The 60,948-nt window shown below is 34.9% G+C and overlaps 3 protein-coding genes across 11 annotated transcripts; all 3 read left to right on the forward strand.

Annotated features, from left to right (window-relative positions):
* The first annotated feature begins 30,767 nt into the window (after window positions 1–30,767).
* Window positions 30,768–39,189, forward strand: LOC128673001 (sodium-coupled monocarboxylate transporter 2-like). Of its 2 annotated transcripts, none has more exons than XM_053750566.2 (10): window positions 30,768–31,015; window positions 31,490–31,614; window positions 32,557–32,709; window positions 33,064–33,283; window positions 33,624–33,894; window positions 34,552–34,640; window positions 35,151–35,259; window positions 35,564–35,725; window positions 37,262–37,440; window positions 38,878–39,189. In XM_053750566.2, exons 1-10 carry the CDS (start codon window positions 30,813–30,815, stop codon window positions 39,170–39,172), a joined length of 1,806 nt encoding a protein of 601 aa, XP_053606541.1. In that variant the 5' UTR covers window positions 30,768–30,812; the 3' UTR covers window positions 39,173–39,189. The 2 variants fall into 2 exon arrangements, with proteins under 2 accessions (XP_053606541.1, XP_053606542.1); XM_053750567.2 differs by having other exon boundaries at window positions 30,933–31,029.
* A 6,887-nt stretch (window positions 39,190–46,076) lies between these two features.
* On the forward strand, window positions 46,077–50,702 carry LOC128673004 (uncharacterized protein). The gene is made up of 5 exons (XM_053750578.1): window positions 46,077–46,229; window positions 46,683–46,735; window positions 47,378–47,560; window positions 48,082–48,206; window positions 48,715–50,702. Exons 1-5 carry the CDS (start codon window positions 46,205–46,207, stop codon window positions 49,091–49,093), a joined length of 765 nt encoding a protein of 254 aa, XP_053606553.1. The 5' UTR covers window positions 46,077–46,204; the 3' UTR covers window positions 49,094–50,702.
* Window positions 49,431–60,659, forward strand: LOC128673003 (uncharacterized). Of its 8 annotated transcripts, none has more exons than XM_053750576.1 (5): window positions 49,431–49,522; window positions 57,270–57,375; window positions 57,632–57,849; window positions 58,566–58,807; window positions 59,715–60,659. In XM_053750576.1, the coding sequence occupies exons 3-5, from the start codon at window positions 57,637–57,639 to the stop codon at window positions 60,118–60,120; spliced, it is 861 nt and encodes a 286-aa protein (XP_053606551.1). In that variant the 5' UTR covers window positions 49,431–49,522; window positions 57,270–57,375; window positions 57,632–57,636; the 3' UTR covers window positions 60,121–60,659. The 8 variants fall into 8 exon arrangements, with proteins under 8 accessions (XP_053606551.1, XP_053606552.1, XP_053606547.1 ...); XM_053750575.1 differs by lacking the exon at window positions 49,431–49,522 and adding an exon at window positions 49,887–50,026; XM_053750574.1 differs by lacking the exon at window positions 49,431–49,522 and adding an exon at window positions 49,887–50,026 and having other exon boundaries at window positions 57,635–57,849.
* Window positions 60,660–60,948: the final 289 nt, after the last annotated feature.

Genomic DNA, 60,948 nt, shown 5'->3' on the forward strand with positions numbered 1-60,948 from the left:
AAGTTATTTCGGTTAGTGAACGAAACGCAAATTAATCTGATATAATTTAGAGGGAGCAATTAAAATAGGTATAGGTATGTAAGTAATTATCTAAGTAAATTTTTAAATTCTTCAATATTATCTAATAATAATGTAATATTGAAGATTATAATTAATAATACAATTTAAAAGTCGCAAAACAAGCACATGCAATTGATCCTATTTTCGCTTTTTTAATACTAGCTGCGCCCCGTGCCTTTTCTGTAAAAATAGAATATTTGTTATAAAATAGCAAACGTTTTTTTATTACTTATAATTCACCCGTGTAGATAACCTAATGCTGGCTACTCACTATCGGCGAAAGGCGGCGCCAAATATAGAGAATATATTTGGCGCTTTTGGCATACATTACAGGCTTTACATTGCCGTAAATAAATGCTTTTATACAAACTACGCAATGTTCACTGAGGTCGGCGATGTAGTGTGTAGCCGGCATAAAGATTTTTTATGAAATGAAATTATTATCAAAGATTTGTCGACATCCTCACAACCATCAAATGTTACGCATTCATAATATTATTCATAAATTATTGTTAGTTCTAGTTGCACTTTGGTTTTCTGCTTGACTGGAGAGAATGCCATATGGCGTTGAGACCGCCATTTATACATTTTTGTTTTAATTTGTGCGATAAATAAATATGAAGCCTAGGAACAAAATTAAAACAAAAGACAAAATAAAAATAATAAGCTTTGTATTCTCAGACATTAACCGCCTTATCTCTGACCGGCGTCATTAAGAACATTCGTGTTAACATTAACAATAGCTATAAACCCTGTAATGACTTACAAACAAACAAAAAAACATGCCACACAATGTTGGCATTATCTCATTCATTTACTTAGAAAACGTTATTTTCCGGACGTGTCTTGAAAATGGCGGAACGTGCAAGTTCCCATGAAGCCGTAGATTAAACGATAGTGACAATTAAACGTAGAAAATAAACGGGCCAAGCGAATGATTCTACGGCTCTAAGTGTTCCGTACAAAGATTTCATTGGGTACATATAGAATCTTAAAAACATAATACTTTTATTTAAAATTTACGAGATTATCGATTGGAATTTTCAATTTCAATTTCACATTCTCAATTTCATCAAATTATTACTAATGATAAAATTTATTTATCAACTTAAATGCCAACATATTTTAATAATATATTGAAGCAAAATTTTCTTTTGAAATAAGAAAAATAAACTATTCAACAAACTATGTTCATTGTGATAATAATTATAACTCATAATTTAGCTGTTGTGATACTAGTAAATACTGAACAAAAGAAATTAGATAATACAACAAAGAAATGGATAAAATAATATTTTCCTTATTTAGTTATTCGATTTTGCAAATTCAGTACGGATCTCTGAAAAATGAGACCAGTAGCGGCACAGTTAAAACGTTGGTTTAGTTAACAAAGGTTTACACGTTTCTACTAAAATTAAATCGATGTTATCTGTAATAAGGTTGTCGCACGTGCACTAGTTTTAACGAACCCACAACGGTTTTTTGTTTGTTAGTCAACTAGGGTGAACGGTCACTGAGGAGTATATCATAGTGCTGAAATATATATCTGTGTGATTTGTAATATATATAATATGTATACTATACATATTACAAGTCACACAGATTGAGCTAGCCCCAATGTAAGTTCTAGACTTGTGTTATGGGATGCTAACTCAACGATATTATATTTTATAACATATACATATATAGATAAACATCCAAGACCCGGGCCAATCAGAAAAGGATCATTTTCCATCATGACCCGACCGGGGATCGAACCCGGAACCTCTCGGTTCAGAGGCAAGCACTTTACCACTGCGCCACCGAGGTCGTCGTTATTGCTGATTAACAAACTTTGTTAATTTTGAGTTCTTATTTCAAACTAAACGCGTCCAGGGGTTCCGCTGTGGTAGAACTTTAAGGAACAATATGTGCTATTTTGTGTTATATTTCAGTCGCAATGACTTCATACAAGCGCTGGTGACATTCTTAATTTTTTTTAAACCTTCAACTTCTTCAATTTTCTTCAATTTAAGAAGTCCCACAAGCACTAATGTAAATAAAATATATTTACAAATTATCCAGCTGTGGAAAAAATGTGATATATTATTTTTTTGTCATCTACTTTTGCAATGGTGCACAATTTCTGTGTATTTTGCTCAGGTTTTATTTTTTTTTCTTTTTCTCAGGCTTTAATTTCATGAAAAATATAACTATTTAGAGAGTTATTTGTATATATTGTATATTGTTACACCGGTATGGCAAATTGCTCTGACTACGGATCTCTTGGAATGATTTCTCCGGCACCTCAATTAACATGCCAGTATTTTATAATTTGTATTTTCTTGTCATTTTAAAGTTTGATAATGTTTGACTAGTCACAGTATACGTCGAGCCTTACGCACTATGTATGCGCCGGCGCTCATCTCTATTCCCGGTAGTGTATCATATCGTTACTTTACCATCTAAGTGTGCGACGTGCCTACCCCAACCGTGCTACCCCTATTTTTTATTGCACGTTTCTCTATGAAACTTCTATGGAAACGGGTGTCGTGTGTCTTGATTAGATGATACGTATTACCTGATTAAATGAAGATCTTAAGTGGACGGACTGACAAATTAAAGACAATTCTGAACACGCAACAAACACAAACAGTTAGTGTGGGTTGCAACATCAACTTTGACGTTAACTTTAACATGCAGTAGTTTTTGAGTTTATCGCGAACAAACAGACAGACGCGGCAGCGGACTTTGTTTTATAACATGTTAGGAAGTTTGACAAAACCAATGCAACTCCAGCCTTTGTGCCATCGCAATTAACAGGCAAACCCGGAAATATCGGCCCTATCAAACCGGCGGCATCTCCGAGGCAATCACAGACGCAAATTAAACTGAGCGAGAACACCGGATTTTCGACGACTGCCAAATGCCTCCCCGACTTCGGAATAGAACAATAATTGTACAGAAGATATGTATAAAACGTTACAATGTTTACTTAGGTGAACAGTACCGCTCAGCATATGTCACAGTATTAGGTAACCAATAATAAACAATATTTGTCCATTTAAAAATATATATTAGATGTAAATTTTTAACCTTCAATAGTTTTTAAAAATACTTTTTTTGTAAGACTCCAGCAATCTTTATACGGAATAAGTATGCATTTCCAATATAATGTTGGTTTTCTATTATTTTTAGAAACATAATAACTATAAACACGCAAAACACCACATATCGTTGTTGAAATACAACATATAAAATATTACACGAAATAACTAATATTATAAATACGAAAGTCTGTCTGTGTCACGCTTTTACGCCTAAAGCACGCGACCGATTCGACCGATTTTGATGAAATTTAGAACAGATTTAGTTGATAACCTGAGATAACGTATAGTTTAACGCGGGCGGAGCTGTGTAGAACAACCCGTCACAAATAACAATGTGCTAATAAATAGAATATTTATATAAACTTTTTTATAAGCGCCATTTGATCGTAAGTAGCAACTTTATATCCGTACCTCCGGCGTTTTGCGATGTCTCAAAGTTAACCCTTCCAGTGATTTGCGAAGAACAAATTAATCATCATCATTTACATGCAGCACTGGCCCGATTTGTTGCCGCGATTATGTCACCCTCTTGTTAGGGGACGTGTTTTAATATTTTCGGTCTTAATGACGTCACAGATTGAACTGGAAGGCGGCGGAGTGTGAATTTTATGGCTAATAACGTTAATATTTTTTAATGGTCAGGCTACATTGATTTTAAAATGGATTTCAAAATTAAATTCTTTTTTCCTTATGAATATTGATATACGTATATTATTGTTGGGGTTGTGTAATGAAAATAATCAAATAAATATAATAAAATCAATAGGTACTAATTAACGGTGACGACGATAATGTCCATCTGCGTCAACTAGTGTAACTATTGCTTCTGGTGAACGTAAACATCACATTGGGTGACCGTTCAGCTCGCTAGTATGTATGCGTCTAATTGTCACTAGGACGTAAAAGTCATATCAAATGCCTTTATGTGACTTCAATAAATTTTGACACAGTGTTAGCAATAACACACTGGACAAGGAAGAAAGATTGCAAGCCGTAAATAATAAACGAAGAAATATTATGTATTGAACATACGATAGTTTACGCTTAAATTTGACCCTTTAACTTTATACTACCCTTTGGACTAGTCCCAATTATTGCGTTCATTTGTGTTTGGGCACATTCTGACCCGCGCCGCGGCGAAGGGTTGACGGGGCGCGTGACGTATTGTCCTGTCCACTCTCTCAGAAAATTAGTTGGGATTTTAATGAATTTACTTTGCATGTTTGATCTCTGATTAGTGCGCTCGTTCGACGTACTCGTATGATGCGTCATTTGTGTATGCTGGCATTAAGAGTTTAAAATAGTTAGCATTTTTTAAGCTGTGATGAGTTTTGATATAAAATGTAACAACATATGTTGAAATAAGCATTTTTCATGATAGACCTAAACCAATATAATTATTTTTAATATCTGTAACCAGTTAAAACAAATTTACCATCATCCATCATGTACCTGCCATGATAAATGACTTTAAAAGAGTATTATATTAAAATCAGAATTTTTCGTTGAAATTTCCCAAAAATATTTGAAGAAAAAAAAAATTAAGTATACGCAAAGTTTCTCGCTTCATTAGTTTTCACCCTCCAGAACTGAAGTCAATGGAAACTCCAAGATGTTTGCTTTTCATGTAATATCGAAGGATTAGCAACACCAGCCCAAAATTAAAAACGAAATTACGTCCCGTCCTTTGAACATCTTAGGGACTTGTTAATACAAAATTTATTACCAAAACTCAAAATTATGCCTTCCTATTGTTCCTCTGAAGTGACCCGAACAATGCGTCCATAATTTACTTTTCGATATTCTCTACGCCAGATAAAGTCGTGATAACAAATGGTAACTAAAATAATAAAATAAACCTCATCTCTGTAGCAAGCGACATATTTCATTAATAAAGCTAAAACAAACAAGACATCATACGAACTCACTTCGCAGTGTCCATACGTTACTGAGATAAAACAAAGGAATCGAGGACCCGTTGAATTTATGCGTTATCTTCACGAGTGATGTGGTCTCGAAACAATAGGCGATCGTGGCGCCCCATGCGGTGAGGGGCGGAACTTCGTATTTGAACGGACATACATGTAGCGACATCTATTATTGAACAGTAAAAACTAGCGGCCATTGTTTTGGAAGCTGTAAACACTGAGGTGAGGATAGGTCGCGCATCTGAATAACTATTTTATCGTTGCAATCTTGGAGGTCATGGGTGCTAAACATTGTTAAGTACAATGTCGACGCAAAGTACAGAGCTGGTCACTGCATATTTTAAAACTTCAAATTCTACATATTTGCAAGACAATATTTTGTTTGTCAAAAAACATCAGTCTCTAACATCACGATTATGATCAACGATGATGACACGTACCTACTAGACGTTGGTACAGTATAGCTGCAGTATATATGCTACAGAAATAGGTTACTATAACTACCCATTTCCATAATATAAGTATTCTCAGACAGAATAAACTTCAAGCATATATGCTTGAAGAACAATACAAAACTATTTCTTATTTCCCGGACAACATACCAAGTTTCGAATGCAAAACACTATAACAAATTGATTGTGTTCCACAAAAGGCGAAATTCCGCCCAAAAACTTAAATAAGATTGGAAAAAGTGGTGAATTTTGGCAGAAATATTCATAAGCTGTCATCAGGCTGGACCCACGCCAGATGCGGCGGGAGACAAAATATTTCGCAGAGAAATACTAACTCAAGCAAATCACCCCTCTTTAAAATCAGTTTTGAGAAATTGAGCGGCAATGTACTTGGAACTTCGGGTATAATCTTTCAAGTGGGTTTTTCGGTTTAATTTTATGAAAAGTTTTTTTTTTTGAGTTATGAACCTAGCCACTTCGGATCTTAAAGGAAAATTATTTTCAAGTTTACTTTTTTAATGAACTGCAACATGTTTTTACTGGTGTAGGATATATGAGTCTGATTTTTGTAAAAGAGAGTTCTTTAGAAAATACATAAGTAATGAGAAACTCTCAAGACATTATCACTGACGTCCATACTTTACATCTAATTTAATTTGCATACCTTTACTAGGTATATTAAGATTATTCTCCCAAATATTTTACCATATTATAAATATTTCAATTACGCTACAGACAAATTCCTTCCAATTTCTGTTTTCAATATTAATTTTCCTATAAAATTATCTCATTCATCATTTTCCCATAACTGCATGATGGACGTCTCATACAAACTATTCATACAAATAGTGATCGCTTCCTCTTCCCTAAAGGCGCCATTACTTAAAGTCACTGACTCGTTGCGTGGTTATTTATGCCTCGCATTAAAAACAAAATGATATGCCTTCGCCGCTGAAAATCTAAAAAGAATAAGCAATAAAACGATAAAACCCAAATCTGATACATACTAGGGCCACAGTATCTCCACTAGGAGAAAAGAGACGGCGCTATACATCGACGAAATGAATACGATGCTACTGTTTCATCTCTCACCTCTATCGCGTGGCGATCTCCGAAGCGACCTAACTCTTCCCTCAATAAAACAAATTTCGACCTTAACAGCAAGCAATAAACTAGAAATTTCGAATGCAGATTACAACAAATGGATTTGAGATTAATATAGTACGAGTGCCACCCCGTCTCATACCACCCCATTCGGCGTTCAGCATTCAAATAGGAATCGAATGGATGACCAAAACATAATATCGGTGGAAGATTCAGCCGCCATAAATCAAATGAGGAATAATCTGTTTCGGGATGAGATAGTCTCCGAAGCCGCACCACCATAAAAACGCAAAACGCTTCGTCTGATTGAAATCGTTGCGGCTTTTTTCGCGGCTGTGTTTCCATTTTATTTTCGCTGATGTATAATCAATGTGTTAACGGGTGGCCGCCAGCCGAGGGCTTCGTAGTAGATTTGCCACACAAAAGATTCTGATATTGAGTTTGAAAGTAGTTTCTCTTCTTCTTTTATGTTAATGGCACTTTCAGTGGCGCTCGGTAATGGCTCGTGCGAATAAACGTCCCACTTTAACTAAGGGACACATGGACGGGTTATGTATTGTTTACGGTTCAGTAATTCCATTTCTTGTCGAGTACTTTGTTTTTATGAAATCTCTTGTTGACTTGGTTTTTACCGCGGTTCACGTGATTAATTTGTTTTACAGAAACGGCGTCAATTTAGAAAATGGGAGGTTAACCTGACTCATCTTACACCTGACTACCTTTGTTTATTTTTTAATCGAATCGTAGAAATCAAATTATCTTGAACAAATAATACCTTACAGCCTTCTTTCTGCAGGACCCATTTATATCTGACAAAAAACCTAAAACAAATTTAATTAAACTAATAACCACGAAGCGGTTAACCTGTCATATTATCGTTTAAACCTACCTTATAAAATACAGCAGACTGCATCGCATATGGTCCGGTCAACCTGTCCCATATCCCGGCACATGCCATACTTCGACAATTATAAAAAAAAATCTTAAAAGAATTTCCCATGCCCACAATTTAGAATTTCAACTTTATATTGAAGATGTTAGAGTATATTTTTGTGAAACGCCATACTGGAGTGTTGCCATCTGTTGCGGATGATGGCTATCAAAAAATTAACAATTTGTTTAATGTAAATGAATGCAGGTCAAGCACATGAGAAATTTATTGGCGTTTAGTGATACACTTCGAATTTTATGCTCACCGAATGTCACCTTCCCTGCGTTATCGGATAATCAGGGAATGAATTATGTTTTAAGGCAAGTGTTCTTTTTTATATATATATAGTACTAGCGCGTTCCGGCTTTCCTCGAGCCAACTTACACACCTAAACCAAAATCAGGAATCACACACACATCTATAATTGGTGTAAACCGTAAAATATCAGTTTGTTTTTGAGTTTATCGCGTTCATACAGACAGACGCGAAGAAGGATTTATTTTTATAATGGGTAGAGATACGTGTAAATTAGTATCCTGTAGTTGTACCTATTACGTGACATTCTCAAGTCGAGTAAGTCGTAACCCGAGTTGCAGTACCCAAGTATTGCAGTGACTTTGATTATTACATCTCACCATCATCGAGTCTATTAGCAGTGAGACGCAGCCCACCAATCACAGTGCCCCATTGTGACGCAACGACAACCACACCGCAATGTGGTTGGTTTGCTGCGTCTCACTTCGAATCGATTCAATAGTGAGATTCATCTTTATTGCAAGTCACAAGTTAAAAAGATGTCACATATTTGAAAGTAAGACAGGAGATGCCCTGCAAGGGCACAACAAACATTAAGGCAGCTAGAATTCTTTAATTGTATTAACAACAGTTTGCATAAAACATTTAAAAAAATCACTATAAAACCATAGTGAATATAAACTCGTAGCTCTCAAAGCAGCCGATGCGCTAGTTTTCATCCACGCCTCCTATCACCACATGCGATGCTATCAGTCAGTTAACTAAAAGGCGATTACACGGTAATTAAACATGACAACACACATGCTAATGAGATGCACCCTTAATTGTAGACTGATAAATTTATCTATTTGTAAGTCTTGAGCTTATTACTTTAAATTACACGGTGTATCACTTAACTTTGTACACGGTTCTTTAACTTTATAGGCGTTAGGCGTTTAATGTCGAGAAAGGTTAGTATGAAAGCTGAATAATCTAAATAAGTTTTATATCATAAATACAACATTTGCTCTTAGGTATACTTATTTAAGATATTTTTTATGATTCAATTGACAACACTAGATTTTTTCTTGCACTACATTTTAAAAATAAGCTATTCGCTATGTTCAGCCATTTTTTTAAAAATAATATAGTCCCATTAATTACAAAACAAAATTACAGGCCAGCTATTTGTTGTCGTCTGTTTAAATATCCCTGGAACTAAAGTAACTGTCAAAACAGCTCATCAAAAGAACAGAAGGCGATCAAAGCAAGCGACACGAGATAAAATCGAATATCCTAATACAAGGCGCGGCCGCCACGCTTCGCTGCTCTTCTAATTTATGACTTTACGTGTTAATTGCGTAATGAATAGCTAACATTACGTGTGGACGTGTTATCGCGACATCAATTTGTTTATGTTAAGAGGCGCTTATGTTAATTGGAGGAAGTTTGCTCCAATGAGCGCGTTTTAACGTTCGATTGTGTTGATGGTTCTCTTTTTGAATTTTCATTATGTCTATTTGGTACAGTCAATTGAATATTGTAATTTCGAGCAGCTGTATATAAAAAAATATGTATTTATTTTTAAAGAAATAAAGATACTGGTTTTTGTTTTTGTTTTGAAAATATTTAGCCTTGTTAACGCATAGTATTTATTTTCCCCCATCGAAACTATTACCAAAGCACAAAAATGAAGGATTATTAGCGATTCACTCTCATAAATATATCTCATTAGTAAAAGATTTATGGCCTTAACGGTCACGAACAGAAAAAAGTTGGAAAACAAAATTTTGATAATTACTTATTAACATGCAACTGTCTTCGCCCTTTCTTAATTCGCCATTTTTATTTACGGTAATATATCATTTTCTTAATGATGCCTAAATGAAGAGTTATCACGAACTACCCTCGTTTGTTTTACAAAGAATTCCCTTAAATGATTTTTGCCGTTTTTATAAAGACATCTTTAAATTAGCGCCAATTGGTTCGGCGCACGCATTTCTGCGTACATTCGTTGGGCTCAAAACATGTAGTTTATAAGAGTTCGATTGTATATTTTAACATTCCTCCCTTCCCTGAACCTAAGTAAAGACCGTACAAAGCGGAGGAGATAAAAGTTGGAGACAGGCTCCGAAGCTCTATGGCGGCGGAAGCAAATGGGAAAACACGGGAGATGAGAGAGAGAGGTATTTCATTTGCAATTACCGCGTTCTATATCGTCATTGCTTGTTCTAATTCTAGATATATGTTATTTACTCATATCGTGGCTGATCTCCGAACACTGTTTCTCCTGTGAATACAATATAATAATAATTTCTGAGAACACTGAGAACAAATCGCAAAATGTTTTTTTTAATCCACATACCTGAAAAGTGCACAATTAATAATAACAAAGTCAGATTGTATCATAATTGCGGACACAGTTATTCAGGACTTCCATACATCTTTTATAACAAAAGCTGCAACTTTCCTATGTATCGATAACAAAGATCGATGTTGAACGATTAAATACCTTTCGACTATAAATCGATAGCAGGAAGCAATAAAATACTGTCGCCACTGCGCCTAGCATTCCGAAATTAAAATTAATTATTTGTTTAATTTTCTAATTTATTAGGCTCTTATTTAAAGGGGGTAAACGTACGCCAGATGGCTTCCCAGGCCAACTTCTAAAAAGGGACGGACTTTCCAATATTGAAAGCTGCTTGTATTAAAGGTTTTCAACATTACCTTGGCCAACTATGCCCAAAGGAAAACTTTCAGATTTACAAAATTTTGTTGTTTTGGTGTTTCATCTTACCATGGAGGGTCTTACTCTTTTCTTTCGCGTGCCATGACATTTTGAAGTTTTGGCTGTGATTTTACAGCCGGCCGCCAACCTGATGTCAACCCTCGTTGGGTTTTGTTTACTATTATTCCCTATCAGCTGCTAAGGTTATGTGTAGCTTATTCGCCTCATATGGAATCCACATCCACGGAAGGATATGGAATGGTCTTATTCTAGGGCGGATCCACACGCCACGAACATTCTAGCATGAAAGTAAAGTATATAAAGAACAAAGACTTAGTAATTTCAATCCATAACGTTTTAGTTTTAGCCTTAATAGACTAAAAAATATTTGTAACTAGGTCCCCAAACATTACGGAATTACAGATATAAATCCAAAAGTGAGATCCCGCGCAAGGCAAACTCAGGTAATTTATGGTGGAGCCGCGCATAATCACGCCGTGTCGTATAAATTGTGGACCATTTGTTAAATAGGAATTACGAGCTAGCCCTCCTATTGTCACCCGTGTTTGCAGCATCAATTCGTATATAGTCTAATTTGAAAAAAACGTAGATACAAATGTAGATAATGCTATATATGTAGATATTTAGTTATAAGTTCGCTTTTTATTTGTTTATGAATATACATAACAGCGTAAATTTACAAAAAGAAAACTAAGTACAAATGTGCTGTTTATTTCATTAGTTATACCTTTCATATTCAACTTGCCCTTTGTACCTATGGTAAATAAAGTTCAAATAAATGAAATTGTATCCAAATACATACACGATACACCTCATAAACCTTGAATATAAGCATTCTAATACACGTGTCATGCACTCCACTCGAGATTCGGCACGATACGTCGCGTCTATGGAATTTTTAATAGTTTCACCCCTTCGGTTATCCGAGGCGTCAGAGCCTAATGTATTTGAAATCTGTCTTCAAGCTTTATCTATTGGAAATGGCTGTTTGGAACTGTTGGCCTTCGGAGTTTTAAATACAATAAATCCAGTTAAGGCCGATACCGTCTCTGGAAGTCTGCATAAGGGGAAGGTGGAGTTATCTGATGAGTTATCTATTATTATTTATGATAAGTATGGCCTCGATTTCGTCAGTGTGTGTCAGTGGTCGAAAAATCAAGAAAGGAAGGAGAAAATGTTTAAGAACGGTCCCTATGCTCTATGACTGAAGAAGTAACGAAAAAACCACACAGATGAATGAAATTATATTTATATTTAAGTAGGTATGTTTAATAATATTTATAAAACGGATACATAGCCAAAAATTTTATTATATTTTACGGAAAAGTCTTTCAAATTTTACGAATTTAAATAATTTGCTGGGATTCATCGAAAATATATTTCTAAAACTTTTCACTGAGATTATGCTTCATCATGCTTTCAGTTGTTACAAGTGCTTAATTTAGAATTGATAACTAGCCACATTAAATTTCCATTAAAAAAACCCTCTTAAACTATATTATAGCCACGTGCAGATATGACCATATTGTTAAACCTGATTGTGATTCTCTCGTCCAACAGTTTTTGACATAAACTTAAAATGTTTAGACAGAAAAGATAAATATATACCACTAAAATATATAACTAAATACTTTAAGAAACAAGTATTTAAGTTCTGTACTCAGACTAAATCAGACTGAATTCACTTCCATTTCTTCGCCATAAGCATAGAAAAACCGCATTAAAAAAACAAACTGCTTTAAGAAGGTGCAATTAAAATTTAAACCCATTGTCCATTCCAGCCCGGCTTCCCCTCAGTATCGCAGACGGAGCGTTGTACGAATCTCCACGAAAATGCACATTAATATTAAATGGCCTGGAAATGCTGCGTTGGGTGGGAGGGTGTGCAATAAAAAACGAACGTCGATGATAGTATATCTTCCTGTTTAAGTGTTTGTTGCTTTAACGACGGGTAAGTAGGTAATTTGTAGGCAATTTGTGTTAATTTACACATTTGAATAGAAGAATGCAAATATGTAAGAAATATTAAGTTTAAAATTTTATTTAGTACAAATCATTCGTCCACTTAGTTGTAATATAAGACTATTTGTATTTGGAGAAAAACCTGGGGTGAAGTTTGTTGCGCCAAAGCTTCTTTTTCACCTACGCTTTGGAAGTAGGGTAAGTTTAAACTATATTTTAGACATCAAAAAGTTATGTATATCATCCTCCTGTTTATCAAGTTTAATAAAGAAATTTGAATTTGAAAAAAACAATTTTGAATTTCATAAAAGCATGTCCCACTGCTGGGCAAAAACTCTCTCCATGTCCCTCTCTGTGGTCTTTCCATCCGTCTCTTGTCGAAATTCCTAAGTTCAACCGACTATCTATTCCTAGGTCTGCTTCGTTGTTTGTGCCCGACAGGATTCAATTATAAATAAATATTCTTTCGTTAGTGTATATATTTTCAGTAGGTAATTTATGGATCTACAATCTTATAAACGCAACAAACACAACTGTTAAACTCAGTTATAACAATATCACGAACCCTTTCAAAGCGAATGTACTCATAATACGTATAGATAAGTATCTCGTTACCCTAAGGCGACATACCGAAGCGATTTAGCTTACAACTATCAACTATGAAAATGTCAACTGAGCCATTTTCCTACAAAGCTCACCGTACGTGTTTTCCTTATATTAACTACGTAACACTATCCCCCCGTCTCCCCTACCCGTTAGTTCCAGCATCCAATAAGAGATGGCGCTCGTGAGAAACTAGTGCTCTCCCTCACAAGCAATTTACTCCTTACACTAATTAAAAGAGCGAGCGAGAAGCCACGCCTTCCCCGAGAACAAACAGAAGGGGGATCTTAGCGGACCAATCGGAGTGCTTGATTATTTGTAATTAGACCCCAGCGCTTCCTCTTACTGTGATGACCAATGAGATTTTATGTTTAGAGCCTTCATTTCATCTCTGAAAGGAAATTCCCACGGATATTTAATTAAAAATTTTCATTCTTCGAATGCCTCTCATTTGCTAGAAATCGGTTGGGCGTTCTCGAATATTAAACTAAATTAATATTTCACAGGTAAATTTTGCTTTTTAATGTATTTTTTCATTATGAAACTGAATTTATGTAGATGAAATAAGACGTTAAACGAATTTACGAGGGAATGAGAAATTGTTTCACGGTAATGAATACAGCTTTCTTTTTGATCTTTGACCGAAGTGAATTTTATTATCTTATAACATAAAGCGAATTATGCCGGTAAAATTTTCTCGAAAAATATAAGGAAAGATAATCTTATTATCTTCTTTAAGAACAAGAGTGTCATTTGAAAAATTCGCAGTGTGGTTCCCGCCCTAAAATATCTCTGTATCCTCTCCATATCCTTGCGTGGATGTCATACATGATGAATAAAAATGGTCGAAGGCAACAAGGACATTCCTAAATAGTTTTATTGTCAGGCAGGTGGCCGGTCATAAAACCACAACCGAATCTTTAAAAATGTAAGGTGTATTTCTCATTTTCGCGTATTTTTGGTATCATTCACAGCTGTGACGCCTATGGTCAGAGTAAAAAATAAATATTTTTACTTTTTAGGATTCCCCTTTGATATGTCACTGATCGCCTGCCTGAGCTCATCCCTTTTTGGGAATTCTGTTATTGCCGACTGTTATCTACGAGCTACGAGCGATTCTATTAGGGAATACCACACGCCTTATAATAGATATATTTACTAATAATAAATAAAAAAAATATTACAACCTTCACTACAATCACGTCGAAACTATGTCAAAAATAATAAAGCTAAAAGCGAAAAAGTCGTAATCTAGCTCTGGAAAACTTCCCATCCCGCCATTGTTACAGCACAATCATTCACTAGCGAAGTTCTCGAGACCACAATGAGAACTTTGGTCTGCCAGTTTGCATATAGAGATAAAATGGGGAATATTAATGTGAATCGCTAGCCATCCACCCACCTCCACCCCACCTCTCAGGGTGGAAAGTCGGAACACTGTAAGAAGAGAGCTACCTCTAAGAGCCAGGTTCCAATACATTGCACTCCGTTGTCCGGAAATTGCGTTGACATCCGTAGACGGACCAACGCAGAAATTATATGACGTTTCGATGTACGTCAATGTTAAAACTTATAGAAAATCAAGGAGCACAACGGAGCGGTAACGTGCGTTGTATAGAATATAGAATGAAAATATATAAAAATACAACAATAATGGGTTTAGGAAGTTTTTAACTTTTTGTTCTTAGACACAATTTTGTAGTAAGACCTGACTATCATTTTGTAGTAAAATTTTAACTTATTTATTTATCTTTTAGGATTCATCTTCATTATTTTAAATAAGTGTGATATATTTTGTACCATGTCTATGTAATAATTTGTGCATCAAAAATTATTGTATTATTTTAATTCATTAGTAATCATAATAAAACATTCTTTATATAAATTTGATTACAAAAAGTTTAATTATGTATTTATTTAAAATAATTACGTACATTGCAATTTTTCTCTGTTTTTACAATGTTTTGTGATCGGGGGCTTCTTCAAGGAGACCACGGGACAGTCGTGATTTTAATTATATTGCAAGTTGAGAGTTATGACTCGCCGGGACTGGAATTATGCGCTCTGAGGATTATCTCGCAGTAAAAAGTGTCAATTTAGAAGCATTTTAATGAGGCCACTGAGGTATTAAGTAGGTATACTAAAAACGGATAAATAAAAAATGAAGATTTCATTGTACAAGGAAATGTCGTACTCTACTTAGTGACTGGTGATTTCATAAAGGTTTTTGTGTTTTCTCGCAAATAATGGTTCATTGTTCTTATTTGTCCTGAGTGCCCATATATGACTGACTGACCGAATGGCAGTCACATGTGAAGCCAATAAGACCATTTTTGGGAAGATATGTATGTATGTATACTTGTTCTCACTTTCAAGATATAGAAATTAAGTTTCGATCGATTACTTTTCTGTTCACTAATAGTAGTTAACTGCAGAAATATTACAAGGAAAACGTATCAGCAAGAGAAAGCAATACAGAGTAGTCACTCAGTATTTTGGTACTCATTACCTCTACGAGATTTATAAGCGCTACGAGCTACGGCGTCGTCGTAGCGGTGTGATTGACGCGTTATAGGCAAACTCCATTTTTTTATTTCTACTCAAGTTTTCTCATACGTCTCTCTCTCTCTCTCATCTGAGTGTTTTCCCGGTTGCAACCTCAGCCGTTGGGCGTCGGAGCCCAGAGGCCGCTATCCAATTTTTTTGGTTTCGTTCGCATCCCCATTTGTCAGACCATTGTCACGCATATCATCCTGACAACCTCAAGCCAGCATTAAAATCTCAACTTTTCAATACTTATTCATAAGTCGGCAATAAATCCTTTATGACTGCATAATAAAATGTATCCAAAATTGCGACACAACCAAATCTATAAATCTCCTATTGATAAATAAATCGGAGTTTTTCTCATAAAATTGCGAGTGGAGTAACAACAATACCCTCGCATAAACTTAACCCCTTATTCAACTAAAGATCCAACTCGCATAAATTTCTTTCGACAAACTAATGTCAATGTAAGAGCGCCATTATTTGCCTTAAACAAATTCCAAGAGGCAGGATAGACCTGTGCATGTGTGTGTGTGTGTAGTGTGTGTGTGGCACATACGTCACGGTAAAGGGCGTGATATGCATATGTAGTGTATGGAAATACGTCGTTTCGGGGATGTGTGATGTTGTACACCAGTGGTGCTCAAACCCAGTTACTTTTTTCACGACTTAAACCTTTGTTTCCTCGTTATATCTTTTTTATACTACTAAACAGGCAAGCAGGCGTGTAACTTACCTGATGGGAAGTGAACACAGCAGTCTACAGAGAAGAACCTTTAGATGCCGACCCTTTTCACGTTAATAGGGTTTTATTTACCTACTATGGAAGCTGAGAAATACTATCTATCTATATAACTGTAATCTATCGAAGAAATTACGTAAGTACATCATAATTTTCATATTTTCGTCGTTATTAATGTATATCTATATTTCAAGAGTGCAGTTTAAGAACCACTGGCATAGAGAGAGAAGTCTTTCTCATTATCGACCTCAGAACGGCGCATGCTCCAAGTCTCAACTCAGCTAACGAACGCCTTATTGCCACAGAGGTTCATCTCAATAATTGAGTTACGACTTTTTATGTAGCAATTTCATTTCTCTTAGAACCGGGTCGCACGCTAATTGGAATGATTTCTTTTCTCTTGAAAAAATATTGTATTACGTCTTTGAAGGTTTATTAAGTTTACTTTCGTAGTTGGATTTTTAATCCGTTGTGTCTTTGTGACATGGAACATCTGGGACAGCCGCTTTGAGATGTAGATTTTTCATTATGCTTGTAATATTCTCATTTGTCGTTCAAAATTCAATTATTATTAGATATGTACTATGAAAAAGAAAACAGTAAAATTAGGTTGCATAAATTATTAATTTTCATTCAAAGATTCTTATCATATCTTTGAAAATCCTATCAAAAATATATGACATCTTCATTTGTATAATTTAACGTTTAACATGGTTTTAACTCTAATGTGCGCAGAAAAACGCTAAGTACGCCATTTTGTGCTAAACGTCAGTGGCGGTGCGCCGGTAAAAATCTACGATAAATTTGCCGCTGCAACTCACACTAAGGTTAGATTCAACAATAAGTATAGTTAAGGAAAAATCAGCTGTCGGTTATTAAAAAAACAAAAGTAACTTTGTTACAACAACGACGTTCCAGACCAATAGTTAACCGTTGTGCCGATTGCGCTTCGAATTTCGAAATTTCAGCTCGTTCCATATTCAAATTTTCCGTTGGCCCACGTTCATATTCCTGGCAGTTGTTGTACAAGGGTACAATTGATTTGAATGTGTTCGAAGCGACCAGTTGCAAAGATCAAATATTCATTAAATGGGCAGGCTTGGCCTAGTGGCGTAGCTAAATAATCATAGGCCCCAGTGTAAAAAAGATCGGGTCCACATCCCTAACTACGCTATTGTTTTATTATATGAAATCTTTCTTTCTTATCAACTCCAGTGATCTTTCTTATCTACTTAGATTTTATTTAAGTCGCCGAAAGGCATCTGACATAACTTTTACGGCTACTTACCGCCATTTAGTAGCAGGTAGTCGCATGCCCTTATGCACATGACATCACATTACTTACAACAAATTAGTCAATAAGAAGAAGTTAAGGTCTTCCTTTACCTAAGCGGCCGTGGTGGCTATGAATACACGAATCATTTTGGTTAAGTTTAATTATATGAAAAGATCAGGGTCCTAGGGCTCCCTGAGCTTGGACGCCCGTTGCCCGACACCGTCCAGCACTACGCCAGCCACGCCACTGCTTAGGGTTGGCCTGGGTTCATATTCAGCAGACGTCGTTGTTAATAGTTCGCCGGCCGTCTTATCTTCGACACTCAGACTTAGCGCGAGAAACTGAATTTGATACTTGACTGATTCCGAATCCATCGAAGTAATCCTACTAATATTATAAAGGCGAAATTCTCTATGTTTGTTACTTCTTCACGCTCAAACGGCTGGGCAAATTTTTATGAAATTTTGTATTGAAGTAGGTAATATCTTGGAATGGTACACAGTACTTTTTATCCGGAAAGTACGCGATTTCCGTAGGATTTGTTCATATGTTGTACGTGAATGGCGTGACTAAATCCTACGGCGCTTTATGAAGTAGATGGTACACACTAACTGTGATGGTACATAAAGACTAATTTACATAAGTATTTTTTTTTACACACTTTTACAATAATAATATTAGTGTCGATTGAAAATGACAACTAACGCACTAATATATTTCTTAATAATAATTATTCGGTGAGAAATAAAATCAAAGCAGAGCAGAACATCGTAGCACGTCGAAAATCTTTGGTTTTAGTCCACTCGCAGGGCCAAAATTCTTGTTTTTGATTTTAAACAAGATTAATATTATAAGATCAAATTCGACGTTGATTTTATCCGCCGCTGGCGTTTACGTTGTAGCGTGTGGTTCCGCCCTAAAATAGAATCAGTCCATATATCCTCCCGTGGATATCGTACGAGGCGGATTAAAGGATACTCAGCCTAGGCAGCTGATAGGCAAATATAGCACTACAAAGGAGGATTGACGTCAGCCAAGCGGCCGGTCGTAGAATCACAGCCAAATCTTAAAAATTTTAAGATTTTTTTTACGCTAACCCCGGGCTTATGTTTATATAATGTATAGTGTGAATTGTGTGTATAGTGTGTTCGGGTAATGTAAGTATAATTTTCGTTTTTCTGCGCACTTTATAGTTAACGTCAAAGTTGACGGTGCAACTCACCCTAAGGATTACATTTACATATTATTATGAAATTCCAATGGAGCCCCGAGGCGTATATTATATTCATAATTTCGAACCTCAGATTCGATACAAAGGCGCTTTAGTCGAAAACAGAGAAAAATATTTATGTAACATACAAATATTTCCTAAGACTTGCTCAAGCAATTTCGGTCCAGCTAAATTACTCCTTTCCTTACCTTGCCCCCGCACCAAGGCTACAAGGGTTGCGAGGGATGGGGTTGTTCGTTTGTTAACCGTTGCCGTAAGGCCGTTAAGGATACACCGCGTTGTATTATATAGACTAGAGTAAAAACTTAATAAATTATACACCTAAACCTTTCTCATAAATCACACTATCTATTGGTGAAAACGTATGAAAATTTGTGCAGCAGTTTTTGAGTTTAACGCGAACAAACAGACAGACGCGGCAGAGGACTTTGTTTTATAATATGTAAGAATAAGGATTGTGTACTTGCTACATCCCAGATGGAACTATTTGCACGTGGATAAACTATTAGCTTTGTTAACTTGTTAATAAAACATGGGGCACCAGTCAAGCTGCACCAGTCAGTGCTGACGTTAACTATAACCTACGCCTCACTGATGTTTAGCTAAATAGCGTATTTTGCGTTTTTCTGCGTAGGTTAAAGTTGTCAAAGTTGACTGATGCAACTCAGTGGCGACGACCTCGGTGGCGCAGTGGTAAAGTTCTTGCCACTGAACCGAGAGGTCCCGGGTTCGATACCCGGTCGGGTCATGATGGAAAAACGATCTTTTTCTGATTGGCCCGGGTCTTGGATGTTTATCTATATATGTATTCGTTATAAAATATAGTACCGTTGAGTTAGCATCCCATAACACAAGTTTCGAACTTACTTTGGGGCTAGCTCAATCTGTGTGGTTTGTCCTAATATATATATATTATATATTAACTCATACCTACATAATATTTTATTTGTAAAATGTTAAATACTCAGAAAAATCGATAAAATAATAAAAAATAAGAATATAAGAATCATAATTATCATAGGTTGTGGTGTAATGGTTAAGACGTCTGACTGTGAAAGGTCCCATGTTTGAATCATATTTGTGCCACATGAGTATTGTATATAATCTGACCAATGTATAGTATAGCCTTCGTCGTTCACCACTTGCTTCCGATGAAGGAAAAAATCGTGAGTATACCTGCACTCTGATTGATTTATCAACTTGTGTGTGAAATGGAGAAGGAAATGGCAAACCACTCAATTAATAGTGTCAAGAAAGTCGTTGCGTGTTTCATTCGACGTAATGATCACAACCCTCAGCCATGAGGAATACGGCTATGAAGAAGACCGCCAAAAATAGTCCATGGAAAAAGACGAAAAATAAATCATTGGACTTGTCCATACTAAGCAAGAGGAGGAGGGGGGGCTGTCCGGTGGAGCCGTGTCGAGTGGCGCAAATTAATCTCCATACGTCGCGTCTCACTAGATTGTTGAATTTATTATTCAGTAATAACTTCTAATGAATAGCTAGAGGACATTTGTAGAATATGCGTTTTAAAATGACCGCTGTTAGTCAGCTCAAATCAAATAAAATCAGTTATTCAGAAATTGGACCTTCACAGGCACTTTTCTATTGCCGAACTGATTGTACGGTTTTAACCAATACCAATAAAACCTTAGAAAGATTCAAGTGTATAATTAATTATGGTTTACCCGTACAAAGCTAGGACGGGCCGCTAAATAAGTCATTTGATTTCAGGTAATAATAACATAACTGTACAAAACAAACCCAAATGTCAGGAACCCTTTTTCGTTATAAAAAAAACGCAGTTCCAAACAATCATTAGACAGGAGGAACACCCCTGTCAAAACTTAAGTCTCAAGTACCATTTATTTGGACAATACCCGGCAATAATATATGGAGATTAGGTTGTGGACAGACGCGCTCGGCCGCTGCTGATCCGACATGATACATCAACGTCGCGGTGGACAGTGGGCACTCCCCCTTACAGACCAATCCCTGGTTCTACAGTATGGATTCTTATGCAAATATTTATCATTTTTATATTTGATGAGATTGGGAAAACATTAGAGGCTTCGTATCCAAGAAGCATATGTGAAAAAACCACATAGTATAGAGTGTTTATCACGTCTCCTGCTCAGCAAAAACCTCTCCTACTTTCTTCCACGAATTTTTTCACCTTAAGTCGTCTAACCATCTCGTGACGACCTTCTTGTGCGTACAGTGAGAAATAAACAACTAGGAAAATTAAACTTAATTACCGGGTTGTTTTCATTATGCACTTTTGGGAGATGCCACTGATTTTCTGGCAGTAAAAATATTTGAATTTTATTTATCGTGAAAATATTTGAAAGATTTAAGAAAAAATGTCATGAATAAAATTGAATTTGAGAACGTTGTTAATAGTTAACTTATCTTTTTCATGCACATAGAAAATTAAACACAAATAAATCTAGTGGACATAGATAACAATTATAAATAGAAAAAATAAATAGACAGAAGCCGATTCCAACCTGTTTATCCTCAAAGGATATAGTAGTAACAGTATGTTTGCTCATCAGATTTACATACAGGGTCGTTAACTAACAAATTAGATGATGACCACGATTTAATTTTCCCTGGTCATTTTATTTGACTGCAATTCGTGAGAACAAATGTCACCAGATCTTTATTAATTTCGTCTTATTTTACTTTTTTTAAAACTATTTTTCTTTCTGGATTTTCTAGATATTTATTAGACATTTAATATTTCTCCAAAATTCGTCCTTAGTTTAACGTGTACGTACCTTTTATACTAAATTAATAATGAAACACAAATGTTTAAAATTTGTAATGAGTACTTGTTCCAAAAAAATTAAATCGACTTCAATATACCTAATAATAAAAACTTTTACACTTTTATCTTGTGAATAAAATTAATATAATTGATCCAAATTATAAAAAGAATCTCCAACTTAATATCCATTCCCTTGATTACTTTTTACAATAATCACGGGATATTTTTCTTTCAATTCCAGAGCAGCAGAGAACTGTCATCAGATCCCTAGAAATTTCAATTCCATCAATTTCAGGATAGTATTACAGATACCATATGACACGATATTTACATAGCGAGGAGCCTGGGGTAATCGCAACACCTGTTATGCAAAATAGGTTGAACGTTGACTTTCAGCGCTGAAGCGCTTAAAAGCTTTCAGCCCGCGCTGTATATAAGCGCTTTATTAATAAAAATACACCTCCTGCATGTCAGAAAATGTGGAACACAGATTTTCAAAACTGGATGTTTTATTGTACATTTGAATCTCTTCCACTTGGACCGGAAAATACAGGAAAAATACACAACACAGGAGCAGGAGCAATAAAACACGTCATTAAGTACGGATGTCAACCTTCTTTGAGAACAATAAATCCAGTTTATCTAGTCAATGATAGTTTGTGTAATAAAATTGAAATAATTTTTGTAACTGTAATAATTATTAACGGTGAACTTGCCTTCATCACGATTTTACTCCAATTTAGGTATAACATAATAGAAATCAGTTCGACTTGACCTTGTGCCTTGCCCTATCCAGTATCTATATAATCTGTGCCAGAAGTAGACAACAATGTTTTCGTTCGATCAGAGGCTCGTGCTGCTGAAATGAAGTCGCGCATTAGACCCCTTCTCCCCACTATACCCAATTTGTTTGTTAGCTTTACAAAATAGTTTTGCGCAAATTGTGTTCATAATGTTTGTGTTCTAAATTCATTTTACGATTTACTTATTTTTTCTTAATTTTTTCGATCAAAATTTGTCCTTCTTTTCCATAACTAATCTAGTGTATATTTTATACAAACTATGTCTAAATATATATAGTTAATGCCATATCTATTAGCTAACTTTTCCTTGCCAAATAGAAATACTTACAGAGAACTAAGTAGTACGTATGTATATAATATGTATGTACACACACGTACATTATTTAAGACGATACCTTTCAAACCTAATTTATTTTAGTTATCACCGTCACAAATAATCGAAATTATAATTTATTATAACACGAGGGGCTGTGTGTGGCAATAATGCGTAAAAAACTCATCTCCGTCCCTCCCCCTCACCTCTGGGCGGTGAAATATGATGTTTTTCCATCGGGTGGATGTACACTGATCATACTAAAATATTTGTATAATTACAAAATATTGATTTTTCTGTCCGTCAATTCCATTTAGTAACTATGACGTCCTTTTAAGCATACATTTCATAACAATAGTTATACTTTACTATCATGTTTATGATGAAATGGATGGGAAAACTGAAAGTACATTTGTGCGGTATTAAAAATTTTCTACTGATTTTTAATGTTTTATTGTGCTATTATAAATCACATTATATTTTCTAATCACAAATTTAAACATGGCTCAGATTTAATACTTACAGTTAAATAGAAGCTTGTTGCGGATACTCGTAATAGACCAACTTTAAATGTTTTTGTTATCAATGTCACACATGGAAATAATAATGAGATGAAAAAATTCTGGAATCGAGCGGGAAGTTTATTATAGTTTAGTTAGTTATTTTTAGGTCAACGACATCAATAGCCACAAATATAGAAGAAATCATTAATTCATATACTAAAAGGAAAAAAACGGGTTGCACTCCGGGAGCGCCGGCAGAAGTTGAATATTAACGTTATGCATTTTCAAAAATGCAAACGAAACGAAACAAGACGTCAACGTCTTACTAATTTTCGATTTCACGCGAGTTTGACATTTTTACCCATCACAAAAAGTGCACAAAGCCGCTAAAGAAGTTTCCACTTCAAAAATACGGAAATACCTACTTACGTATATTGAAAAAGAGTACCTATACAAACAGCGTGCGCCGCGAGTGTACGATAACCCTTTCCTACTACGGTCGCGATTAGAAAATTCGTCGCAGGCCTCATCCTAGAGTGATGATAGTTTTCATATGTAAGTAGGTAGGCATGAATACGAGATGAAGATTACTCGGGAAACCTTTCCCCGGAATTCGGGTCGTGTTTTTGTATGATCAAATACCTATTATGGTGGAAGGTGGCTTGGGATGTGATGTGATCACGCTCTGAGTAGTTTCTGGGCGAACAAGCGATTTACAACGAAATAATGTAAAGACGATTAGAAAATTAAAATATCTATGTAAGAAGTAATGTATCAAAACAGGTTGCAATACGAATTATTGACAACTTTTATCAAAATGGAAAAACTATTGCACATGAAAAGTCATCTAATTTAGTTATTATTTACATTTAGAGAAATTTTATTTAACGAAAACTACCGGATATATATATAAAGTTTGCTAATTTTCAAAAATTGTATACCAATCAATAATAATTTATTATTAATAATATTAAAATTTTACGTAAAACGACGCAGCGAATAATATTTATATTTATATCATACTTGAAGAAAGCAAAAACTTTATTGTCAAAAGTTATTTGATTACATACAACTGAAACACGTGGGACCTATAGGTCCACTGTATGTAAAGACTAGAATTTACCTTCGACTTCATTTATATTTTCTTGGCTTTTTTCATGATTGCCAAAATCTCGGGTTCTAAGCAACCTATCGCGATCAAACCTAAATATTATAATAATACATAGACAGACACTTAAGACATTTTATTTTATGAGAGGCAAAAGTTCAAATTTCACAGCTAAAAATACGAACAAGCAAAAATGGGACATAAATGTTTCCGTGATAGTAAGCATAAATCAGGATGACCAGCCCTGGATCGCAATATATCAGGCTAATGCTGATGTGATATGTTGAATAAATAGAGACAGGGCATTGAGGACGGAATCGAAGATGTGAGGCGCAAACAAAGTGGGGGTGGAATTGGGCTTGGTGTAACTAGGTTAGACTTTTTTGACTTTGCATGGAATCGAATTAGGTTTGTACCTACCTACATTACTATTTCGTGAACGGTTTTATTTTACCCTATTTATTTGATTGGGTCGTATTTTGAAATTTGACATGTAGATGCTAAATTTAATTTATTATATTTAATAATTTAATGTAACAATTCGTTGCGATCTTTTATTTATTTTTTTATGTTTCCAATATAATTACTTTTTGATATTTAACTATTTGAGACGGCTAAACTTTCAAGAGCTTAGTAATATCTAAGTGATATAAAAATATTTTACTGTAAAAAATGTAGTCCCCACGTATGTATGTAGGTACACGAAAACGCATGAATTTCAATTTGCCCGATATTTACCTGTGACGCATCACTTTACCTCTACATTTTGCGACTACGAGAACATTCTTTAATGATATTATTGGGAAATAGGCTCACGCATCCCTCTTGTGTTGACAAAAATTCAGTATCACTACACCACATCAAAATAAAGAATGTACAGAATAACACTTTAAAAAATCTCCCGCTGTTACCAGTGGCAGATCATGGTACAAAGGTCGTCTGCTTCAGTACCTCACTACCATTTATTTCTGCCAAACAGCAAAGCTAGCATTATTGTGTTCCAGTTTGAAAAGTGTCTGTGGTAGGTAAAATACCTTAGACCACAAAGTTGGCGTCGCGCATAATACACTCCAGTTGTTTCTCCACAGGTTTCTAAAAGGTGCACTATATCAAGTCTTAAACCTTATGGAGTGGACCAATGTATGGATCCAAAAGTGTGATAGTGGTACTCAAAGGCCACGTTTTAGCTGATCGCAAAAATCTGAAGATAAGAAAAGAATTTCCAATTTAAAGTTCTATCTCTTGATGGTCATTCACATAAGTTTTTTAATTTTATTTAAACTTTTCATGAGAAGAGAAATAGCTGGTACATTCTGTATTTCATTCCATAGATTACTTTTATGTCACTATGCCATATTTACTCAAAATTTCCTTCCTTTTATTTGGTTTTTAAGCAAATAAATATTGTTTACAAATTTGTGGCTTGACTTCACGACTTCCCCTTAAACAAATTCTAGACTAAAACATTATAAATATGAAATATTTCTTATACTGGGTCTTGAACCTTGACTGGGCATTACATCTGTAATCTCAACATTTTAGCACATCAGCCAATGGGGTGTGTCGTTTCACACTATCTACAAAAGAAATTACATGTTGCTATCAAGGGAGGGGGTGGCGGGTGACGTCAGTTCTTCGAATAATGTGATGGAAATTGGAGGATTTGTTTGCCTATATTCTTGTGAGACTTTTGACACTAAAAGGTGGTACCGCCTTGTTTGTCTTATGTGAGAATAATGGCGGGAAATCACATTACAGTTGACCTGTGGGACTAAAGACAGGTGCGATATTAACAAAAATAGACATTGTATAATAAAAATATAACATTAGATTAAATTACATAAAATCCGCGTAATGTTTAATATTAGTAATTAAACTGATTTATTCTTGCTAATCTACTACTCCGCGTGATATTCAGTAGTAAAACGTAGTGAACTTTTTGATTGAAACTTGTACTTTAAAACTAGGTATTTTAAAGTTGAAGATATGAAAAAAGACTATCGATTTACTATCAAGCCGACAGTGGCACCAATCTAATACTAAAAGTATATGAGTACCTACCTACCTACCTACCTACTACAAAAAGCATTGGTGAGAAGATCTCTTCTCACCAATGCTTTTTGTCTTGCTTTGTTGCAACGAAAGTCAAGTCTTACTTACTTTCCATAATGTTCAGCGATCTAGCAGAAATAAACAAAAAAAAGGGAACAATATAATAATAAGCAAAATCATCATAACAAATAACGTTTCATAAAACACGTATTACACATACAATGAATGAAGTAAATTCAGAAAAAATGTTCTAATGGAGAGTCGGGCAAAGGTCCAAGCTTATCTAAGAGGGCATAAAATTTATGTTAATGACACCATCGCAGGAAATATCATAACATTAAACTAAAGAAAGAATATCCCACGATAATATACCTACTGTCTCTCTCGTTATGTGAGCGGATATATTCTGAAAATGTGCGAGAATTTAAAGGTTATACCTTCAATTTGTTATTTAATCATCGATGAAAAGAGCTTCAAACATACTGCCTTGATTGCTTATCAATCAGTATTCCATTATATTAATTCGGACTTATATGTACTGGCATATAAGTCCACTTTATAAACTACTGGCGCACACACTTATACTTTATAACATGCACCTATACACACTTATACTTTATAAACTACTGGCACAGTAAGTAGGTACTTGGGATACTAATTAGCTAAAAATTTTATTTCGAAGATGATTCAGAATAACAAAAAAGTAAAACTCTCTCTCTCTCTCTAAACTATTACAACTAGTTGAAATGACTTTCAGTCCAACTAAAAATATCTTCTTTGAGAATTGACGCCCAAAAGTACAGCGGCTAGCAAAAAACATAGCTCGCAGCGCGCAATTCATTCGCCCTAAAACCCTCATGCCCTTATCCTCGATCGACTGTTTATCATACGCCCCGAGCTACTGTTACTCCTCACGAGATTATTTTAAGCTCCAACCCTTAACTTTGATTAAACTACCATTCAGACGGCCATTTTGCGGAAATTGTCACTGCTGAAAGAATTGTTATTATGTTATTTATTTTAGTTTTTATTATTTAGTTATTTTTATTAAGTAATTAAGTTATTGCTATATAGGTAGGTATGAGTGAAAACGTACTATATTTTTTAAGAATTTATTTGCGCGAAAGAATACTTGGATTGGAATAATCTTTTTATTTCTTATATATCTTGAATGATTTCAGAAGAATTGGACTATATGTGATTTGCTACAGATTACAATAGGCTCATTCTAACGCATTAGGTAATAACCTGTAATGTTAGATGTAAGAAATGTTAATAAATAAATAAATAAAAAAAATAAAATAATTATGTACTACCGTCTGCGCGGATTATGTCCTCATCAGAACGTTTTTTCCGATTTCTTCCTTAGCCATTAAGCGTTGGAAATCAGAGCCGTTTTAATATTGTTTCGCTAAGAAAAACTTAAAGTTAATATAGAAAATACCGCGGATTGTAATCTGCTGTACTCATAGCTTCACCATAATCATATTTACGGATTGTTTTTGCAAAATGTAAATCGGGAAAAACTAAAGAAACGTAACCACGCCACGAGCATTCTTCTCTTTTATAATTTCGCCAGAGGGGTTCCAAAAAGGTCCAACAGGCGGTCTGTTGCAATTTTTACTCGGTTGGCGGAAGACGAATGTCCGGGTCCCCCTTTCTCATTTGTGCAAATTCAGTATTTAGAGCGTAGTTTGTTTTAAACCACGTACGAGGTTCGCCGTCTTGAATTCTCAAGTGTTTTATGTTTCAGGGAATGCTTTTGACACTTTAGAAATCCTATTTAGGGTGACTTTAGTAGATTATTTCGTACGTACCAAGTTTTTACATTGTTTTGTATTTTATGGGGAAAAAATATATGTTGGGTTCATGCCCCATTGCTACGTTGTGGTGTGGTCCGTCGACGGATCAACGCAGAAAAAAGATATTGTATAGAATTTTGACATCGCAACGGAACGCAGCGTAGCAATGGCTCTGAGAAATAGATATGAAATGGAATAAATAGATTTCCTAATAAATATGTTTTTTATTTTTCTATCCAATTAATTAATTAATTTAGTTTCTTCTCTATTCTACGTTTTTCATCATTACTAAGCACGCGATAAGTTTCACCTGCATAGACTTCGTTGGAACAACTGGACTCCAAAAAAATACTATTTTCGCAATAACACTAACTTCTAATTACTACCTAATACCATCTAAACCATAAACCAAAATCGCTATATATGGTGTCCCATAAACGTAGGAAAAAAACTGTATTTACGGGACACTGGGGGCAGGTGCGGATGTGGGAGTAATATTCTAATGTTGGCAACACCGACCCGCCATCCATTATAATATAACCCCACCCTTACAGGTAAAACTATAAGGAAAAGTGGGCTTCAGTGTGTCGCAGTATTTATGTAAAGCAATAATAAAAAAAGCATATTTATTTTGTGTAAATTTTTAGATTTTGTTTACTATACAATTTTTTTAATACTCAATATTTATAGACACCCCTCTAGGACAAAAGACCTCCTTAATTTTCTTCGAAGCTTTCCAGTTTCTTTCTTATTATTTCCTGACATCTTTTCTATATCATCTTGGTTTTCCGTTATTTTTTCCGAGTTCCCTCCGGGTTCCCTCCATTTTGTAGACGAGAATATTACGAATGATCTCGCGATAGACTGTAAGTTAAAAATTTTGAAACAACTTATTATATGGTAGGTACCTCACACAATGGAATATTATACTAGATAATATATTTAATCTTATATTAATATTCGTATTTTATTCACATTTGTACATTATTTCAAAAATATTTATTTCTCCATAACTCCACCTTCCTTCCAATCACTGAACAACAAAAAAGGGATCCTGCTTTCACAAGAAACCTTCACCTATTCATTTTTAAGTGCGTATTAAAAGTGTAGATGGCGGGGTCGGCGGGGCATCATAGTTTTTGTGTTATGCTCGCTCCAAACTGTCGCCGAACTCCGACACAAGACGACGCGAATGCGTGAACATTGCATAATTAATATGAATGCTTTTATTTACCGCAATGAAAAACAAGCAATATATACCGAATCGGCCAAAGCAGCACTCCGTTATTTTCTATAAGTTTTGACATTTACGTCGAATCACAATTTCTACATAGTTCTGCGTTGATCCGTCGACGATCTTCAACGTGCTGGAGGACGACGGAGCGCAACGCAGCAATGGAACATGGCTCCTTTTCACATTTCTTTACTGTGATCAAAATGAAATAACTTTATTTCAGGTACCTATTCAACATGAAGAAGTGGTGATATAAGCTCAAAAATTCTCAAAATAGAGAAAAAGTACCTACAAATGTTCTAGGTGTAGAATAAAAAACATTTTCATGAAACAGTAGTCGACATTCTTACATCTTGATCATTTTAATTTTCCACCATTATCTCATCTGATTAAATAAATCTACATTAGCAATCAATTGCCTGCATGTTATTTAGACTGCCTTATGCCATATGTGGCAGTAATAGAGGCGATTTTACTGTGAACTTAGATTCAATTACCCAAAATTACAGCTGAATCATATTTATCTAATTAAAAAGTGATAATTTTTAAGCACATGGTGTCTGCTTGGTCTGAAGCGGCTCGACAAAGTAAACAATATTAAATGATAGTGTATCGGTGAGTACAACATTTATTAACATTTACTTTCTGATAATTATACAATTTATTTATTTAACTTTATTATCATTGTTATTAAAAAAAATAATACATTACGTCATGTGGGTAGATATTTTAGATATTTTTAAATAGATCCCCTATATGCATATACTTACAAAAAATAAGATTTGAGTTAGGAAGGGCAGATTTTGTGGTCAGCACTAGGACAAAATCTTACATAAAATCTTTTGTATTTTTTTGTCTCTTATTCTGTAGCGTGTTAGTCTTACACTCATAACATCCGTAGTTTGGATTTTTTTATACAAAATAGTATGATTACATAACTCATCATATTACCTACACAAACTAATAGTTATTGCTGTCATTGGTTAAGATAAAAATTTATCAATAATCACATACTACAAAACATGGCCATAATATGACCTTAATTCAAAAGTTACCTACATTATTACTATCGTTATTTCTAAAATTTTCTATAAAGTCGAGTTCATTAGCCGTCTATTGTACATGACATTTCCTTGAGAGAGTTTTTTGATTCAACTGTTTTCTGCCAGTGTTTGTAGAAAGATTGAAGACAAATCCAGTTTATCTTACTCTATCTTTTATCTGTTGTATTAAGGCACTGATATCAACTCCATTCTGTTATTTGCTAGACACTTAACTGACGACACGTTTCTAGATTTTATTTTTTTAAAATGAGGAATACAACAACATCGCCAGTTTCGCCAATATATTTTAATTTAGCCGAATATTGCTTATTTGGCATAAATCTAGGTGTTTTTATAGGAATCATAGTTTATTATAATATATTAAATAAAAAATCTAATACTGTGAATGGCTTTTTGTTTGGTGGTAAAAATATGTCTGTGATATCAGTTTCGCTAGCACTTATAGCAAGGTGAGTTGGTATGGGTAAGTTCATGGTATTTGTTTAATAAAATTTAATTTTGTACTTTCTATTTGGGCCCTAAATCTTTTATGAATTAGCTAGATAAATAATAAGCATAGAAGTACCGTAATTATAACTTTTTTCTAACATAGATTGCAAAACACAACTGCCCTTGCTCATGAACAGAATCTTAAAATTATAATGATTTAAAGCAGTGTAGAAATTGACATTGTGAGTCTTTTTAATACACATAAGTAATATGATTCGAATACATTAGTTTTTAACTGCACCTTTGCTCACTCGCAGTAGAAGAGGTACCTAGGCCTAGTGGGAGATAGCAGGACGATAAACCTAGACAAATTTCTACTAAAATGGGTACAGATTGCAATAGACAGAGAATAATGTCCTTTATCCAACAATGTGAAATAAAATCCACGGGCTAGATTTGAAAAATAGGTATATAAAAGTACTAAAATGTTTCAGTCATCTCACAAGCATCACCCTACTCGGAGTGCCTGTGGAGATCTACCTCAGAGGGACGCAGTACTGGGCCTCAGCACTATCCCTCATTGTGGTGACTTTCCTTACAGCTGTCATTTACTTGCCAGGTAGTTATTTAGTTAATTTTGATCTTATATTACAGCTTCATACACCAACGGCAGAGTGCTAAGTTTTGTATCGAATGTTAATACTTTTATTATACAGATAGTATTGCTGCTACCCGCAGCTCCCCCTATTACCTCGGGCTATTACTATAACCGTTTCAAGTTTCATCAAAATCGACCGTAAAAGTATGACAATCAGAAGTTAGAAGAACTGCTATGGTTGTAAATATAGGTAGGGTATAGTTGTAAAATATTATATTTAGATAATGATGATATTAGAGAAAAGATGAAAGATGATGATGTTAGCTATAGCCTTAATTTTAGGGGACCTTTAATCTCACATTGCTGAGCTCCAGAAGCCGACATCTTGCGGGTGAATAATAGTCATGTTTGACTTTCCGTATTTGCTCCATCTTGAGATTGCCCATAGTCTACAAGCTTTACTGACATTGGGCTTTGTCGTCTGCTGCTTTTTGGGCTTATGATGGCATATTTGTATGCCATCAACTACAAAAGACATAACTTTTCAATAGATGACACCTTGAATAATAGAGATGGATACAAAATCAAAAAAATTTAAAGCGAATAGTTTGCATAGGTAAAATATTTCCAATGATAAACAGGTTCCTAATTATTATATAAATCAAAGGGAACAAACTTTATTATGAAGCAGGATATAGTTAAACTAATTTGGAGAGGTATGTGGCATTTTATAATTTTCTTTTTGGCAATTGAGGACTTTAAGTCAATGTGATAAAGTTCATTTTCGATTGTATAGGTGGGCTATCAAACAGCATTACATCGACATCGTTTAGCCCAACTACGATTACCACCAAACCAAAGCATTCGTATTTCATTCAAAGCGCTCGTGGCCAATTGATGATTTATTCATTCATCTGATTACATTTTGATTACTTCTGATCGAATACTAATATTTATTTTCAGTTTTCCACAAGCTGCAGCTGTCCTCCAGTTTCGAGTACTTAGAAATAAGGTTTTCCTCCCACACTCGCACTGTCGCCGCTGTACTGTTCGTTATGAGTAAACTAATGCTTCTACCGATCGTGCCTTACGTTCCATTGTTGGCGTTTAGACTGGGTATGTTTGTCTTTTTGTAACAGAAAAATCTTCTTTTTTTAGATTATCGTCATCTAATGTAACTATAGGCATGAACTATTCATCTGGACTACGTTGAGAGAAGGTAAGTAACCTTCTCAGTGATTTTGAGAACAATCGCATCAAAATACCTAGAGTTTCTTCTAGTGCTGAACTTGTCTATAGAAACAGGCATCTGCTACTTAACTCTCTGTGAAAACAAATGAAGTTTGAATCCTTTCTAAAGTTTCCAAACAAAATGATTATATAGATAGATTCAACCATCATTAAAGTTTCTGTTAATGCTTCTAATTTGTTTTGTCTATTTATTTATTTACATTATTTATTTATTTCTAGTTACGAATCCTCTAGCTGGTCGGATAACAGCAGTGATCTGTGTAGCGTGTGCTACTTTGAGTGCTATAGGAGGCTTGCGAGCCATCATCAGCATCGGCATAGTGACGTCATTCCTGGCTGTAGCCGGCTCAGCATTGCCCAGTGGCTTGGCGTTATTACCCATGGGGTTTAAGAGGATGTGGGAGATTGCCAGCCATGGTGGTCGACTCGTATTGTATGAGTAAGATCATTCTTTCATCTATGAGTGAGATACTGACAACTTTTGTACCCCTTTGTTCGAGACCGCTTTAGGTGCTATTTTGTCATATTAAATTTTAATTTGGATTTACTTTTTATTATGTATCATTATCATTGTAATGTTTTTATATCCGTGATCATCATATTTATATAATATCGGGTCAATCAAGCAAAGGTCGGGTATATGTATCGAAATAATAATACTAATCGACGCAAAATAAAATTCCGTCGCATTTTCTTTTATATTTGACTCGACTACCACCTACTGATAACAAATGAGACATTTTAAACCCAACATTTCAAAATTTCTAAACTTATTCTAGCCCAGATCCAGAACTGGAACACCATACATCATTCTTTGCTGTAACCATAGCTCTGAGCACCAACTGGCTTTGGAAGATAGCACTAAGCCAATCATCTCTCCAGAAGCTACTAGCTGTGTCGTCGATAAAGAAGGCGAGGATATGTCTGACGGTGTCTTGTGTTGGAGTGATATTAATGAAATTGCTGTCTTGCTTCCTTGGTCTGGCTGTGTATGCGTGGTTCGCTGGGTGCGATCCGCTCTTGTCTGGAGCTATTAAAAAACATGAACAGGTGACAGAAAATTTAAAATTTGTCATAGCTAGTATTTTTTACATTTGTCATTCTGTACACAGATTCGACTTTCGTTTTAAGTGTTATTTTGTATGTTCTGTTTATGATCAGTTTTTCTTTAAAGTAACTACAAGCGCCATGTAATTTGTTATTTGTAATCTAATTTCTAATATGCAATCCTAGTGGATAATTGTGATTGGTTAGTTAGCACGGTAGATCGTGGACAGCGAGACACGAATCCTTGCCGTGGTAGTTAGGGCTTTTCTCTGATGTACGGGCAAAAAGCAATGTTCTATAAGCCCTATATTACTACTTATTTACTTAAAGCATAGATACCTAATTAAACATCAAGTGGAATGCTGGACTAGTGTCCCGTCCCATCTTCGCTCGGATAAAACTACAATAAATTATATACTAAATCAATTAAGATCTTCCTCAGGAATCACACGAACTGGTGAAAACCGTAACAAAATCTGTGCGGAAGATTTTTAGTCTATCGCGTTTATTGCGACAGAGCTTCTTTTTATAATATGTAAGGATAAGGATGTGAGGTTACGTAGTGTAACGATCAATTATTTCTTAGCGTTAGTGTTGATAATAAGATAATATCCCATTTTAGGCAAGTGCAATAGCTAATGTAATTTGAACATTTTTCAGTTGGTGCCACAATTTCTCAACAGTTTGTCAGTTATGTTTCCTGGGATTTGTGGAATTTTTATTATTTCAATATTCAGTGCTACAACAGGGTAAGAAATCGACGATAATTTACTATTAATAATTTAATAATGTAATTTAAAAATATATTTTAATTAGGTTTAAAGTAAGTATTTATTTCTCAAATATTCACTTACTGGGAAACTATATCTAGGTAATATATACATTTCATTCGACGAGCTTAACACTCATTCACTCATTACATACATGCATCAATTAATTTATTATAACTTAGTCTATTCTTTTAGGGTTAGATTTTATTCAAGTTGCCTAAAGTAATCTAACATGACTTTACAACTACCTCCCGCCATCTAATGTCAAGTGAAGTCTGTAACTAAATACAAAACATTGTTTCCTTCACCGGAATGTTAATTACTCGTCACATTTTTACACTAACACATGTGGCATGAATAGGATACGAACCTGGAACCTTTCGTTCACCAGGCATCTTAACTACTGGACCATCACTTCAACATTAATTCTAAAGGATCATGTGCTATTTTGCACTACAAATTGACGAGTTTACGCACTTTTGATTTCAGCTGCATTGCATCGTTAGTGAACTCGATCGCAGGGGTTTTGTTTGAAGAATTTATTAGGCCATGGATGCCTCAAAGTACAAATGAACTTACATGCTGTAAAATAATGAAGGTAAAATCTTTCATCAATTAGGTACTTGATATAAATCTATTGTTACAACCTATTTTTTCACAATAATAAGAAAAAATGGGAAGTAAATCAACTTATGTAACATACACATACTGTATATTAAAGCGAGATATTTAATTTTGGCGAATAAAAAATAAGAAATGCCTACAAGATGGAACTCTTCAACGGTTTACCGCACATACATGATTTTAATGCAAGGCGTCGATAATTCAACGCGATCTCTTCAATAAAAAAGCTTGCGTCGAAAATGTATTTTTTGTAAAAACATACTTATTTCTGTGTTCAGTTACTGTGCGTGCTTGTGGGAGCCTACTGCGGGTGCGTGGTGTGGTTTGCCAAGGAGCTGGACAGATTGCAGCATGTGGCCTCAGGGGTCACCGGTGTCACAGCCGGGACACTGTTAGGGCTGTTTACCCTGGGCATTGTCTTCTCCAGGGCCAATTGTTCTGTAAGTAAATTATTGTCAATAAATAGGAATCGAACAAATCGATGATGATGGTCCGTAGCAAAATAATTAAATTGATGCCATCTATTATATATATTAGGAACTAATGAAAGCCATCTACAAATTTTTCTTCACATTAACATTTAACGCCATCTATGGTATTTTTTTGAAATAAAAATTGTTCAATAAAAGCAAGCATTGCATTTACCAAAGTAAAGTATTAGTTATTTTCAAATAAAATCGGTAGATGGCGTTGTAATTATATTTTTCATAGATGACGCTCAAATACCTTTTTTGTAGCAGAAATTCAGCGGTTTGCTGGTTATTTCTTCGATGAAATAAAACAAAGCAATGTTCATTCACGTCTGCGTCTGCTGAGTTTGCCGATAATTTGTAGACAGGCATTTGTGTGTATATTATTTTGTAAAATAATAAATCAGCAAAAATGAATATCATTCTATACTCATCATTTTTCAGTCTTTCACTCAAGGGCTCTGTGAAGACTTTGTTATTAGGTACGAACGTAGGTTTTTGCCGAGTTTTAACGGATTCGGTAGGTAGGTATACACTTATGGTTTTTCATTGCGATAAATGAAAGTTGTCGTATATAGTATATATATATGACAACATATGTCATATATCATACATAGTTATCAGGACCTGTCCGAGTTCGGCTAAAGTGTATGTACGTACATATCTACCCGTGTAGGATGCTTCGGCAACTGCTTGTGACTATTTGTTGATAATATTGCCGAAAGGGCCATATTTAGGTTAGAAATTAAGTCAATAATACACTTAATGTTTTATTATAAACAAAAAAAATAACTTCAAAAGGGTGTTACAAGTAAACACGTATAAATTATTCACATTTTGCACATCCAACACAAAATGGCCTCCCTAAAAGGGTTTAAGCCCCAACAATATTTACTATTCTCTGTGATGTAGGAATTTTAGGATGCTCTCGTAGAATAATCCTGTAAGTCGCATCTACGCGTACATGGAATATGCTCATACGCATAAAATGTTGTAATAAACAATAGATGTGGTACGTACATTGCGAATTGTGACTATTTTGACTTGAGACTGTATTCAAAACATTGGAGACTTTTATATGTAAAGCTATTTATGTCGACGTTAAGAATATGGTCACCGTACCTATATTAAAAATTATGGACTATAAATTATATATTGATTTTTTTACTTAACATAAACATTGAATTTTTCCATATGCGGATAACTTTGATAAAAAATTATGAACTTAGGTAGGTATTTTTTGAAAAAGATGAAACGAGATTATTTATTTTTGTCGATAAATTGTAAAGACCGGATTACTGGGAATTTTTCCATTATTTTAACGATGATAAAATAATAGAATGCTTGTTATTAGCACGAACTTATCGTGAAAATTTCCAGTCAGACAACTGAAGCAAAGGCTCCCAAAGCCCTATGTAATCCCTATCACAAAAAACCCTTTCACGTTTGAGGATTAAAAATACACTTTTGCTGTTTGTATGTAACGTGATGAAATACGAATTACAGGGTGCACTGAGCGGGTGCCTGCTAAGCCTCTTGCTTTGCGGCTGGCTCCTCATAGGGGCTGAAAATGCCCTTGCCACAGGGGCGTTGACCTTCCAAGGGAAGCCACTTGCTATTTCGGGATGCGGCAAAGACAATTTTACGTATCTGCTGGAAAATGTGAACGTTGCTAAAGGTGTTACGTAAGTACTGATTTTCTTAATTTTCATAGATATCATTATGTATGTGTATGCTTATGTCTGATACTAACACACTACATACTTACTACCAACATTTTTTTAAAAAGATTGTTTGTGTATGAAAAGTGCCGATGCTTGGATATATACGTCACGCTTTTATTATTAAACACGCGTATTATTCCACAATTAATATTATTTTAGATTGAAAAAATTAAAGCGCTATTTTACACTCTATATTCCCGCAAAAATCGTAAAATTTTATAATACCCAGCCATAATTTCAGATTGATGTAAAAAAATAAACAACTATACCAACTCGATGTATATTTATAAAATCATCGTACGTTAAAAAAAATAATCAAAATTTCAAAATTTCTTTGTTTTTTTCTCCACAATCTAAACATAATACAAACTTTTAGTATAAGTTCGGTCGTACGTTAGGTCATAACCTAACTTCTAAATCGGTGGTCAAGATAGTATAATTAAGTACTTACTTACATTTGTCCTTTCCATCCTGACCCTCGTTTTCGGTATAAATCCAACACCTATTGCATAAACTTTCATTGTTTTTGTGTCAATAAAATTCAGAATCTCATTTCCATAGCCCATAATTAGTCCTCAATGTTCTCCAGTCACGCTTGGCCGATTTTTCAGGCTCGCAAATGACTTCACACTTGGTTAGGAAACTTTTAATCTTCCAAAGTTGTCCGATATCGGCCCTAGGCTTTTATGCCCCCTTATTAAAACTTTCCCCATGCCACTATTACTCCATTCTTACAGTTTTATGACTTTTCTTCTAGTCTTTTCTACATTATGGGGGTTACAAGTAACTTTGAGGGTGTTTATAGTTCTACTTTCTGCAGTTGTTTGGCATGACTGGTTAGCGGCGTCGATAGCGGTAGTGGTGAGAGCACTGCCATGGATAAACAGTGGGCGTGGGTTAAGCTGTTTTTAGGGTTCGATTTTTATTATTTATTGTTATAATGTAATTTGCTATGGGTATACAGATTAATCACGCCGATGAAGTGGTCAAGTAAAATCTCTTAAAAAAACATAAGCATTTAGTTACCTCCCCTACACTCGAAGTGAGTCATACTTCAGTAATGTGGGGTATTGTCGGATATATCTTTATTAAAATATTACAGATGTGCAATTATTTAGCTTTGAAGTGCCAAAGTCAACTCCCTCAACGAAACTATTGTTGTTAGGAAATCAAATATAATGGCATAGGTACTGATATATATAACGAAATTAGAAGAAAAACTGTCACAGCTATGCCTTTATAATTTTACGAGTAATCGTCGACCAGCTGTATTCTACTAAAAAACTTCTAATAACTCACTCGTACAAACTATATGTCTACGTAATGTTCATGCATTGGCGTCGGCATCTGTTTGAGTTCGGCGATAGTGTAAGGATCTTTTTTTTTTACAATTTACAGAACACACCTCCCAACGAAGCCGCTCCAATCTCTCTTCCGAATCTCATTCACTTACTGTCCGCTAGTGGGAGCTATGACCGTGCTCCTCATAGGAGTTCCCATGAGCTACCTCACCGGAAAATCCCGGATCGACTCCATGAACCCTGACGTGTTCTGTCCTTTGACCCAGAGCATCATCAACAAATCACAGATGAGCAGCACGGAGTCTTTGGAAATAGGACCCCCGGACACACAAGAAGTTTATATGGCGCTGGATGAAGCTCTGAGGCACTTGAAAGAGGTTATAGAACGATAAATACAATTTAATTTAAATATTTTTTTTATTTACGTCAAATTTATTGCACTTTGGGAATGAGTACATTGCGACTGCGGGGAAGAATTGAAACATATTGAATTTGACTATAGCGGATATGTCATAACACTCATGTCAGTGACTGGTACCGTGATTCCAGTGAGTGAACCTGTTCAAAAACAGGATGAACGGGTATGCGGTCCCTGCACATTGCAGTCTCAGTCGCCCAACGACTCAACAAAAAGTCTCTAGAGTATAATTTATTTATTTTGGGTTCTTGCAGAAATTATCCAAAATTCTACCAGACCATTATTCTTTTAGCGTTCATAGAGGTTCTGATATCTATTAAATGAATACCTCACTCACTCAAGCCACATCGCTATAATCACCAACGAAGCTTGAAGAATGAGCGATTTGTCGTCTGAATGCCCGCGAATTCCTCATACTACATTATTCATGACATGACGATGATATATTGGCAGTCATTAAGTCGTTCACCTTATCTTTTTTCTGGAGTAAATATTCCCATTCATCATCTTTAGGAGGTAAGCGATTATAAGAATCTACATGTCACTATAGCCGGTTGTAAAATTGTAGTCAAAATCTTTACATAATTTATGGTTGTTTTTTACGATAACCTCTGGTTTTATTTAATGGAAATATCCGAAGATGTGTGAGAGGGTGAAGTTGAGGTAAAACTAAGTTCAAAATCAAGCTGAGGGCACAAGCCTAATAACATAAAGCTTCGTTTACATTAACAGTATTATTATCACAAACAAAGCTCTGCTCTAAAACTTCGTAACTGATGACATTTTATGTCAAAGATTTATCTAACCAGTCTCCAGGTAATAACTAATTAAAAACTTCCTTAATGGCTCCATTAACTATAAGTATAAAAGCCTGCGATAGAGTACAGAAGTTTTTATACGACAACACAGACGCCACCGCTCGGCGCTACTAGTTAAGTCTGCGAGGAAACTTTGTAAACTTCTATACAAGAGCTTTCGATATTTATAGGAGTTGGTATGAATGGCTTTCTTAGCCTAGTTTTGGGGGTTAAGGATATATTGTTGTTGTGTAAATATTACATTGTAAGAGTTGAGATCTGGGTGAGTGCAGATTAATTTATATGGGTGGGTTACATCGTTAATTCTGTAGAATATTCAGCTGTCGGTGCAACTCATTCTTCATATAAAATAGAATATATTTAATTTGAACACTGTAAAAAGAAAATTTGAGTAATTTAAATTAATTTGAGTGATTGAATTTATATGTTTTTAGTATTACCTACTTACAAAAATGTAAGCATTATTTGCAAAAAAACGAAAAACTTCTCAAAAATGCCATAGAAAATAATGGAGTAATATCAAACTGTTTATATAAGTACCCGACATTTAATAATGGGTAGGTATAGGTGCCGGGAGGAAGGATGAACAAACCAACACAAAGTAAGATCATTGACTTGACGCCTCTTAACTATGATAATAAATAAAATACCTACTAAAATTAAAAAAGGATGTGTTAATGTAATGAGTAACTTAGAAAATATTTGAAATGGATATCAAAATAGAAAAGCCACTACAGCATTTTTTGACATTTAAAAAAAAAAAATCTAATTTGACTTCTCGTAAAATATACTCAAATCTAGAAAACACGTACGTTATTCATATAAAAAACGTTGAAAACAAAATCTATTAACATCCATTCATTTTTTCTCACTTTTTAAATCCTTTCATTATTTCCCAGTTTGTTATTCGTAGCTGTATATTCGACTTTTTCCGTTGAACACAATTTTGCCAAGTGCTCGCTGTGCGTAAAATCCATCAATACTACTCTGAAAACACGTCCAATGTGCTAGAAAATTATACTAAATACGAAAAAGCCGCAGGGATGCATGAACGAGCATGCATCGTATCATTTTAAAAATGAACAAGAGCGATATTATTCGGATCCTGAGGGTTCCGAAATTGTAGTATGTCATCTACTTTACAGTATATTCGGGTTAAAAAAAATTGAAAAGACTGTGGCGTGGTACTTTTTATTATTAACTGTAAATCAACTTTTTCAAGTACCTACTTAACGTATTATACATATAACATAGTACGTACCTATATTAATAGGTATACGTTACGTAGGTACTTCCTTGAAAAAGTTGTGTTGTGTGAAGTCCCATTTTATAGCATAAATATAGCGTACCTATACCTATATATATATATATAAATGAGAGATGTTCCTCTATGGTCCTCTTTATTCTTGTGGCTGAGATGGTGATAAATAAAACGCAATAAATTTACGCGTAATAAAAGGGTAAATGAAGAAAAAAAAGCGTTTATCGGCCGAGGAAGAAACCGGATAAACATCAGGATGAGAGTGAAACAGAAAGAGTCATATAAAGAACAAAGAAACCCACAAACTCCCGTTTCTCTATTTGTATTTCGGAACTCTAAAACGCGGAAATACATTTTTCTGTTTATTGCTTCACCATTTTCCCCTTTACGGCTTAGTCGAAGCCACTCAATTTTGTAGGAAAAAAATAACAAAATATAGTTGCATCGTCACAGTGATGGCTTAATTGCAACCTCAGTTGTTTATTATAAGATAGAATTGTGTGTGAAATTTCGTGTGGTTTTTAAGTTGTTTTGGATCTGAAGTGCAGTACTCGAGACAGTAGGCACTTGTACTGAGTCTAGGAATTAATGTACCATGATAAAACTAGACACGCACCTCTTTCGTCTTTTTTCCTTTGTTAGACATGTCTGCGGTTATGAACAGACAGGCTCCGTTTTATATAAACTCACCTTCTTCGGCTTCAGCGCGTCTAGACATACAATCTTAATTTACGTATTATTATACAATATCGTTCTATAATATCTATTTGTAAACCGGTCAATTATAGATAAATTCGCTGCCAGTTTCAAGTTTCACATTGACAGGGTTAAAAAGATCGAAGCGGCTAGACGCATACATCATATTAGCTGGTGAAAGCTCGACGTGGGTAAACGAAGCCATTAAAATTTATGACATATGTCCACTAGTTTACCACCTCATTTTGTGATTTAGTACACATATTATCATAATATTAAGTTTAGCCTTTGAGTTAGATTTTCTTATAATTGTAATTTTTCAGAATGAAATAATGATTACAGATGTTTTGGAGTAAAATTCTGAATTTCTGAAATTCTGAAAAATTGTTGTACTGCGACAGTAGTTAAAATGATTAAAAGTTAAATTGTTTTGAAAGGGTGGTGCTATAGAAATAATGCTGAAGAAAAATGATTTAATCTCATGATTTGGGCCTATTATTATTTCGAGTCTCTAAATAGAATACGGACTAGTGTAGCGAGCGAAAACAGAGTCAAGTGGGATTTTACAACTAGTGTGACTGCTGGCAGTGTTATACAATCAATGGCTAACCTGCTGTCTCAATAACCCCATGTCCTGCATTATTGAGAACTTGAACGAGCTGCGTGATCAGCGTGGGCACAATGGTCTGCCACAACCGTTTGAATTTCTACTTGAATTAAATGTTATAGATCAGTAAATATAATATATGTTTCTCAACTGCTTTATAAATCGATAAGTTTTAAGACAAAATTGCGAGAACCAAGTTTCACGTCGTACATTTTTATTGAGCTATTAAGCTGCAAGATTTGAAATGTGAGAACAGTTTATAGTCCAATGGTAAAGCAACCTAGAGAGACTACATGTTAAATCTTATTGAACTTTGCAGCATTCTGAATTAATGGTTGTTGAAAGACTTTTCAGTCATTGATTTCACTCAAATGTTTGTGTTGCACCGTCAAATTTGACATTGATTTTAACCGGCGTGCCGCTGACGTTTAAACAATATAGTTTACTTTGCGTTTTTCTGCGCACGTGAAATCCACCCTTAAATTCACACAAACTGTTATTAACCAGTAGTCTCTAATGAGTGTGTATTACTAGTTATTACAGCTAGTATTGTAGGTATAATTCGTGATTAGGTAGGTATACTAAAAACGCGTAATAATTGCTATTCATCTAGTTACTTTAAGTTGTTAGTGCTCATGTCACTCGGGGTGGACAACATCTCACCTTCTCAACTGCCCATCCTGTCCAGATTCGTGCTCGCGACGAGACCTGATATACACAGGTATGCATATTGGCCGTGGTAAATTTCTGGTCAAAACTGCTCTAGTTTTTCAATAATCCAATTGGTTAAGATGACACGAAGAAGAAGAAATAGTTTATCTGGACGACCGATTTCTTTCAACAAGGTTCAAAGTAACTAAGTATATTTTCTCGCATTTTGTAAACATCGATACAATTTTGTGAAAGGTTTTATCACACCGAATTGATTCTGTGCAAAACTCGGTTCATTTTATTTAATATTAACTTCCGATAACAGTTCAAAGTACCTATATTCGACCGTTATACGGCATTCACAGACATAAAAGTGCGACAACTAAACCACCAAACGCTGGTTTCGTCGTAAAATTTTATGTAAATAACACACAGAATTTATTCGGATGATATGCTCAAATTATTCTCTTAGGAGTTTTAAAATTCCAATGAAAATGTTTTGGAGCTTACAGCGCCGACGTTTTAAAAATATTGAAGTACGTGCAAATCCGCCATTTTGTAATTGACTTGGAGGCCATTACACTTTTCTTCCAGTTCGCCCTTTTTATTGCCTCCAATTTATTCTTGCTTAGATTTATTCTTTTCATTTTGGTCATAGTGAAATATAGACATACAGTTTTGGTTTATCACTTTCTATAGCATTTATAACAATTAAATTTATTTGTGTCTCGTCGAGCGCTAGCGAAAGTTTTGGACAAATACTCTTGTATCTAATAATGTTAAGGCATTTCAAATACACACTTCCGGCTCCTCAACACACCTTTTTTTTTTGTTTTTGTTTACCCAGGGGAATGCTTGTTACGCACTGAGTGTGGGACTCCTGGGCCGCTAGTCGGCCCAGTCTACCCACTAAACGCCTGGGGCGTTTTCACGCTGCCGTTATGGGGGACGTCACGGGGTCGCTAGGCATTTCACCGCGACGCCCCCCCGGCCGGCCTTTCGGCCCCGACCTGGGCGGGCAGCAAGCACAAGTGCTAACCACCCGCCCCTTACGCCACGCGAGCGTGGCGCGGACCATCAAGCCCACTCCGCACACCAGTCAGAAAGCTGACGGGGGGAGCGGGCATCACACATAGGACACACACAACAAAATCCTGGGTGCCACAGGGCACCTAAGTCTGCCTCTGTACGGGCGCAAGAGGTGATAGGCAGGACATACCGACTCTCCGCTTCCCTTGCGGCCACCGTGTTCAGCGCCACGGCCGCGCTGTGGTCGCGGAGGACAAAACCCCGCGACCCCACCTCTGGTCCCCTCTAGTTTCCACATCCAAAGGCTAGTGGCGGGTCACCAGCCAATGGCAGTACTACCGAGGGGACCGTCCACCAGGCCCAGAGCACCAACCAAAGTCTCTGGCCTTAGGTTCCTCTTGGTTCACCGGGGTGGCTGGTTGTGTCAGACCAGCCCCCCCGGTTACTAAGCCCCACCATCGCGACAAGATGGGAACCCGTCAGTGGGGTCCTCAACACACCTACCTCAACGACACAACTGATTGTATCTTGGGTACACCATGGAATTAGTAGATACTACTAAATCCATGTGGTACACATAATGTTGCACAATTCTGAACAACTGATCGCTAATGACGGATCCTCTAAAAACCTTATTTTATGCATCTCAACTTTAATACTCTTATACCTGCATGGTATTAGTGACTAGTTAAAAAGAATAGTATGTTGTTAAAATTAGGTTTATAGAGGAGCCGGCAAGTAAATTAGTAAAAAAAATAAATTAAGACCTAATCAGGTCCATTCTTCTAGAGCGTTCGAAATGCAAAAATCCGGTCATTTGAAAAGGTGTTCTTCAGAAGTTTTAAAATAAGCAAACATCTAAAATCTATATTTGAAATTATTTTGGCCATGTTTGTGCTAAATGACTTGTCATGTTCAGTTTAGAAGTGTGCCACTATTGTGGTCTGTTCATTAAACCTGGTCGTGAGTGGAATTATAAATGGGTGGAAATATGCCACCCGAACTCGTTTGAGACGTGACTTCATTTCTTACCTCATTTCTCCTACTAATAGCTAAGTATTTTTCTCTTTTTGCGTGAGAAAAATCCCTACTAATATTATAAATGCGAATGTATGTCTATCTATCTGTTTGTCTGTTCCCCGGCTAAACCGCTGGACCGATTTTGTAGAAATTTGGTATTAATATAGTTGTGGCTTCCGTTAAAACATAAGGTAGATTTTTTTTTCAAAAATTAACCCACAATTTACTATCATGGGCGGTGAATGTTTGTGTTCAACTCTAACTTAAATAACTCATGCGGGCGAAGCCGCATGCAAAGCTAGTCTAAGTATAAATACTTTTCGCTCACTACGTTCGCTTATATTTACCAATACCAACTGGTTGTTTGGTTATTACCAAACAATGTTGTGGGCACATTATATTTTATTTTATTTTTATTTTTATCTGTCTCTTCTGAGCGTTTCCACGTCGCATGATCGTATTGTAATTTATTTTCATGACTAACGTAAAAAAAACCTTGGGCCGTAACGTAAAGGTACTTATTATTTCCACTGTAAATATATACCTAATTTTGCTCCAAATGAACGCCTTTGAAAAATATAAGCAAAAGCGGTAGTATGTTGAGGCCTAAATAATACCTACCTTTATATAAGGAGATAGGCACTATAATGTTTCAACATTAAATTTATTCTTGGTTACTTTGATATTTTTGACTGGTATCAAACGTGTACCTATATTACATACAAGTTATTTTTATGGTAACAAAAATCGAATTAAAAAAAATCATATTAGTTTTTCTGGTGTTCGTTGTTGTAACATCAAACGTTCATATCGACCTGATAAAATCCGGTTGGTAACTAGTTGTCAGTCGTCTGTCGATTGCGCAGGAGTGCTCGACTGCTTAATTTTATTTGTGTTGAATAACTGTGCTGTTTCTTATTTACAATGGAGTGGTATACAACGAAATGTGGTTAGTAATAGCTTTTTCAATAATTTTATCACTGCATATTTCTATAAATGTTTTTTAATTATATAAGGATAACCGTACAATTGATGTTTGTTAATTGGTAAATACTATAATAATTATTCTAACCTACTAATATAAGTTTGTAAGGATGTATGTTTGTTACTCTTTCAAGCAAAATCTACTGGATAGATTGTTATGAAATTTGGAATAACACATAGGATTCATTTTATCCCGAAATTTAAATATCGAAGTTAGTTTCAATCAAGAAAAAAAAATGTAGTGTTCCTATGGATTATTCTGTTCTGCCAAATGTTGTACCTACATAAATCTAATTAAATAAGCGAACACGAAGAATATCCCCAGAAAGTAATGAATGGAAACTAATACAGAACTGAAATGCATTTGCCCACGTCGTAATTGAAAGCAGGATCATTTCAATTAGTGCATTTCTTACAGGAAAATACAGAATAGAATCTCTGTCAGCTGCTACTTTCCCGGGCGCGTTGGAGGTATGAACTAAAGACATGTACATTTAGTATAACAGTGTTTATTTTAACTGTTTTGTATTTGTTAACCGTGCAGGTTGCTTTTAGTACTTGGAATTTGTTATTTCTAAGTATATACTATTCGAGGAAATATTAATTAAGTATCAACCCTATAAATTCCTTTTGTCTGTGAGTTAATGCATAGTTTGTGTGGTGCGTGGTTCCGCCCTAAAATAGGACCACTCCAAATACTCTCGTGGATGTCATACAAGGCGACTAAGGGATACATGCCTCAACAGGTGAGGCAACAATAGCGTCCCCAAAGAGTTGACATTAGGTGGCGGCGTTGTAAAAGCATAGACAAATATTTTTTACGCGAACTTTGGCCTTCAATGCGTCACAGCTCCGAATGTAACCGGAAACACGCGAGGGTGAGAGACAGAGTTGGGTATAGTTTGTGAAAATCGTTTCTATGGTTCTATTAGTCTATGGCTTCTATTAGTCTGCGTATTATGTTTACCCGTATACCATTTCATAGACATCCATCCAATACAGTTTGCGTGATTGGGTAACAAACATCCATACTAACTTAGTCACTTCCAAACTTCATTTTTATTATTAGTAGGAAATAGAGTTTATTGAGTATTTGTATTGTCTTTAATTAAGGTAATAAGGATAGCATTTTGCCAAGACGAATCAGTTTCAATAGGGTGTGAAGTGAACAAGAATCCGGTAGCTGCAGAAGAGCTTTTGGAGCTGTGTGCAGACGCTGCGCTGGATGGAGTGTCCCTGGTCGCCGTGGAAACCAGCACTGGACATGTTGTGGCTGTAGCTTTTAACAAAATACAGGTGATTTTAATACACATTAAATCAAAAATATCTCTTTCTTTAAACGTTTTCCAGGCTTCTTCAATATCATCAACTTTTATTTATATATTTCATGATTCTATATCTCCATTAGACAGAAATAGTGGTGGTGTCTGCCTAGTCATCTTATCTTGGTCTATATGACTCCGGATATAGTCGTCTCAAACCATCTGCGATGGTAGTAGTGTAGTGGCTTTGTAACGTAGAATATATGAAAAATGACACAGTTTAGAATTTGATAATAATAATAATTGACGTAGTGGTGGCAGAGACATGAATGGTTATCTGGTTGTGTAACATTCCACTAGTGAGATGACATTGTTTTGATACTAGCAGAGCAAAGGATGAGACTATACAAATTTACAGACAGAGGAGGGCCTCTGTCTGTAAATTTGCCACCCTGTTTATAGAGGCGAACATTAGTTGGGTTGATGTTTAGAGAATCATCGTAAGAAGTCTTATTGTAAACAATATATTTTTTAAATTTGTTTATTTAATTACAGGTTGCAACGTCCTCTGAAAAACCATTTTTCGAAATTTTTGCCGAAGAACGATGCACGCAAGCGTCTTCACGTGCCTTGATAAGCTATATGGCCGATGTAGACGGGAGATGCAATCTATTCGATAAGTAATTATTCATTTTTGTTCATAGATATAGATACCATAATGAAATAAAAATTATCTTTGCACAGTTATCTTTACTTGCACAATATACTTACGAATAAATGAAAAAAAAACTGATGAACCAAATTGAATACGCACAGAGAATCCTAGTGTGGCGAATAGGTATCTATTTTCTGTACAATATAAATATCTATCAGTTTGTCCCGATTGTTGACTGGTAGATAATTCTTGTTTGTTTGTTTATATATAAGTACATTAATCAAAATTAATACATGAAACATACATTGTTGACATATAGAAAAGAAAATACATTGTATACATTCTTTTATCATCTCAGTTCAAATCAAAACATTTATTCAGAAATTAGACCTTCTCAGGCACTTTTTCGCGTCAAATTTTATATTAAATAGTAATTTCTCATAAGCTATAAACTACTGGCTCGCACTACGTTACCAATTTGGTAATTACTTTACGTTTTAATATAAATAAATTAATGTAACAAATTTTTGCAGGTACAAAGTGGACTGCAGCTTGGAAATCATGTTTCTGGCTACATTAAAGGAGCACAGAAATAATCAACTAGGAACACATTTATGTAGAATTTCAATAGATTTAGCTAGACGATTAAAAAACGGTCCGGTATCCAAAATGTCGTTGCAGGATTTAGGCGGGAAATTTTCAAAAATGGCGGAGAGGTCGTTGCCAAGTGTGTATCCAAAGATCTGCCAAGCTATATGGACGGGGGCGGGCACGCAGAATATAGGAAAGAAATTAAACTTTACTGTGCATTTGGCTGTTCCTTTCACAGAATTTGTGTACAACGGGAAGTCGTATGCAGAGAGATTGGGAGATGAGTCTGCATTCTGCGAAGTTGTTGCTTTAGCTCTTTAAAATATCTACCTAAACTATATATAAAAAATACATACATTAAAAAAATAATAGTCAGTAGTCGAATTTAAATTACAGTAATTGCATAACTGATCAAGTAGTTTTTAAGTACAAATCTTTCAAATAAGATATATTTTACATATTGCACTAATTTTAGTGTACTTATCTCAGTCTCTCATTCTTGTGTTGTAAAAAATAAATCTTTAAATTTGAACATTCGACTGTGATATTACAACCTCTTTGGGAATTATGTTGTTGCCTTATAGTGACGTCGTACGACTGTTGAAATATTTTTATTAAAGTATTGATTTTGTTTAGAGAACATATTAAATAGAAGAAACAAAACTCCACTTTCAAAGTGAACTAAAAGTAAAATTCTAAGACTGAAGCCGTCGAAGCGAAGAGGACATAACGCAACTAAATGAATTACAGGTACCAATTCGATTTCTTTAGTCTTCAGAAACGAATTCCAACTGAGGAGCTCTCAAGGAAATTTTCTTGGCAGAGTGCAGTGTAAATAGAGTTAGTACTTAGTTCATTTGATATTTACTATTTTACACGTTCTAACGTTTGTTTACTTGTAAAGATTAAATTTGTTATAGATTTCCTTCACATGTGGCTTGTGGTTCCGGCTTACAACAGGACCACTCCATATCCTCCCGTGGATGTCGTACGAGGCGATTAAGAGACAAACAGCCAAGGCAGCTGTAGGCAACAATACCATTACAAAGCAGGAATGACTTCAGGCTGGCGGCCGGTTAGGCCGGTCAGGTAATTTTACAACCTGCCTGATGCTTTTAAAGCCTACCTGACGTCAACCCACCTTAAAAATTCTGTTGTTGCATATCTGTTTTATCCCTTAATCGCCTCGTACGACATTGAGAGAACATGGGGACGCCTGCAACCCGCTACTTACGTACACGAATAATATAGCAGGTACTAATTGCAATCGCATCTGCAGTCTGAAGATATTAGTAGTAATTGATTGCCATCAATTTAATGTTAATTGATAGTCACACATATTAACTACACGTATAGCATGAGCTAAGTCGACAATTGAGCACCATTATTTAGGTATAATATGTTACCCAATATAGGTACCTAATTATATTACAGCTGCAAATTTGTCTACTTAGTAATCGGAAAAATGAAATATTTCCCTAAAAAACATACCAACGGATAAATTTCCCTTGAATATTCTTACTAAGCTAAGTTAATTTATAAAAATAATAATTTTGTAATTGGATTACAATGATTTCGCCTACTTCTGTAGCCTTTGAAATGTTGTCAAAAGTATACAATTATGAAGCTATGTTTTCAGGCAGACTACAAAAACGAAGGAAAGAACAACAAAGTAAATTAATAATAATATATTAAGTACTTTAAATCTTTTACCAAACATAGTATTGCCTTCGTAAAAGCGAGATCTTTCCAAGAATTTTTATTTTCGTTTCAATTTTAGAATTGCTTCTGACAATGCCAGCAATTGATGTTAGGGATCGAGAAATTTCTTCACAAAGGAAATGTTTTTCTTCTTCATTACACAGAAATTATACTGTAAATAGCGCCTGTCAATTTTCATTTAGCCGAAGCAAGCGTTAGGTCGCTTTTTTATAAAATAATGTTGTAATAATTAATAATTAATTTTGTATTAATAATAAATCAAATTCAGTTTATCGAATAGAAATTTGATATTATGTTTATAATTATTTAATAAAAATTATAATATATACACAGTGGAACTGGCTTGACTTGAAACTGAATGACATTTCTCATTTATTTATTTATTTTCACTGTACTGACTGACTGATCTCAGTCAAGTAAAGTGTGCCGAATGATATCCGATGAAAGAAATACTCTAGTAGAATATAACCTGGAATATTACCAGTGAAATACCAGTATATTAGCAATAAATCTTACAGTGAAAAAAATAAATTAATAAAGAAAATAATGCAGACTCAAGTCAATGTGTCAAGCCAATTTGACTTTAAATATTTGTTACCATGGTACTTTTATCCCGAAACTCCTACAGGAGCGGTACACCGGGCTGTAGCTAGTCTATTACTTTACCTACACATGCATAAATGCATTCAGATAAACCAAACAGTTTCCATACAAATGTAAATAGGGCACCCTCGTCATGAAGACAGGCATGTTGTACTGTACCGCCTTTTCTTCGCAAAATATTAAATAGTTCTCAACAATTTTCTTTGAAATTCTGAATAGCTGTACAATTTTGTCAGTGATACTCGTATATGCAGTTGCTCATTTTACGTTTACATTTTCATAATAATATTGGTTGTGAAAATGAAATATTAGAAAATAAAACTATTATTTTTGATGTGTTCAATTAAAATCACTGAATGTAAATAATATTTAGATAAGTAAATTAAAACTATCAAAGCAAAAGCAGGCGCATGAAATAGTTTTGATATAATTAAAAGTATTATCATTTATAGTAATGCTATTGAATATTACACTAACTAGCGGTCCGTCCCGGTTCTGCTCGGGTAAAACCATATTATTAAATTGTACATTTAATGTTCCTTAGGAATCACACTATCTATTCGTAAAAATCGTACATAAATCCGTCTGGTAGTTTTGAGTTTAACGCTTTCAGACAGACAGAAAGACATCACTTCTATTTATAATTTGTAAGGATGCCGAATAAGCTTGCAAAATAACAAAGACACATAATGTTTTAAGTAGAACACAATACTAAAGAGAACGAATAGCCCCAGAAAGGAAGGGATGCTCTTAGCAGGGACTCCCCTGGGCCGTCCATTACGTACGCCTTCCTGTTTCGGTCAGGTAACATTTGACTTTGAAATCGGCATTATTTACGATTTGTTTAGTTACATTTCTCGGTTTTTGTTTCGTTTGTCAGATTTTCCGTCGGATTTTAGTGCATATGTGAGTAGCAAACACCGTGCGAAACGCGAGTGTTTGATTTCGTGTAGTGAATTCTTTACTTAGTATTTTTTCTCAGCAATAGTAGTTCTGATATGACAGTAGCATACGTATCATTTTGCGAATCCTACATAATGTTTTTGTTTACATGTTTTTGTTTGCTACTATTTCACGTAAAATCTCCTGGACGGATTATTATGAAATTTGGTACACGCGTAGAATATAACCTGGAAGTTATTCCAGGTTATATTATTCCCACGGAAGCGAAGCTCCGGGGCGCAGCTAATTATATTAAATTTTACGCGAAAATGTCTATATTATGATTTGACTTCGTTATCTTTGCTGCGCTCGTTTGTAACAAAACGCTGTGTGTCTTTCTCTATCTGGCGTGTTGTCGTATTGAGTTGTATTCGGAGCTTTACCGCCACGAAGCCCAGAACCAGGGTAAAGCCTTAAAATTTTGAAAGTTCGGCTGTAATTTTACGACCAGCCGGCATCTGCTGGCAAAGCGTATTATCCTCCTTATCCTAATGTCGTCTGACCATGGCAGATACTTTATTGTCGCTTCGTTTTCCTGGACTTAAATATATTTTCTTATTTTTATTTCGTATTTTATGTCACAATTAATAGGTGACCAGGTGATAAAATACAAGATTTCCAGTACAAGTTACGCCACTCTGGGTTCAGCCCATATGGGTGGCACTTTGTAGGGATTTACGGATACTTGGGTCCTTTCGACCGGCAGCCAGGAAAAATGGACGGCTATGCATTAGGGAGGGTTGAAGGGTTTGATCCTTTTTGCTCCAAAGTTAGGAAATCAATTTTCGATTTAATTTGCTTATTACCCAAGCTCAGCGACCCAAAATTTGTCTTACATTATGATTAGTTTGTCTATAAAATAGAAGTACACATTTATCCCAACAATTTAGCGAACGGACGACAGCTAAAATTGATAATTTTGTTTGTCATTTTTTTTACATAGTTCAACTATTTAACTTCTAGTTATATAGTTAATATAGTTAGTCATGAATGTGGCCACCAATAAGGATTCATAGATTTCCATATGCCTATTTATCATCAAGTTTTTAATGAGTTTTCAACATTTTCTTAGAGTTAATTTTTTTAAGTCGAAACGATGGGACCAAGAGGAACATAACCCCAAAATGCTTGGTTGCGCATAACACGAGGGTTAAGGTAACCTTATTTTTATTTTTGAGGTGTTAAAGTAGACAAAGATTTACCTTCTTATTATGCCGCGTAGAAGTAAATGTGTGATGGTTGTGGTCAGTGAATTCCTCGGGGGATACAAAAGGCTGATTTTAGGGTTCTGGGGCTTCGCACGGAAAGAACCAGTTAGTTAACAAAAAAATGTTATTTTGTAGTCATATTTTTTTCAAAAGAAAAGCTCTCTTATATAAGTAAGTGTCATTATATTGTGACTCTAAAAATATACTTGAAATAATTTTATGAACTATTTGAAAACATGTATTTTGCAGTCAAAGAAAAAGCTTATTACATTACAATAAAAATTATAATCAAAGAGTTGAATGAGTCTAACGATAGAGCGATCATCGTGGCGACATAATGGTCAAAAACCGTCTATTTATTTATAAGAATTTCATTCAACAATAGTTTTAAGCTATTCTCTGACTAAACGTCAATTGACAGTCAAGAATAAGTGCTTTTTTTTATTTCAAAAAATACAGTGTGCAGTGCAGTGCAGTGCTACGGTTGACATAATTTCAGACCTTTAGTAGTACTTACAACACAAGGGTGGCCACATCGATAGCACTCTTTACGATCAAATCGTAAAGTAAATTTCACTGATCCACTCAGAAAAATGTCCATGTTATGTGTCTATAAACCTTTTATGTATTTACGTCGGTAGGTGAGTCTAGCAAACATAATGTCGTCTGTGTTCAAAACAAATCAAAAAAATATTGCTCTTATGAGCCATAAATATTAGACCATAAATATTGTCATGTACTTAATTATATTTCATTAAAAAGGAGGACCCAAATTGTAGATTTTACGTGATGCGCGAACAAACGTACAGACAGCCAAAAATTATTAAAACAAAATTTTTGGCTTTTGTTAGTCCCATAAAGACTCACTCTAATTATTTTTCTTTACGTTTTGTACAGACATAGCATTCATTTTTTTTTATATGTAGGTAATCTTATAGAATAGATTAATCACCATTTTGTATTAAAGTCAAGCATTTCTAAAGCATTCATGTCAAGTCGAGTTAAACGCTAAATTGTCAATATCCTACACAATTAATGTTCAGCACACGTAACTTAGAATCGACTAATGGAATAGTCGAGACAGTCGAGTCGATTCTGAATCAATTAACAAAAGCCAATTTGGACGAAGTCGCATGACGCAATCAGACTTGTCGCCTATCGCTAGATAGTTGGAGCTTGTTTGAGGTTTGTGATTCAAATATTACTGAAACTGCTTAATTGCTGGTACTATTTGAATTTTTCATAAAATATTTTAATATTTTCCAAAATTTAAGAGCTGGAAGAAGGCTCTTAAAATGCGGAATTTTGGTACTTTGGTAACTAAACTTACATAACAAGTTACAAGATAAGATCACTATAATGAAAGACGAATATGAAAAGTAAAAGTATTGAATATATTTGCAATGGTATTTAAATTAAAATATAATATCTGACTCATGTAGAAGTTTCATAGACCACCATGCTTCCGGTGAAGGAACACATCATGAAGAAACCTGCACACTATTAGCAAGCTCACCAGTGCATATTTCCTACTAGTCGAGGTAGGTAGTCTTAAAAGTCATGTCAGATGCCTTTAGGAGACTTGAATTAATATTTGACACCAGTGTTGGCAATTAACACAATCGAAAAGGAAGAAAGAGTAAACAATACGACAAACAATTTGCACAGAGGTTTCCTAATTAATCATTAAGACGTTGTGAGGCAGTAAACTTATTAAACATCGAATGTACAGATAAAGATTCACTTTTTGTGCCCAAATATGCATTTGCTCTATATTCTACTACTATTCTATGTTATTAATGCAAAAGTTGAAACGATATTTTACTTTTTATCGCAGATTTCGTATGAGTAAAATTCCGCTCATAACTTTACATTTGGCAACTATTTATACTTTGTTTTCAGGAGTATGATGAGTGATCAGAAAACAGTTGTCGAAAACTTTAACGCAATCTGAAAAATCACGGAAAAGTATAACTAGGCTATGAATAATTTCGACGACCTCGGTGGCGCAGTGGTAAAGTGTTTGACTCTGAACCGAGAGGTCCTGGGTTCGATCCCCGGTCGGGTCATGAAGAAAATGCTCTTTTTCTGATTGGCCCGGGTCTTGGATGTTTATCTATATATATATTTGTTATAAAATATAGTATCGTTGAGTTAGTAACCCATAACGCAAGTCTCTAACTTACTTTGGGGCTAACTCAATCTGTGTGATTTTTCCTAATATATTTATTTATTTGAATTTATTTATTTCATATACCGTCTGTGTATGATAAAGTTATCACCATTGATATTGTAGAATTATATGATATGAGCGAATTAAAACAATTTAATGTTACTATGCATTTATAAAAGATTCCATATCTAGTTATATATAGTTAAGTTACAATAGACATATCTTATATACACCATACGATACAATGCACATAGCCTACTTATCATACATTACCCTAACGCTTGTTTCCCAGGGGTGCAGTCTACTTAAACCCCCTTTTTTCTAAACCCTCTATGTTTTGTGGAAACGGACTGAATGCTTCAAGTTTATCGAACTTATGCTTTTGATGTAGTCGACTTGATAACCGTAATTGAATTCCCCAACCACTAGGCTTGTAGGGTTAATTTGATTGGATGCGCTTCAACAAACTTATATTTCGATTTTGTACTGCATATGGGTACAATATCTATTAAATAGTATAAAACAAGGTTTCTGTTAATACATACTGATAAAAAATGACTTCTTTTAGCATAAAATTTGACATTGAGAGAACGAGACAAAACCTACTTTAGCTTGAACTATGCTTCACAGAACTTTATCGAGAAGTAGCTTTAGCCCTCCACTTCGCCGCGTGAGTTTCTCTGCGAAAGCAGAACAGTCATAATTTTCATAAAAACTTTCAATCCCACATAGTATTTGGTCTTGATTTTCAACAAAAAAATTAACCTATTTTTGAACGGGGTTCAGTAACTATATGTACTTATACCAAATTTACTCAAAGTCCGCCCAGAGCCATGAAAGCGAAATAAACATACGGACAGACTTTTGCATTTATAATATGAATGGTTAATCTTTTTTATGAATAACATGGTTATTAAAAAACATATGAAAAAATGCTACAAAAATATATATATTACAAAAAACTCGGAACAATATTAAAAATAGAAGTGATATCCCTAAACCCAATAGCTATTTAGTGGTTACCGGAGCATTCCGCCTCGAGCAATTTAATTAAAACACCCTGGGGAATCCAGTGCAATCTGGCTTGAGGATCTCGGATTGCGATTTAAAAAGGCGGGAAATAAATGGTATGATTAATCGCAAATTACTCGATTGTATTCGAGTGCCGAACGCGATCGTTGACGAATTAAATGAATTCTATTGTTGACGAAATAATGAACAACAAGTAAAGAACAAAAAGTGTGAGAACGTTGCCAAGAAAATAATATATGTATTTCTAGAATAACACAGCGTTAGTTAGTCCATGCCTAGGTAAGGTAAAATATATTTATAGACTATGATATTTACTTGTCTAATACGGAAGTATTAGATCACACATATCTCTTTAACCTTATGTATTCCCAGTTTCATTCGTGGCTGCAACGCCGTGAAACCTTCAGAGCAAAAAAATAAATCTTAAATTGTTCAAGTATAATGAGATCTATATGGACATGAATAAGAAAAGTAAGAGAGCAGAGAATCATGTAAGCTACTTTATAAATGACAGTATTTGTTTTAATCGAAGTAAATCTGTTTTGGGATCTGTCTTATCACACTAAGCATTACATGATAATAACATGATATCAGTATTTTTTGGGAATCGTATAGCAAGTACCAATGAATATTGAGTAATCGCCACGTTCACTTTGATATTGGATGTTCTTACTGATTGCCTAAGTGCAAGCGAGAAAAGTATATTTTAATCAACGTCGTCGGTTAGTACATGTGACTGAACTAGTACCGCTCGCTTATCCAGTTGCTGGCCAGTATTATTATGACTTTAGTCATCATCATTGTATTTTTTTTTTAGTTTGGTATTCCACTTATTAAGTACAACATAAGAAAGTGTTGGTGGGTTATTCCTGCGGTAAATTAAAACTATTGTATTTGGACAGAAACTTTGAATAGACCTTAAAGTAAGAATTATTTGTATATTTAAATGAGAGCATTGTCATTAATTTGTAATGGAAAATTTTGAGAGAACATTACATTGTTATTCATGTAGTAATATTGTCGACATAAATACAGACTGCCCATAGCGGTTAAGTCGAAAAAGCATGCTAGACAGACTTTAAAATTTATAATAATAAAATTCAAGCTCACGCATATTAAAAAGTTTTAATTATCCCTAAAATCATATAATTATTCAAGTTTATTATTTTTGTTGTCTAGCAGAAATGAATCAAATCGAAGATCCTTTAGTAGAAATTCCTATGGAGAAATGGTCTGATCTCCAGAAAGAGTTCCAGCAAGACTGGCCACGAAGTATTGCTGGGTACTGGGCCCTAGAAGTCCAGCGGGAATGGAGACGACGGGGTTTGGAACACGACTTCCATGTATACTGCCCATATGGTGACGTCAGAAATGGAATGGTCATAAGTCAAATAAAGGTAATATTTTTCCGTTAACCGCAGCACTAGGTTATTTTATTACAAGCCATTATTTAGTTTCACCTGTCCCATTGTCTGTCTGTAATCAATTCTTGCAACTTTGATTTCTCCCACTTCCAGTGGATCTACAGTGTTGAAATTTCCCACGTAGCTTCAGTTTCAATAACAAATGTATTGCTATGATATGCATGACCGGATTTTACAGCCCGGATCGGCTCCAAGCGAGGGAACTCCTTTACCGTTTACAGCACAGACAAGGGTTTTTGTCAGGCGTTAAATGCCATAACATCTCTCTGACGATAATAAAAGCTTGTCGCAAAAAGGACATTCTTGTAATAAACTGGTTTGTTAGTAATAACATAGTTCAGATTCAATTACAATAGCAAACATTCACTTTTTGCTGTTCTGTCTGTTTGTATGAACACGATAAACTCAAAAATTACCGGACTGATTTTTGTACAGATTTAGCCAATGGATAGAAATCCTAGCTTTAGGTGTATAATTTATTTATGGTTTTACACGAGCGAAGCCGGGGCGGGCCGGAAGTTTTAGATAACTGTAACTTTAGTTAAGAAGTCTAAAAAACGTTTATCTGAAGTTTGTGAGAATGTATAAGTATTCGAACTTCGATGAGATATAACTAACTCGAGACTTTAGGTACTTATATGTTATCTATTAATTTTCGTAGATCTGATATTGTTCCATAAATATCTCAGGGCCCAGTCCACGACCTACTAATACAATGTCCACATGATGACACCACAAAAATCCAGGAAGCTTTACAAAGAACCAATAGAATAGAATGGAACCGACGATATGTGATACCCTGTCCACCGAGTCACATCACACAATGCATACAAGCAGTCATGAAAGACATAAAAATGGTAATCAGACGACCTGGAACACCACATCACATGTTTCTTTTGCCGAAAGAAACGCCAATTTTTGAAGATATAAGGTATTTTTAACTATTATCATACCTCGAGATCTGTTAGTTACATGTTCATATATTTGAAGCAGTAGCGGTAGAAATTATTAATTTTCGTATAATAGTAACACTTGAAATATGTAAATATCGAAAATATTGTTTTTGACCCTCGACTAAAGAAGGACAAACCAAACGGCTAACCAAACATAAATCAACCAAACCAAATGTAAATCGTAGCAGCCAAACGGCTGAACCAATATTGATCTAGTTTATTTGAAATAGAATATAATTTTCTTAGCTATGTTTGCAAAATGTAATGTTGTATTCAGCCATTTTTTTGCCGACTTTGGAAACCGTCAGCTCTTTTCTAGAGAATGAGAGGATGCCGGTATTTCGGAGGTGATTTTTTTTTTAAGTTTTTTTTAATTATCATTAGGTATAACAATTACATTATCATGGGCTATATAACGTAACAAAATTCTTATCGCATAGCTTACATGTAAATAACGTGAAACAAGGTAACGATTCTGTTGCACGAGTCCATTGCCGTAAACCCTGCACATCTGAAGTGAGTTTAGTACTTCGTACCACGAAGTACTTACTGAATCCGTAGTTTAATTCAACTCGCTGACGCACCCGCAAGTGTAGCGCTAGTGCTCGATCGAGTTTTAGAGAATACCAATTAACCATATCCGCGCGTGATCCGATGTGAATAAATCATTAGATCGTATAATATCGATAAGCGTCATTGTGCAATGTTGAAGTAAAATGGGTCAAATGGGCGTATCAATCCTATCCTAGGTTTGCTCCGTTTTGTAACTATTTTATTTCTGTTCTACTCTATTCTGTATTTCTAACAATAAAGCTGTTTTATATTTTAAAAATAGGGATTTATTTATTTTTTTCTTTATTAAATATATATTTCTCATAATTCCAGATTATCAGAAGGAGTGACATTCAAGATGTTAACCGAAGAGCATATAGATATAGTAGACTCGACATGGGTCAACCGGCACACTGGTTCCGACTGGTTTTTCAAGCTATTAGTCAAGGCCAAAAGCGGCTATGGAATATTCCAGAATGGGGAATTAGCATGCTTTGTGTTCACTAATGAAATAGGCTTCCTCACACACCTTTTCACGCTGGAGAAGTTTCGAAAAAAAGGATATGCGGAAATTCTTCTCAAATCCGTGTGTAATATCCTTTTTAAGGAAAACAAAGATGTCTATTGTTATGTAATGGAAGGAAATGACAGTGCTATTAGACTGTATCATAAATTAGGATTCAAGAAGTATCATTGTGTGTTATGGGGATTCCTAGCACCAGAGTCGTCTAAATTGTAAATTCATATTTAATTATTACCTACTTAGAATCTTGCCCAAAACTACTATTTCAAATATTTAATGTGCAATATTAACAAGTTTTAAGATTTCTGTAAACTTAAAAAAATGTAATTACTTCACTATTTTTTCCTCTTTATAAATATGTTTCATTATCAATAGAAATAAATATATTTCCCTAACTCAAAAGTAACTGAAACAAGAAATCGGTAATGCGAATTTTATTTCGCAGAAAGAGTTCGGTTGTGACTGCAGTAAATATTTGTACTACTCATTTCTAATTTTCTGAGCCGTTGAAGTATGAAATAAGTCCTCTGTATAAATATTTCTGAGGCTTGCCGTACTTAATGGGTGAATAGGGTCCCCTTGTCGGATAAAGTAACCTTAAGCTGGCCAAACATATTGGATTTGTGAATCATATTTCGATCGAAATATTTGATTCTAAATACTTCTTATATAATTTGTTTTATTGACATGGGAATTAAATATTGTAACTGTAACAAATGAAAACTGTAATAAATATAAATACGATTACAATCCTTTATAGGCTTTTGTAGATGGTGGTTATACCCTCCGCCTAAGATCGAATGGTCCAGATTCGAGCCAGCCATATGAGTTTGTATACCAATCTGACTCATGTTGTAACGCCACGCATTATGACATCTTTAGTATATCGCGTGCGCGCTGGCATGATTTTTATTTCTTTCATTCTAAATTCAAAATTTTAAATGATTGTTCCACTTGATATTTTGAAATCACATTTTGACTCATTCATTACCATAACGATATCGGCATGTACTACAGTACGGTATAATAATAAAATATATATAT

Source organism: Plodia interpunctella, chromosome 10, assembly GCF_027563975.2.
Source record: "Plodia interpunctella isolate USDA-ARS_2022_Savannah chromosome 10, ilPloInte3.2, whole genome shotgun sequence".
Classification (NCBI taxonomy): Eukaryota; Metazoa; Arthropoda; class Insecta; order Lepidoptera; family Pyralidae; genus Plodia; species Plodia interpunctella.

Bases quoted from the DNA above. Each gene is read 5' to 3' on its own strand.
- LOC128673003 (XM_053750576.1), top strand. From the start codon at position 57,637: ATGAATCAAATCGAAGATCCTTTAGTAGAAATTCCTATGGAGAAATGG. The intron at 57,850-58,565 runs GTAATATTTTTC...TAAATATCTCAG, and splicing joins TGGTCATAAGTCAAATAAAG to GGCCCAGTCCACGACCTACT. The intron at 58,808-59,714 runs GTATTTTTAACT...TCATAATTCCAG, and splicing joins CCAATTTTTGAAGATATAAG to ATTATCAGAAGGAGTGACAT.
- LOC128673001 (XM_053750566.2), top strand. From the start codon at position 30,813: ATGAGGAATACAACAACATCGCCAGTTTCGCCAATATATTTTAATTTA. The intron at 35,726-37,261 runs GTAAGTAAATTA...TACGAATTACAG, and splicing joins TCTCCAGGGCCAATTGTTCT to GGTGCACTGAGCGGGTGCCT. The intron at 37,441-38,877 runs GTAAGTACTGAT...TACAATTTACAG, and splicing joins AACGTTGCTAAAGGTGTTAC to AACACACCTCCCAACGAAGC.
- LOC128673004 (XM_053750578.1), top strand. From the start codon at position 46,205: ATGGAGTGGTATACAACGAAATGTG. The intron at 46,230-46,682 runs GTTAGTAATAGC...CATTTCTTACAG, and splicing joins GTGGTATACAACGAAATGTG to GAAAATACAGAATAGAATCT. The intron at 46,736-47,377 runs GTATGAACTAAA...TCTTTAATTAAG, and splicing joins CTTTCCCGGGCGCGTTGGAG to GTAATAAGGATAGCATTTTG.